The sequence below is a fragment of the Etheostoma cragini genome, chromosome 22 (genome assembly GCF_013103735.1).
Source record: "Etheostoma cragini isolate CJK2018 chromosome 22, CSU_Ecrag_1.0, whole genome shotgun sequence".
In the NCBI taxonomy this organism is placed as follows: Eukaryota; Metazoa; Chordata; class Actinopteri; order Perciformes; family Percidae; genus Etheostoma; species Etheostoma cragini.
Window position 1 is genome coordinate 6,693,112 of NC_048428.1, and position 72,089 is coordinate 6,765,200.

The 72,089-nt window shown below is 39.9% G+C and overlaps 3 protein-coding genes across 8 annotated transcripts in view; 1 reads left to right on the plus strand and 2 right to left on the minus strand.

Moving 5' to 3' along the window:
- Window positions 1–1,709, minus strand: part of LOC117937729 (putative ferric-chelate reductase 1) — a 26,964-nt gene extending 25,255 nt beyond the window's left edge. For both annotated transcript variants that reach the window (XM_034861914.1, XM_034861913.1), the window contains exon 1: window positions 1,379–1,709. In XM_034861914.1, the coding sequence (XP_034717805.1) occupies window positions 1,379–1,580 (202 nt within the window). In that variant the 5' untranslated portion in view covers window positions 1,581–1,709. The remainder of the gene's footprint in view (window positions 1–1,378) is intronic.
- A 2,549-nt stretch (window positions 1,710–4,258) lies between these two features.
- Window positions 4,259–48,407, minus strand: LOC117937719 (glycogen debranching enzyme-like). Of its 2 annotated transcripts, none has more exons than XM_034861887.1 (33): window positions 48,312–48,407; window positions 47,780–47,990; window positions 44,525–44,694; window positions 43,181–43,384; window positions 38,941–39,122; window positions 38,362–38,473; window positions 37,717–37,840; window positions 36,641–36,743; window positions 36,395–36,492; window positions 35,747–35,886; window positions 34,919–35,106; window positions 30,728–30,851; window positions 30,379–30,542; window positions 28,519–28,620; window positions 27,992–28,141; window positions 26,410–26,557; window positions 24,038–24,147; window positions 23,737–23,846; window positions 23,479–23,613; window positions 21,635–21,765; window positions 21,380–21,516; window positions 19,982–20,115; window positions 19,117–19,292; window positions 15,767–15,869; window positions 12,789–13,014; window positions 11,365–11,476; window positions 9,847–9,982; window positions 8,838–8,950; window positions 8,324–8,535; window positions 6,723–6,820; window positions 5,052–5,139; window positions 4,832–4,965; window positions 4,259–4,645 (listed from the first exon to the last, which is right to left on the minus strand). In XM_034861887.1, the coding sequence occupies exons 1-33, from the start codon at window positions 48,349–48,351 to the stop codon at window positions 4,528–4,530; spliced, it is 4,533 nt and encodes a 1,510-aa protein (XP_034717778.1). In that variant the 5' UTR covers window positions 48,352–48,407; the 3' UTR covers window positions 4,259–4,527. The 2 variants fall into 2 exon arrangements, with proteins under 2 accessions (XP_034717778.1, XP_034717777.1); XM_034861886.1 differs by lacking the exon at window positions 30,728–30,851 and adding an exon at window positions 31,336–31,459.
- A 3,255-nt stretch (window positions 48,408–51,662) lies between these two features.
- The window catches only part of abcd3a (ATP-binding cassette, sub-family D (ALD), member 3a), a 25,250-nt gene continuing 4,823 nt past the window's right edge, over window positions 51,663–72,089 (plus strand). Inside the window, exons 1-20 of one of the 4 annotated variants that reach the window (XM_034861910.1) lie at window positions 51,663–51,890; window positions 53,025–53,061; window positions 53,178–53,276; window positions 57,819–57,907; window positions 59,805–59,874; window positions 62,318–62,415; window positions 63,171–63,294; window positions 64,804–64,860; window positions 66,263–66,405; window positions 66,505–66,574; window positions 67,652–67,721; window positions 68,268–68,365; window positions 68,739–68,830; window positions 69,290–69,378; window positions 69,489–69,561; window positions 69,658–69,721; window positions 69,952–70,029; window positions 71,009–71,074; window positions 71,397–71,486; window positions 71,580–71,699. In XM_034861910.1, coding sequence (XP_034717801.1) covers window positions 51,781–51,890; window positions 53,025–53,061; window positions 53,178–53,276; window positions 57,819–57,907; window positions 59,805–59,874; window positions 62,318–62,415; window positions 63,171–63,294; window positions 64,804–64,860; window positions 66,263–66,405; window positions 66,505–66,574; window positions 67,652–67,721; window positions 68,268–68,365; window positions 68,739–68,830; window positions 69,290–69,378; window positions 69,489–69,561; window positions 69,658–69,721; window positions 69,952–70,029; window positions 71,009–71,074; window positions 71,397–71,486; window positions 71,580–71,699 — 1,737 coding nt within the window. In that variant the 5' untranslated portion in view covers window positions 51,663–51,780. Of the gene's footprint in view, window positions 51,891–53,024; window positions 53,062–53,177; window positions 53,277–57,818; window positions 57,908–59,804; window positions 59,875–61,759; window positions 61,830–62,317; window positions 62,416–63,170; window positions 63,295–64,803; window positions 64,861–66,262; window positions 66,406–66,504; window positions 66,575–67,651; window positions 67,722–68,267; window positions 68,366–68,738; window positions 68,831–69,289; window positions 69,379–69,488; window positions 69,562–69,657; window positions 69,722–69,951; window positions 70,030–71,008; window positions 71,075–71,396; window positions 71,487–71,579; window positions 71,700–72,089 lie in introns of all 4 variants that reach the window. The other 3 variants (XM_034861909.1, XM_034861911.1, XM_034861912.1) reach the window with 3 other exon arrangements.

The window sequence follows — 72,089 nt, forward strand, 5'->3', positions numbered from 1 at the left end:
AAGCAATCTGGAAACACAGGACCTGCCGCATTTTCACAACTTCTTGTTTGTGCATGCTCTGATTTAGGGATCTAACTGATGCCTTAGCTTATTTTGTTATTCGATGATAAATGAATGTCCTGATTGGGTAATAAACACTGTATTATTATTTTTTATAAATTAATATTCTAATGTTATTTTTTGTTCGCTTAAGTATGACTTCATAACAAAGAAGACTAAAGAAGAGAGCGCTCAAGGAAGCAACTAAAAGAATTGCAACTTTTCAGAGCTGGATGAAAACTTCCAGCAGGCCAGCTGCAGGTGCCTTTTAATCCATTCTAGTCCAAATGTCTGTGTACGTGCCTGTCAACACCTCATTCACCACTGTGGTCGGGTGGGGCATCGTCTGTTAGGTTGGCACCAGAGTTATTATGTTTTGCTCTCTTTAGTTACCATCTGCGGTTTTAATGCCAAACAGAAGGTGTCACACCTGGTGCTGTTGTTATGGAGCATGCATTATCTTGTAATCTCGGAGTGTTTGAGTCAAATTTCTTCTTATTTTCTTGTGTAGTAGTGAGTAAAGAAGATGATTAGGGGAAATGTAGTTCAGTAAAATAATACATTTAATTTAGGAAATGTAGTGGAGTAAAGGTTTCCAGAACTGAAAAAAAACAAAGTAAAGTACAGATATGGTCAAATTCTACTTAAGTACAGTAACAAAGTAGTTTAACTTTGTTGAATAACAACACTGCATTTTAGTTATCCAAAATAGCATATCTATAATAGCTTTAGTCAAAATTACATTACCAGTCAGAATGGTAAATAAAGATATCCACAACAACATTCATACTATATAAACAGTATTTAAAGATATCTACAACTATGATTGTACTAGACAAAACTAAAGTTAAGATATCTTTAAATCTGTAAAAGAAATGAAGATACGTTGGTGGGTAGGCCCTATCAGTCATTGCATTGTTTCTGTACAGAAATCTAATTATAAATATCTATTTACCATATATCCATTGTACCAGTATTTTAAATATTTCAAATTATATTATGGATGGCCGAAATTGCCGGTTTACATTTTGGATATCTGACATTTAAATTATGACTAGTAACAAATGGATTGTAGCTATCTGAAACTGGAGTTCTCCCCAGTAATAATTATATTGCAGATTTCTAGAATGTTAAATCTGGATATGAGGAAAGGCATTGTATCTGAAATTGAAAGCCTAATGCACATGAATACCAAAAGCGATGCCATTTGTCCTGGAAAGAACGATGCTATGGATATTTTAAATGTTCCATTTGACAAGGAAAAAATGACTTAAGCATATCTGCAGTAAATATCCATTCTAGCTAAGAAATGTTAAAACGTCCTGCCCTACAGGCTTACCTTCCACCTTATCTCCGAGTCTGTAGCTGGTGGAGTTCATCGTGACGGTGAAGGGTAGTGGTTTTGTCTGCGGGCTCTGCCCAGAGTGACCGGGTAGCAAGGTAAGACAACTGTCCATAACTAGACCTGAAGAGTAGCATCGAACCAGGGGGGCAACGCACAGCAGCAGCAGCGGCAGCAGCGGCAGCACAACACGGTCCATTGCGATAAAATGATCAGTTAACACTATTTCATGAATACAGCTGGTGGAAAACAGAGACGATGAGTAGTAAGGTGCTGCTCTTCAACTGAGACTTTAGGTGGAGTCGCTGTGAGAAATCAAGACTGAAGGGAGGGAGGAAAGGAGGAGGTATGTAACGAGAACTGGGAGGAGGCAACGGGTAGCCCGGTTATGGGAACTGTATCACAACCAGTTCCATGTAATGTAACACAGGAGATGCAAAGTTTAGAGGTTTAAAAATCTATCTCTGTGTTTGAGATTTCTATTCATATGTGTGCGTGAGAGAGAGAAAGAATGACAGAGAGAGAGAGAGAGAGAGAGAGAGAGAGAGAGAGAGAGAGAGAGAGACAGCTGTGTGTGTCACTGCGGTTGCTAGACAAAGGCTCTTTGTTGGTAGTTGAGTCCCAAGATGACACCACCCATCCACATTTAAAGAGCAAGTATGCCTTGCTGTGTGGCAGCTCCCTTACATCCTTTCTTATTAACTACACCCAACAGTTTGAGCCATTATAGGCCTACACATTAACTACAGTGGGGGAAATAGGTGGCCCATCTCGTTCCCAACCTTTCTGAAGGCACCCATAGCCCATAGGCTAAACCTTAGCATTGTCATGGAACTACCCATAGAGGTTAGCATCAAGCTAGTGCATTTGTTTTATACATTTTTAACAGACAACATATCAATATTGTTGTTAAACGTCTGTAACTGAATGAAATACTAAGATGTATTATTTGTTCTTTGCCGTTTTTACAGTGCTTCCTAAGTAAAGTTTGGAAAGGAAACACAAGCTTATTTCTTTTTCTTGGGGAAACTGTTACCTTTCTGTCAAGCTAATGTAGCACGCTAGGCCGCGCCACACACACACACACACACACACACACACACAAGAATATTAAAAATAGAAACCTGTGCTTTGTTATTTTTTTATTTTATTTTCATTCCATAATATTATGTCTGATATATAATATCTGTATTTAGGCTTCAAATAATCTAATCAGGGGAGAGTGTAGCCAATCACAGGTGATTTCACAGAAGTGTTCTTATTGGCTGGTCTGCGCATGCATTGCCTGTACAAAGAGGTGAAAATGAGAGCTGCAGGAAGAGGTCTCACTCTATTTCAAATACTGGCGTTTTTTTTTTTGTGTTCTACCCACTGGAGCTTTAACCAGCAATGAAGTACTTTTTTGAAGTAGTTGTATTTTTGTTTCAATCACTTACTACGCCGGACAATCTGAGTGTGACTCTATGTTCAGTAAAAGATACTTACACTAATGAGCCTCCATGACACATCGACAGAACTGTAGGGTTCTAACCACTGAAACCACTCTAATAATACCCATGCCAGATTTATAGAGCATTTACATTTTAAGCATTTATCTAACATCGCAACCCCGAGTTACATAGAAGCTAAGTGACAAAATAAATGCAAAGAAATAAGTGGAAAAATGTAAGAAAAGCACATGCTTTAACACTTCCAGATCTCAACCCAGCTAGGCACCTATGGGACATTGTGGAGCAACGAGTTAGACAGCGCTTTCCACCACCATCACCTTTGGGAAAACCTTTTGGAAGAAGGTTATTCATCATTCATGTAGAACTCCACACACTTAGAGAATCTATGACAAAGAGCTCTAAAGCAGTTCTGCCTCGTGGTGGAACAACGCTTAACTTAGACACGTAATGCTGCTTTTTGCTTTCATTTGTCATCCATCTTTATGTTCTGAGGCTTTATGGAGTATAAAATCACAATGACACTAGTTTACTAGTTGGAAGCCAACTAGTTAGCTACTAGTGGAAATTGTTGCTTGATATTGCGGATATATATGATATATATATTTCATACTGCTGAGCTTATTTGGTGTCATGGATAGCACATCATAGAACAAAAATGTTGTCTCAACTTTGGTGATATATTTACAGCAAACACGTTTTCAAAGCTGGTACAGGAGGGGGCTTTCCTGGTGGCCTAGTGGTTAAGACGGAGACCTACTGTAGTATTAGCCATGTAGCATAACCAAGTAGGAGGTTTCATTCTGGACAGGTACCTTTGCAGCGTGTAGTCCCCCTCTCTCCCTCTGGTTCCTGTCTGTATCTTCTATCAATTCAATCAATGCCATGAAAACAAAATGGTTCCACGGATAAAAACACAAAGGAACACGCTGGAAACAAGCCTTCCATGTGATTGTGTTTTTATCCTCTGGGATTTTTAATTTCGGCTTAAGTAATTAGTTTTGGGCGGTGCTGGTTCTTTTTTAAAATCATGAAATAAATAAATAAACATCACATCAAATGGTACATATCTTACTTATTAATGGTAAGATAAAAGACAACGGCTTTGCAGGTACAATTTTTTTGGGGGATATATGTTTCTTTTATTCTGCTAATTGATTCCAGTTCTTGATGATTTAAGGTTCTGATTCTTAGCATATTAAGACGCAAGGAAGTCCATGAATGTTGGGGCAATACGTCAGTGTGTAAGGTCAGCCGGAGACTGAGTTCTCATAGAGGATATTCCCATGTTTTCCAGGAATGCTTCAGCCCTCCACTAACCCTGAGTTGATAGACTTTTACACACAAATTATGCAGAGTAGTTAAGCAATTTCATTACTGTTATTGTAAAAGGAGGCAAAGTCGGTTTAGGATTTCTTTCAGGAATCAACAAGTGAAAATGTTTTTTATTCAGGAATCCTTGAATTCTAATGAATGTGTTAATTTCAGATGCATAAGTGGTTTTTGATACCCAACTCTTCACCCTGCTCTCAGGGAAAAATGGTGCATAGTAGTTCAGTAGGAAATGACAAATAGCCTATGATTGATTGTCAGTGAGCTTTTCATACACTCTGCAGCTTGTTTAGGATTTAGAGTAGGTGTTGTGTCGGTGTAGGCTGGTGGCGGTCACTCGTGATGGTGCTGTTAAGGTCGTTGGGGTCAAAGGTCATACAGAACCTCCAGGATGGTAGCCATGGCTGAGGCTTGGCACTCACAGCTGAACGGGCAGTGCTGGCCATTGTCATTGGTCAGCTCAGGAAGACCCTTCCACGGTGACCTAGAGGAAGACGTTGAGAGCAAAGTGGCCATTTATCACAAACATGGTTGAAACAGATTCATTCGTGGGAATCAATACTTGTTGATGATTTTCTACCTTTGTGGGTCCAACCAGATACATTAAGTTAAACATGCTACCGCCAGGTTAGAAGATCAGTCACAGCAATAACATGTTGATTGTGAATACCTCTCCAAGTGCACAGCGTGACGAGACAGAATGTTTTTCACCAGGTTTACAGTTTCGTCATACGTCTGCTTTCCCATTTTCGTGGCAAAGTACAGTTTGGCTCGCAGGAAGTAGCCGACGGGCCACAACCATTCCTGGAAGGGGGAAAAAGGTGTCAGCGCTACTAAATGGCAGCCTGACTTGCTGCTGCTGTGGAGGGTGTTACTGTACACTTGCTTACTGGCCCTTGATGATAGTTGAAACCCTTGGCTCGGTTGAAGTTATCATCATCCAGGTTATTGTCGTAGACTCCACAGTACACCATGTCACTGCACAAAAACAAGGTAGAAGGAGAACATCACCTGTGTTGTATCGATCGCTTACAGTTGCATCTTGTATTCAAGCACACAGCATGTTCTTTGACGGTGATCGTGCTCTTAAATGTTGATTTTGAACAGGAGCAGAAAGTGTTAACGCAAATGCAAAGTCTTTTTAGGTTCTGTAGGATGAACTGGAGTCTCGGGTGTTTTTGCAACTTCAGCTCAGAGGATTGTCTGTCTCATGTGACTGACAATAAAGTTTTTCTTATCTTATCTTTCTGTTGGAAAAGACTTTGCCTTTTTTGTTTTCCCATCAAACAAACATGTGTAAGTACACCTTTTAAAATTCGAACTACTAGACTAGGGTGACCAAACGTCCTCTTTTGCTCGGACATGTCCACTTTTAAGGTACTGTCCAGGGATGGGGGTTATAAATTCATGAAAATGTCAGGTTTTCACTGTTTTTCATGGGACCATTAACATTAAGCGTGTACCTAAATTGACTGGCGCTTTGCACACAATACTATGGTACTTTGCTGCGTGACGTTATTCCCAAGAGGCTGCCTTATTTATATTATATTTTATTACACATTATGCTAGCACATTTGTTTCAGTGTCTAATGAAGGTGCTGGAGATCTCATTGACACGGAAAAACCTTATCTTATTACATTGAAAGGGTTTTAAGTGATATTTAGTTGAAGATGAATTTTAAAGCTGACACAGAATGGGTCATATACATTATTTCATATTTATTTAATTAATTTATTTGAAAGGGAGCTATTCTTTTGTTTCAGGTAGGTTACTTTTATACAATTGAGACATAATAAAGCATGTTCATTAACCTCTGAGAAGCCTGTCTGAATTCTCGAGGCCGGCCGAGTGTCCTCTTTTTTTGGAAATCAAAATACGGCAACCCAATACTAGACAGGAGTCAACATGAGGCTGGAGCTACACCCCCGTGTGTACGGCCGCCTCAAAACAGTTTCAATAGGGAGTCAGTTTGACTCAACACAAACCCCTCTGAAAGAAGGTAAGAGCTGCACTTAACAAGGCTGGTTAGTCTCATCCACACATTGAATGCAACACGAAGGGAAAAGGAGACAGGGGGATTTTTATAACATCTGAGTTAACCTTTAGCAGCGGCGTTGTGTTGTTTAACGAGCCAGGTTACCTTTATCTGTTAGTAAAAACTGCTGTTAGGGTTAGTGGACAATATTTGTTATGGTTTTGTGTTAATTGATTTCCAACAATAAACAGACATACAGTACACTTACAAAAAGCCTTTTTAGAATAGAATGCCTTTATTTTCATTATACACAAGTACACGGTACTTGTGCAACAAGATTAAAGCTCCTATCAACTATGTTAATAAGAGCATTAGCTACTTGACCACTATCCCTTTAAGGAACATTTAGAATGGATAATAAATGTGGGATTAATAGTTGATTGATCGCAATTGACTATTTTAATCTCTTTTTTAATTTTTATTAATTTACTTATTTGGTTCATTTTAGACTGCACTTCCTGACTTTGTTATTGCACCTGACCATCCAAAGCCAAATAGCCTTCAGCACTCAAGCAGACAACTAACTCAGGGTCCAAGGTCTTCATCCCCAGGGGACCCATTAGCTTCTTCTCAGCCACACCCAGAGCCTCCCAGGCTTTTTCCACCGTAAACAGCTCAGGAGCCTGCAACACACACACACACACACACACACACACACACACACACACACACACACATATCGGAAATGGAACTGTATTAGAGCTGCTTTATGGGCATATGGTTCTTTCTTTGGCCCTGCGGTCAATAGTGGTCACGCTCACATTGTTGATGTTCCTAAACGTCCCATGATCAGCAATCACTGCTGCAATGAGTTAACGCAGCCTTATGGCATTGTTTGCCACAACCATGTTCACAATGGCTGCCTCCTGCTCAGCACTAAGAATTCTCCCTCTATACCACCAAAGAATGGTAGCCTTTGGATTCTATAAAGAATACATGTAATGAGAATGAGGGAACAATTACATTGAGTATATCAATGAAGATATTTCTGTATATACTGTAGGCCTATAGAAACATTATCTGTTTTCCTGTCCGGAAAATCCGGAAAGATTCGGACAATGGATGCGATGGTGTGTCTGTTCACAACACGTTGGACTCTTTGTCCAGCCTCTCTAAGTGAAAGGCTATGATTGAAAACGTGATCAATGACAGTTGCCCGAATTTCATCAGAAATTACTATGTCTTTCCGACTCTATGCTCGTTGCTCTTGCTGTTGCCCTTATATGGGCATAATGCTTGCCTTCACTTCCCTAAACAAACAAAAGCAAAGGCACACAGACAGAGAGGAGACACGGAGCACGGAGCTAGCGGACGAAACAAGCAAAAATGTGATAAATTGTGGACATCAAGTGGATAAATCTTGTAACAGTTTAGATTTGATGCTCAACGACCCAGAAAAAGGCACAAGTTCCAAGCTGGATAGAAAATCTCCTGTAGAGGCTGGAAATACCCCGCAGAGACCTCCGTGGCTGCTAGCTCAATAGCTGTTAGCTGCAGCAAAGTAAGTAAGTTTCTATCTTTTATGGTTAATAAATGATTGAAATATGAATCAGAGGTGCCATAAAACTGTAATATACTATACTCCAATATAGTTTTGGCTGGCTTACTGACTTTTGCATACCTCATTTTTCATACTGATTCAGAACTATTGCTCTGATTAATTACCTTAAATTTTTGATGAGCATAAAAAGAATAATTTAGAGATTGTGACACTTGGTGAAGAAAAACATAACGTCCTCTTGATGCATTGCATTACACTGTGGTGCTTTTTTTACTTCACAAACAATCTTTGGATGACAATACACTGGCTGGCAGTACATGGAACAGATAACAACTAATTTTCCTTTGGGCCTTTTGGAAAGTTACAGATGAAAAAAAAGGAGTGAAGGAAATCAAATGTTTTCAACATCGCTAATTAAAAGCAATGAGATAGTGTAATATTTGCAATTTTCTGTTGTAGTTTTTCCTGTTTTATTGTGTTAAAGTATTCCCCGCTTCACGGTTGTTAACTGTCTCTTGTGTTATCTGTTGCGTTTCCTCTGTTTTCACCCAAGGAACCCTAATAAATTTAAAAAAATTGTTTCCTGATTGTAGAGTAGTGTGGCACAGTTACTGTAGCTGCTTACCACCGTCATGGCAATGAGGAAGTTAGGCCTGAGCTGGTAGTCACACCAGGGGCTGGAAGCCCCTAAACTGTCCTTGTAGATGCCTCTTTTGTGGACCAGCTCGGGTTGTTTCTCCTCAGGGTCCTGGGGATCATGGGAAACGTAGAACTTCTTCTCAAAGTTCTCTTGGATCTTAAGATCCCACTCCACATAAGACACAGAATATGTCTGTCCTAAAAGGATAAACAAGATGTGGTTTAAAGATGGTTGTTGAGACCTCAGAATCCCTTCATCTGTAAAGTTAAATTGACACAAACACTAGTAAGAAGAAAGACTGTAAACTGGAGATGCTTCCTGCAACTGCTCAATTAATACAATGTGATTTAGTGTCATTATCAATAGTTTAACCAGGAGGGGATAATTTGAAGATTCTTTCAACCACTGCAAGCCTATTTAGAGCAGCTATGGTAAAGACTACAAAAACTAGCCAGTCTTTTTTGTGAACTGTGAGACTTTACTGGATATGTGACAGTACCTTCTCTGGGAATGTTGACTGCTGCATAGGGGAAGTGCCCATCGTTGTGGAGCTTCACAATCCAGCGAACAGTAGATTTACAGAGTCCCACTATCTCCACTGCAGAGCCATCCCTGGATAACACACACACACACACACACACACACACACACACACACACACACACACTTAGATAGATATACAAAGAGTTGGTGCAAGCTAGCAATAACAAGGCTGAAAAAGTTGTAACTATGTAAGAATATGTATCTGTGTGGTTTGCCATCTCACTGATATCATGAACCTAACATGCAAGTTGTAAGTTTTACTTTTAATGTTATGTCAACCTTACACCAAACGACTTTTTGCGATTACATTGCATCATAATGTCAAAATAAAATCATGAGAGTCTCGCTAGAGTTGGGGTGCTCCCGTCCCCTCCATTGTTTGGTGTAAGGTAATTATACTCAGTCCCAGTTAGTCTTTCTCCCGTCTGAACGTTCAGACCGAATCAAACGTGTTTGATATTGTCCTAAGTTTGAAGTCATGGTAGTGAAGTTAAATCACATGAACATTGTTAACAACCAATGGCTTGGCTCCCTCCAGCACCAAACAGGAAGTAGCAAACCGGCTAGAGTCATTCTTCTCTCTTCACATTGCGCAGTGACAGTTGCTATTGCGCCATGCTAATCTAAACGCCAAAGAGGGAAAGTGGCCGATTTTCAAGATCTGTTAGATGCGAGATGTCTTTAAATGGTGTCAGACTTCAGTCTTTTCAAAGTCTTCTAGTAGATAGTAGGCACAAGATGACACGTTTTTGTCTTCAGTTAGTGATTTTTTTGGTTGATACTTAAGAATCTTGAACTGATTTTAATGGCAGGAAACTTATTTCCACGTGTTGTGGGACAAAAAAATGCGGTGGCAGATGAAGAATAAGACTATAAAGTAAGACGAATAATCGTCATTGTACCGATGCTGCTTGCATGAATAATAATGGTTGTTTGCTAAACAAACACAGATGGAGAAACTGTACCTGGGTGTAGCAGGTATTCCCTTGTTGTGTGCCTTCTCACTCTCACCCATCTTGTTCATCCAAGTTCCACAGTTGAAGCGATTTCCTCCACAGGTGAAGCCAGTGGTCTGGTCCACTCCGGCCTCTACGTTGAATCCTGGTGGTAGTGAGATGTTCTACTATTAGCAGAGTTACAGTCAGCAGCATGTCAGGTGACATATGCTCACAACTGAAACATACAAACTATGTCTGTACCATCTATGACAGCCACTCACACTCTGTACATGCCTCCATCAGCTTAACTGTTCAGGTATGGGGTCAAGGTGTCCTCCCCCAGAAAATGTTGTGCATCAAATACTTTATATAATATAGATTTTTCTGCAACAATTTTGGCCTTTTCTACATCAATTTACAGTGCAATGTATTTATTTATATAAAAGAAATAATTATTGTCCTGTTTGATTAAAAACTTTCTGCATATTAAAATCATTATATGTTTTTGGGGATATTAACAGCAGATTAGTTAGAGAATGGATCCTCGTTAAAGCCAGAAGCTCCAAAGTTTACATCTACATCAATCTATCTATTTTTCACTTCCTGATGTTTTCTATTGTTTTCTGTTTACTGTAAATATTCATTTACCGCCACCTTCAATTCCAAGTCTTCATTTTGGCTTGAAATTTAACACTTGCATTCACATAACCTGGGGTAGACACTCCATATTCACGCGGCAACTTGAAATGCGTTACGTCTTACGTCTTCGTCTTTTGCGTTTTCACTGTCACATGACAAACCCACAGGTGCTGTTAATGCTGCTAATGGGTATCGTCGCCTATCTTACTTAAAGAAGGAAACATGGAGGACCACACGTATTCAAAATCCAAATTTTAGTCTTCTTCTTCTTGAGTCTTCTTCACCCAGAAAAAGAAAAAGGATATTGAAAAGAGCAAGAGACCGGCTTTTGGAAGCGTGAAGGCTACCGTAGCTGTAATACATACTTTGTTCTGCATGGTGCGAGAGAGTTGATTGCAATATATGATCTTAATGCAAGATGGGAGAAAGTCCTACACATTGGACCTTTAAGAGAGACAACGGTAGAGAGTAGAATTAAAGAAATGTTGTGTTAGGAGATTAGTTTGGGGTGATGCGTCAAAAGTGATGTCAAGAGTCCCGACGCTAAAGGAGAATTTTAGCGTACATAACAAACAACAGAAGTGTCCGTATTTTACACAATGGGAAAATGAGAATGTGTTGATGCCGCCGTGCTGGAAGTAGGCTGGCATTAGAAGTCTGGTGTGCATGCTCATGCCTGTTAACAAATGGATGTTAACAAATGTGGAACGTATCTCTGTATGCTGATCGGGCGGATTGTAGTATGTCTGGAAAGAAGTATGTACAAATCCCTTTTTCCATTCGCTGCGCCAATACTTCAACAACAACAAAAGTTCCTGGAAAAAAGGCTGTTCTGACCTGAGGTTACCAGCTAGATCTTCTTTTTGTAAGAATCTGTAAGCAGAGTGGATGAGTGCATGGATATACCTTCATCATTCATATTGCTATCCAACTGGGGCCCAGCGTCGGCCTCTCTGAACCGGATACCCTGCATGTGACTCTGCAAGGCTTCCTGGATCACATCATACAGCGGCTGATCCTGAAGAAAAAACACAGTTCAAATTTGCTGTGTGATATGATAATTACAAACAAAACAAATCTGTGTGAGGGCAGGATCCAAAGGACTTACGGTACTATGCAGGGATTTTATTTACTATTTATGTTTGTTATGAGGTGCTCAGAGCAGACAGCTGTCAGCGAGCGGGCACGGAGATATGAATAACATGATTTCAACTACAAAATATAGTCATAAAAATGAACATTCTGATTAATACTAGATGGGTTGTTGCTAAAATAGCATATAATTAATGAGAAAAGTATTACTGTGAACAGAGCAGAACAGAGCTGCTGTCGGCTGCCCTGTTATCTGCTCTGTTATTGTTATCATCGTCTCACAGAAAAAAATGGACACGCAGTTGGTACAGGATTACGGCTGCCAGCTCCACTGCCTTATAGAACATGATGAACTAACCCATGTTCCTCAGAGAACAGATATGTCTAAAATTGATCCTGATGGCTCCCAGTGTGGCAAAGTGAGGAACCCTAAAAGGAACCTTGAGTATCCTTTAATTTTTTACATGAAAGTGGTGTGACCAGAAGAAATATTGTGATCCATTTCTTACATTCACACAATAATCCATTCCACGTAATTTGACTAACATCGGGATAAAACTTACGTATTTGTTCTGGGCTATGACATAACAAAACCTTATTATCAGTTTGGGCTGAAATTCAATTTGCATTCCTGCGCAAAACAAAGAAAAGTACACACAAGGTCAGACAATTACACGTACAGTACAAAACATAAACACAGCAACAGCCATGAAAGGGAAACAAGTTTCATAAAATATCCTCAGATCCAGATTGTTATTGCCAGCACAGTGATTGTGGTTTAGCAATAATATAGACTAATGGATAAAAGAGTTGTTGAGGCTGTTATGTCTAAACAAAGGGACTGGAAAAAGTCTCAATTACCTGTTAGAAGGCAAAAGTTGAGATTCATAGTTTACAATTAGGACTGACTGAATGGCGATTTAAAAGAATGCAAATGTAGTTGAATGTTTTGGTGTAACATTTGATTTATTATATTTATTGTTTTTATATTTACTGCAGTATTACATGCTGTAATAATGCTATACATCACAGATTGTTTACGGAGAATGGAATCGTTTTCACAATATCTGTCAGGAACCCCCCCCCCAAATAAATCAATCAATCAGCCCTATTTTAAATATGCACAGAGTCAAAAGAGACGCTAATATATCAGAAAAAAAGTCATTTTAGCGCTTAGGCTGGTATGGGTTTTATCAGCGGTGACTCTCTCTCAATTAGAACACAGCACACAGTCCTACCCAGGCTCCAGCAGGCTGAGGCCCAGACACGGCGGTGGGGTACATCCTTCGGACAGGACACTTGAGGATAGAGACACCGTCTGGTACTAGTGTGCAGTACTCCTGGATAGACTGCAGCCACCACCACACAGCATCCCTGCAGTTGTAGCGCATACTGCTGCCCTGGCCCAGCAGGCTGGGGATCAGACCGTGATGCAGTGTGCCTGCAAAGGCCAGGATGATGTTCCTGTGACAATCAGGACAGTGGTTTAGTAATATGTGTTTGCTGTATTTTAAAGGCCCATCCAGGGACGGGCATTACAAGTTAGTTTAGGCTATAAATAGTCTTTGCCAGACCCTCCTGCACAGCGCTGCAGGGGAGGACCCACACAGCATTCCAGGATGGGAGAAAAACATGGTTAAGTGGCTTCTTTAAACCAATCACAATCAGTGCCGGACGGAGCAAAAAATAGCCTCGGAAAGGAACTTGTTTTGGTGAAAAATGTGTACGTTCAAAGGTTGTTTTAATCATGCAACAGAAAACTCAGATTTGATAGCTGTCTGGATTTACCAGTATTTGCTGTTCTCCATAACACTGGTTTGTTTATATCCGCTATTGACCTTATATCAACAGTGTTTAAAACACACAATAACCACAGTTGTCCTGCATGCTGCTCTGTGGTCAGTCCCTCCGGGAAATACCAACCACAACCCTCTATTGTTCACTAGAGCTAGGTATGTTCACGTGCAAAGTTGTGCATTTACATCTATGACATACTCATTTGCCAGTTTATAAGTTACACCCAGATATAAATAGTGTCTTCATGCTGATTATGATCAGTTTACGTTGAATATGATTTAGAGAGGTGTTCATTTATTGTAATGGCCATTTTGGACTCTGTATTATGTCATTTACATTTTAGGGCATGTATTCTGTAATGGAATACGTTTTGAAAGTATCCTTTCCAACACTGCTAATGTGCTACACAATAGAGAAGGTAAGAAATAGGACATAGTTTGTTTTGCTGCAGAGTTCAAATTTCAGTCAGTCCCACAGTCTTTCCCCAGAATTACTTACTCAGCCTTTAGGCATTGTAATTTTTTACTGAATTAATTTAATCAACCAACACTATAATCGTGCTATTCATAAAACTATGTTGTTCTCGATTATTTGTTTTATAGATCCATTAAATGAAAATGAACTAATTATCCTATGAAGATTCTGCAAAGGGTTCTGCGTTTTTTTCAACTCAAATCAAGAAGATCTATTGAGGCACCATAGGCTATGACACAGAAGAGGAGCTCACTGGCCCTGTATCAATAGTGAATGTGTGAGTACCTTTTAAAACACCTGGCATGTTAAAATCACACCTGACTAGATCACATTGTAGGACTGCAAGAAAGCAGGTGACATCGTCTTTTTTCGAGTTATGGGAATTTAAAGAAACTTGTACTGATCGCAGTTTTTTCACTCGTAAACACAGAAACTTTTAGACTCAGAGCTGTCCCCTTTGTGATCAGATAACACAGGTGACAACAGGGCCTCACATGATTTATTTACGTGCATATGTAGATGACACATTGTGGATGCCCCAGTATTGATCAACAAAAAAATCCCATTTGTAGGTATAGACAATAAAGGAGATTGATTAATCCATAATAATACTTTTTACAGACCTTTGCACCATAACTTGATGCAGAAAAGTTAACAATTGTTAACAAAAGAAATTCGCAACAATGCAGGAAATTAAGTGTTTGATGCTGAAGATTTCCTGGGGGTTACCCCAAGAACCCCCATTTAGAATTTGTTCAGTGATGAAGCAAAAAGACTTGCAAGATAAATTGATCAATTTTAAATTTTAATCAGATTACTTTGTTTTGGTATGAAAATAAAGACCCCGGTATCTTCGGTCTAAAAAGACGGTGCTCAAAGCCCTAAAGTTCTCAAAGTCCTAAAGTTTCAAAACTGGGGTTGCTCAAGGATCGGTTCTGGGGCCCCACCACTTCTCTCTGTACAACAACTCTCGCGGGTCTGTCATTCACTTGCACGGCTTATCACAGCTACGCAGATGACTACGCAACTAATTCTCTCCTTTCCGGAGTCTGAAACGCAAGTAGCAGCGCATATTGCAGCATGTCTGACTGACATTTCTTCTTGGATGTCCAAACACCATCTGCAACTCACCCTTGAAAAGATTGATCTCCTTTTTCCTTTGAGAGAAGGGTTCTCCTAACCAGGACCTGGCTATAACAATTGACAGCTCTGTGGTAGTCCCCACCCAGACTGCTAGAAACCTGGGTGCGACACTTGACAACAAACTCTCCTTCACTGTCAACATTGCTGCAACTACCCAATTTTGAAGATACATGCTGCAAAACGTCAGAAGGATACATCCCCTCCATTTAATGCACCACTCCTCTGCTCTATTCACTGGTTACCAATTTCTGCCATGTACCGCATACCCCAACCCGCCCACTCCGCTCTACATCAGCCAACCTGGTTGCTTCCCCCTCACAGCGAGGGAGAACTAATCACTCAACAAAATCCTGACTGCAGTCCTGGCTCCCAAATGGTGGAATGAGCACCCTATTGACATCATAGGCTAAAAACACATCTCTTCCAACTACACTTCGGATAAGAACGAAGAAGGAAAAGAAGAGAGGAGAAAAAGAGGAGAAAAAAAATACTTGAATAGGCACTTTGGATAAAAGCGTCAGCAACATGTAATGTAATGCAATGTCTCAAAGCCCTAAAGGTCTGGAAGCCCTAAGGGTCTCGAAGCGCTAAGGGTCTTGAAGCCCTAAAGGTCTCAAAGGTCTAAAGTTCTCAAAGGCCTAAAGTTCTCGGAGCTGAAGCCTTAAAGATCGCGCAGCCCTAAAGGTCTCGGAGCCCTAAAGGTATCAAAGCCCTAAAGATTGTGAAGCCCTAAAGGTCTCAAAGCCCTAAAGGTCTTAAAGCCCATATCCTCCTTTCTGGTGGAGCTTTGTGGTGGACTCACCTAGCCTCCAGGTGTCTGCCAGTCAGCAAAAGCAGGCCTCTCAGGGAAATGAAGGTGTCACGGCCCCAACAACGTAACATCCCAGTACAAAAGTGAGGTAGACCTGAAGGAAAGACAAACAACCATCACCTGAGGGCCAAAGTTGGTCTGGGTACAATCTAAGAAATATATGTGTATTAACCGTTGCATGGCTTTATATTTTAAAAGGAATTGACCAAAGAATATGATTCACAGTTGTACTTTTACAACTATTGCATCATTTGTGCTCCAACAACTTTCATCGGCCACAGTTGTTGGTTTGGAGAGTGAAGAAGTAAAGCGTTTTTTCACAGTTTTTACCGTTTTTTTTATTTTTATTTTTACATTTTTGGGCACTAATTTAATGCCGTTTTTGGTTCCAAACTTTTCAAAGCTTTGTCTGGTGTTTTTATTGATTCTTTTCAACGTTTGTCGCTTTTTTGTCATTAAGGAAATTTGGAAGTTAAGGAAGTTTACTAACTGGGCAGCTTTGTGTGAGAGAATTTCAAATAACAGAAATTTATATTTACACAAACTGCAAAGTCAGAGTAATAAGCTGTTATAATAATAAGCTTTTTCTGTTATTTTACGAACTTATTTCTTAGAGTGTATGTATGGCCTATGTAATACTATTTACTTTACAAACCAAATGTTAAATAGAACCCACATGCGGTGCCTTGCAAAGTTTATATTAATAGTATTAAGTTAATGCTGGTGTTTACGTTTATGTTTCTTACGTGTTAGTCAGTTTCTTAATACTTTCTGACTTCTCTCTTCTGTATACTGAAGACTTTAATCTTTAAAAAACACTTACAAATACATGGTTTGATTTGTAGAGTAAATGGCTCAGTGATGTTCTAAAACAGCTGACATTTCTGGCAAATGGAACTCAAAGAGGAGAAAATGATGATTTGTTGGATTATTTGCATTGTCAGATTTATCCACATTTGGTGCTGTAGTGAGTACTTTTGGCAGCATTTAAAAACAATGGAGATCTAAGGCACAGAGAAATAAGATATGACAGGCTTTTGATACACACAATACCTGTTAGACGACGTGTATTGTTGATTGACTGGGACTGGTTGACAGAAAGACAACTATAGGATATTATCAGACTAATGCGTTCCATTTACCTTGAACTCGAAGGGGAACTGGGAATAACACACACACCCAAGTTGTAGATTTTTCATTGTGGGGTTAGCTCTAGCCAGGTTATTGTCAGCAATACCAGTTGATAACAATCCATGACGCTGTTTTTATGCATACAAACAACTTAACATGTCCACTGATAGAAGTTGGACAGAACTGTGTGTACGACTGATTTAGTGAGAAACATCCGACTTTTACCCTGGAAAGTTCGAGTACAAATAGAACACACTAGAATCCTTTAAATACTCAGTTTAGAGATGCATGAGGTACCATAGGAATGTGTGCTTCACTTTGTCAAGTACTGAACTGTATTGTATTTCACAGCCCAATGTGGGACATATGTTGAGTGTGGGACGTATAAACTTGAACTTGTATTTGAAGTTAATATTTGTCACTACAAGGTCTCACAGTAGTTTGTAAGTAAGCCCTTCCATGTTACCCTGATATGAGATTAACATAGTAATGTAGTAACATAGATGCAACACTAACACTGCCTATCACACTGTACACAAACCATATTTATCATTCTATTTTTATATACTGTTTATATATGTGTATAGTGTCTCCGAACTGTGCACCTTACCCCTTTTCTTTTGCACTACTTATTTTATTTCATGTTACATTTAGTAAATGTTGAAACTAGAAAAGGAGTTGAATCCCATACATGTGTATAATGACAATAAAAGGCATTCTATTCTATTCTAAGTGCCATGACTAAATCATACCATATATCTGTTCTACACTCAGTATTTTTACTAGGACTATTGTATTGAATTGTGTTATTGCCATACTACTTAGACATTACATTGCAAAAAATGGTTATTGACTCAATGTGAAACCTGCATTTTTTGTAGATTCTTTACCGTATAATGTATGTTTATATTTCACATATTACAATTGTAACTTGATGTTATCTCGCACGTTTATGCTCTGTCTTGGCCAGGTTGGAGTTGCAAATTAAAATTTGTAATCAATTGGCCAAACTGGTTAAATGAAGGTTGAATATATTAACATAAATATAATAGTCTGGTGAACACTGTTGACATTACACAGCAGCTTGATTGTTGCAATATCACGAAATCACAAGAGAATCCTTCATGTCAGGCTTTGTAATGTTTCTATATCACAAAGAAGCAATTGGGAGGTAGTCAGACTCAGGGTTTGATCTGAAGGTAAAGCTCCGTCCTGTCACCTTTTGACTTTGATCACCTCTGTTTGTTTTTCACTTGATCATATGATACAGGTGTTGTCAGGGACATGTTATTTGTTGTCAGAATACTGTACGTAGGTAAGTAGGGGCTTAGCCAATGGATGTCTAATAAGACCTGGTTACAATGTGCGAGTCTTAGCACTTTCAGTCCTGTGGGTGTGGCTTAGGTGTGTGTAAAGACAGAGAGAGACTGTTCAAAACAACAATGGCTGCTAGTGTAGATAATAACATCCATTATATCAGAACTGGAGAAGATTGCTTCATTGAAAGAAGAGCACTGAAGGTTTTTCTCTATATGTGCATTAGGGGTATATTCGATGCTTTGATGGAAATAGCCTGATTCGACTGCCGGTCTCACAGTCGAATCTTCGCAGCGCAATAAAGTCCATTTCAGACCAATGATTCTGGACGAGACTAGTTTAAACTTGCACCAACTTGCAGCACAACTACTCTTTGTACTTCTGTCCTAACTTCCTACTTTTAGGCTTTTATTGCAGTTAGATAACATATGTTGTGTCGTTACATTTCTAGTGATGAAACGGCGAGAATGTTTTAATTCTCTCATTCTAGGTTGCAAGACCATACACTGTGCTCACTGGCGCTCCGGGCAGGTTCAGACCTCTGCAACTTTCCCCTGCAACGCTCTAAATCAGTTTTGTCTCGTCAGGAACTTTTGAAGCTTTTAATACATCATTTTTTTTTAAGTGAGTAAATAAATCCGACCACCCAATGACAGATTAAAGTTTAACTTTCTTTGATCCATGCCCAACGGTTGCCCCTGTCTCCACCCATGTGTATTTTGTTTTGTCATGTAAAGTAGTATAATGCCATATGTATTTAGTATACAATGTAATGTACTTTACCATGTTATGTGGGTGGCATGGGTTAAAAAAATGTTTTAGCAATAAAACGCATGCAAAAATCTTACCTCATATTATCTTATGAAATGAGAAAGAGAAAAGAAAGGGCCTACCTGCTGCCAGTGCCACACAGCACTGCTCCACCTGGTTAGTGATGTCACTGAGGTGGTGTGGGACATCCTTAATATGAGGAGAGATTGTGGGCAAAGCCCAACTGTGACCCACACCACACATCTGCACCGAACCCAGCGCCAGCTGTTTGACCAGGCTGGAACCATTCTGCACAAAGCTAATGTAGCCAGAGGGACACAATAGAAAGGGACACAGAGTTGTTATAATTTTTCATATCAAGTAAAATAAATGTATAGATAAGTGCCTGTAACTCAGTAGCAAAACTAATCTCTGTCCGTGTTGAATATCTTATGACCAATGGCATACGCTGGGCATGCCCGTGCCGATGTATCGGGAAGCAGATTGTCTAACAATACGAGTCTCTGATTGCCAGACCTTCCTCCATAGTACTGCAAAGGAGGGTCTGGCTAGTTCACTCAGCATTCTGGAATGGGAGGAAAACGTGCTCTGGTTTATTGGCATATCTTTAAACCAATCACAACCGTCTTGGGTGGCGCTAAGCGTCGGATGGAGCAACGGTTCCTCTGCAAAATAGCTTCGGGAAGGAACTTGTTTTGGTGGAACCTGTACGTTCAAAAGTTGTTTTAGTCATGCAATAAAAAAGTCAGATTGGACAGATAGTCTACCTAGCTTTTTTATTTTTATGCTCTCCATGTGTTTATTATTGTGTTTGTTTGATTTTATGTCTTTGTTTTAGGGGCTTAGAACGCCAGCGTACTGTAAATGTGAAGCCTAGATATAGCAATGGATGTTCCTTTTTTAAACCAAAACGTATAGCAGTGTACTCTAGATGTAGCCCTCTATCAAAAACCATTAGATAAAGGAAAGAAAATGAAAAAGCAACACCTTGACATGTTTTTGAAAATGACTTCTAGAGCGCGGGTGTAGGCTCCCTGGATGATGGAGTCAAAGTAGCAAGGCACTAGGTAGCGGGGGATGTTCTTTAGGTAGCCAAACATGGCCTGGAACCATTGGCCCACCTGTAGGTCAAAGGTCCACATCAACAGTGCACACATTCTCTAATGCATTCAACAGAATCAAGACCACAAATGACTCACCAGCTCCAAGGCTCAAACCCAGACAATGCCGACAAATTCTTAGACTTTTTTAAATTAATGCTCTTCACAATGAAATGACTATAAATCTCAATAGATCATTTGTCCCTGTTAAAACAGCTTAAGTATTGCATGAATGTATACTATGAAATCTGGTTGGATCGACAGAGTGGTTTCTATATCACAAAGAAGTCATTGGGAGGTAGTCAGACTCAAGGTTTGATCTGAAGGTAAAGCTCCGTCCTGTCACCTTTAACTTTGATCACCTGTTTTTGTATTTCAGTACAATTGATCATATAATACAGGTGTTGTAAGTGACATATTGTTTGTAGTCGGAATACTGTACGTAGATAAGTAGGGCTCAGCCAATGGATGTATAATAAGACCTGGATACAGTGTTCAACTCTAAGCCCTTTCATTCCTTTGAGAGTTAGAGTCTGTGGCGTCAGAAGCTTTCATGGAGCCAAATATGACCTGGACGATCGTCCTTATTGATAAAACTACGGCCCATTTCTTAACATATATTCCTTCAGTCATTGCCACGCCCTACATCTTATTTAATTGGGTTATTGTCATAGGAATGAATGAGTTTGTTGCTTGGTTAGTTTTGACCCAGAAGAGGGTGGCTTGAACTCCACTAAAAGTGGATGGGTTGTATCCATGCATATCTTCTCGGCCTTCTATGCCAATCTGGTCAGATATAGTTGACACAAGTCTACCTATTGCTTACCAATGATTTTTGCACAGGTTGGTTATCGGACTGGATGGATCAAATTGGCGCTCAAAAGCAAAAAAGGCCGCTGATTTACAGACATGTCTTTCGTTTTGGTAAGTGTATGTAGTCTTTTTTGGCCAAAGGACATCAGGTGATGGGCTGGGAGTTGCAATTCCACTGTTTAGCTGCTGACTGACATTTTGCTTGTTGTCAGATTAGTGTAGAAGCAAAGATAAGCTAATATCATAACCCCTTTGCAATGCAGTTATTTTACCACATTACTGTTTCCAAGATCAAGAATAAAGCTCCATACTCAAGTATTTACTGGTTTGGCTGATTTCATGGGACATCCCCGTTGGAGATTTGAAGAGCTGAATCTCCATGTAAGTTAGGTGCAGGAGTTTCCTTCTTTTGCATGACTTATGATTGTCCAGATAAAGTGTGGCTCTGATTGGTAACCTGACTGTTGCTCACCTCTCCCAGGGCTCCACCTTTGGCCAACAGTCTTTCAGAGACATAGTTCATCAACCAGTCTCCCTGCCTCAGGTTTTCACAGAGCGGATGACCAAGGTAATTCTTTGGGCGAATCTCTGCCATCACTGACATCAGCCCTAAGAACCACAACTTCTGCATGAATATTCACACAGCATTCATTCTGGGATACATGATGATGAATATAATGGTGAAAACCTTGAACTTGTGTGGCTTTTATTTTGTGTTTTTAAATACCTTGCAAGCCACCATACTTGAGAGGCAACCATGAAGGGATGTTGTAGCATCCTCCCCCATCCTCTCTCTCCTCGGCATCACAGCGGTACAGCAGCATGTTCATGTCAGCCAGAGTCAGCTTTGACATGATGCTGAGGAAGTAAGAGCATGTCAGTGGTGAAGAACTGACAGGTAGACAGTATATATGCAAAGATGAATCCCTTAATTGGTAACCAATTCTTTATTTGCCAACTATTTTGATAATCAGTTGATTGGTTTGAGTAATTGTTTTATGTTCTCTGATTCCAGCTTCTTAAATTTGTCTAGTTTCAACACGTCTCTGTGACAGTAAACTGAATTTCTTTGAGATGTGGACAAACCGTTAAAGAAGGGTGGAGGTGGGGGTCACATTTGAGCATTCAAACTCAAGCTACTGTTTGGAAGAAGTATCTGTAACTAATTAATTTTTAAAAGTAACTCGCCCAACACTGTACTCACTGTGACTCAGACTGTCAGAAAGCCTATGTCTTTTATATCAGAAAATGTCCCAGAATCCATTCAAGGAAACACTTATGATGGGTGTGTTTTAAAAGTTATTCCAGCGTTATAGTCCATTGACATCTTTGGCCCAATCCCAAAGTGAGTCCTGAGGACTAAGGAGGACTAAAGACTTACAGACGTAATTGATCTGAGGTGCTGAGTGAGTGTATGAGGCCACATTGGCTCAGATAGGTATACATGGGATTGGGGCAGTCATTTACGTGATTGCCCGTTTGGGACTTTTCATTTTAAATTCTTTGCTTTCCACACGGCCAAGGCCCAGGAGACGGCTGCCTGATTCCACATTCTTTCAAGCTCCTGTTTTTCAAGCTGAACAACAGGTCTGTTCCGTTCTGTGGTCATATGTTGTACCGTTGTTTAACTTAGTAATTTCCAGATTTTTTTTTTACGCTTTGAACTGTGGGTAATTCCCTTTGGTGAAGTCTTCAATGGGCTCAGTAAGTGTGTACTCCAACCCCCACGCCCTTTGAAATTTGACACTGGGACAAAACTAAGCCCTGACAAATGTCGTCATGAAGTGAATGCGGGAATGACAAATGACTATTGAAAGCACTATTACAGCAGGAGGACAACTCTTGGGTGACAGTGTTGTTGTTGGTATACAAACTCACCACAAATATATAAAAGTGTTGCATCTTGATACATTGGTAGATTGTTTTTCAATGACCTTGCCTTAACTGGTGGAGACATTAATGAATCTGCTCCTTATCGGTGGGCCTGTTTAGAGTAGAATTGCAACTAACGATTATTTTCACTGTTGATTATTTTCCAAGTAATCGATTAGTGTGGATGTGGATCAGTGTTTTCCAAAACCCAAGATGACATCCTCAAATGTCATGTTTTATCCACTACTGAAATATATTCCGTTTACTGTCACAGAAGGAGAGAAGAAACTAGAATTTATTTACACTTTAGAAGCTAGAATCAAAGATTATTTGTTATTATTTTCACATAAACTGAACAGAAAAGAGACAAATAATCGATTATTAGCACTAGTTAAGAGTTCGATTTATGACAGTAGTTGTGCTAGAATCGTCACTGCACAGCTTAATTTTCCCCTTTGCCAAAAAACACAGAAGGACTTGGCTTCTGTTGAGACTACATGTGTTCTCTTCTGCATTCTGCAGTCATCCACAGAAATATTTAGTTGTTAACAATGTCATTGTCATCGACGGTATCAACTGTCAAGTCATTCATCAACATTCTTAGTTCAGAGTTTATCAAATGTTTATACCAATACTCATACTTTTACTGCACATTCATGATGATGACTACTTAGATGTTAGATGTTGAGGCATACGAACATCCTCAGTGGATCGGCGAGAATGGATGGTGTGCTGTGTTCAGCCAGTGAGCCGGTCTGGTACTGAGGACTAAACTGGATCAGGTGGTGTCTCAGAGCCCCCAGCTGCTCCTGACACCTGGGCTCCGGAGTCACCCTGTGGAAGAACACAGAATACAAGCAGATCCAAGCCAGGCATTTCACGACATAAAGCAGATCAAGTGATTCTGATAAACTACAAACAGCCCTTTTCTTTCAGTCCTGCCCCAGGTTGACCCACCTGAAGATGACGACGCAGCCTGGTGTGAACTTCTCAAACATTATCTCCTGATAAATGCTGTTGTCTTTGGACACCATGTCTGCCTTTTTAACCACTTTACTGTCCTTCAGCTGGAAGATATGTTGAAATGGTTTAAATTCCTAGATATGAACCTACTTGAATTATGACTTGTATGCATCATAGCAGAGTTTTACAAGTTATAAACCATTTATTACAACACAACTATACTAAAGAAGTACTAACAGTGTGCAGACACAGAAACGCAGGACCCCACACCACTGAGGATGACTCAAGTCTCTACCTGGGTGTGTTCTTGGATCTCTACAATGCACTCAGGCAGGCCATTGCTGTTTTTGTCTTCTTTTTTGTTGGAGTTGGTCACAGCTTCCAACACCACCTCTTGAATATGACCTTCAAAGTCAAAATAGACAGGAAACAAAGTCCAGCTTAGCTGACATTTCTGAAATCCTCTCTCTATCACCCCTTCTTTCACAGTTAAAATAAACTAAACACAGTTAAACACAAGCAAACTGGGCTTTACATTATCTACATCCACGACATTTCACCAGAAATTCCACCAGATGTCACTCTTTTGGCCGGATGTCCGTCACCTTCCTGTTTCTTGTGTTGGCTTTCTAACCTTTGGTGGATTTCTTAGGGATTATGGTTAACTGTTCCTCAGATCTCTGCAGGGTAAATTCAGACAGCTAGCTAGACTGTCTGTCCAATCTGAGTTATCTGTTGCACTTCTAAATAAATAACTTTTTAATGTACACCTGTTCCACCAAAACAAGTTTCTTCCTGAGTCTATTTTGTCTATTTTGCAGCGGCAACGAAGCAAAAGTTAATTTAATTTTGTAGCTGAGTCAAATCACTGGGCAGATACACATACTGTGTTTTGCTTTGCCAGATTTGGCGTAGGAGACTGCATTGTGATCCTGCGGTACAACTCAAATCTCGTGGGGGATTGTTGTAAATTAGATATTTTTGATATGTTTTTTTCCAGATTTAGCTAACGTTGTTTCGTCAGTTCTTCTACATTGCAACAAACCTCAAATGGAGGAAGGAAGGAAGTTTTTCCTCGCCACTGTTGCACTGTTTCTTGCTCTGGAGGAAACTACTAGAACTGTTGGGTCCTTGTAAACTCTGGAGTGTGGTCTATCTGTAAAGTGTCTTGAGATAACTCTTGTTATGAATTGATACTATAAATAAAATTGAATTGAAAATTGAATTGAATCTTTAAGACTAACACCTTGTCAGTAAGTGGATGGTCGAAAAAAACTAGTCCGGGGATATAAAAATCATTTTTTAAGGGGGGATTACAAAAACAGTCCTTCTAGGGCAGTGGTTCCTTAAGTGGGGTCCGGGGACCCTAAGGGGTCTTTAAGGGGTTTCAGGGGTCCCCAGTGAAAAAGGCAATCATATGGTTTCACTTTAATTCTATCCATAAGTAACACAATGACAGAATGTCTGACTGTATCGTCTAAAAAGCAAAAATCCTATCAGACGGGAAAACCTGGCACGGTGGTGTAATTTGTGTCAGTTTAGAATTCCTTTACGTAAAACAGTTTGGGAACCACTGTTTTAGGAATGGCCTTGGCTGAGCTCTGCTCTCTGAGTGCTTTTCTCGTTGTTGTTAAGGACAATGCTTATTATAACACTTCACTTTGGCTTGTATTAATTAGTAATGCTTATCAAAATAAATGATAGATGTATTTAGACAACCAAGGAGATGTAATGTCGTGCTAATGGCTAGATACTAGATAGCTACTAAGGTTAGCCTGCAGTCATTGACATCCACACAGTCAACAACAATGTTCATTATAACACTTCACTTTAGCACGTATAATTAGTAAAATATGTATTTATTAGTAATGATTATCAAAATAAATGTTGGATGTATTTAGACAACCAATAAGATGTAATCATGTTGTGCTACCAGTTAGTTAGATACTAGCTAGCTACTAAGGTTAGCTCATAGTCATTGACATCCACAGTCAAACACAATGTCCATTATATTTCACTTTGGCATGTATTAATTAGTAAGGATTATTCTTGGATGTATTTAGACAACCAAGAAGATATTATTGTGTCATGCTACTAGCTTGCTAGATAATAGCTAGCATGCTACGCACTAGCGAGTTAGCTAGCTAGCTAAGTTAGCCTTAGTGTTTGTTGCATTTGCAAGATCTTACAAATAAAACTCAATATCTCTGTGTAATGTGTAAAATCAATGGCAATCCCTCTTAAGTAGCCTACTGTATGTGACGAGTATATTAGTATTAGTCCCCTCTCTTTGTCTGTCCCTGCCAAAACCCACCGTCCTCTCTTTAAGCAAAAACCCATGACCAATGAATTCGCCATCTCTGAGATCTGATTTTCCTTGACATGCATCAGCCAAACCACTAATACAAATAGAAATAGTTGTTGTTACGGTCATATCTATTTTTCTTTTCTTTTGTTTTTTTTCATTTGTTTTGTTTTGTGTATATTGACACATCTATCTATCTATCTATCTATCTATCTATCTATCTATCTATCTATCTATCTATTTATCTATCTATTCCTATACTGTTTATTAATGTGACTACCTTTGTGTGTATATGCTGCACCATAAAAAACAGGAAAGAAATGTATGAGCTTCGGATCTGAATATGGTTGTATGACTATCACCTGGTATGAACACAGATGAAACATCTTCTTTATGATGTGTCTCTGGGTTCTTCATCGCCCTTCGCAGCACAGCCACCACAGACTGGTGGCTGCTGGGACAGTGTCTGGTCACTGCTACCACACCCTCATCCAACTGCTCCACGTACACCTGCACATCCAACCAGAAAAGCCAGGTTTCAAATATGAAAAACAAATCAGATGATACCAGTGTGCTGTAACTACAAAACACAAGGGGGGAGGGGAGAAAAATACATAGGAGACATGTCTATAAATCTATCTATGTCCTATGTGGGGGTTCTGACTTCATTATATATGAAGGATTTCTTTTTTTAGATTCAATGGCCTCCAGTTTTGTGTGCAAAGTTGACGCTGTGGGACTGAAAAAATGATTCATCAAAAGTAAAGTAAGGCATTTTAATCCAATACACTTGTTTTCAAATTAGGTTTATATCTCCTCACGGTCACCAAGCTATCTATTTTCTGTGTACGGCAGAAAAGAAACTGGTGTAAATACACAGTTAATACATTGAGTAGATGAGCCACAATGGGTGACAGACAGACAGACAGACAGACAGGCAGGCAGGCAGGCAGACAGCCAAAAGTGCTGTGTCATGGTTTAAAAAAAAACAGCAGGTGTGGCTCATAAGCTGCTCGTCATAGTGGGAGAGATAGATCTCAGAGATTGACAGCACACTGCTGGTTTTCGTGCTTCCCAGTCAGAAACCTTAAACTATATTTCTAAACATCTCTTCACTTTGAGCATTCCAAGACTTGGCTGAAGCTGTGGTCATGTTGTTTTTGTAAATAAAGTTAAACATTACTCGTGTTTCACATTTAAAAAAAACAGTTTATGCTTAAAACTGGATTAAGCAAAATAACATTACAATGGATGATAAGGAGAAGAGGGTATCTTGTTGCTTTGAGGCACATAACTACAGTCTACAAGAGCACAGCTAAAAAAGACAAGAATAGTAACATTTTGACATATTCATTATATATGACAAGTAAACTATGAGGGGCTGAGAACAAGTAATAGAGGTTTTAAAACAGTTTTCCAAGGCTTTCCACTTCGGCGATGTCATCCCCCACTCATGAGTTATGCAATTCTCACTCCATTACAAGTACGGAAAAAACTTGTGTTTATGTGTAGTTTAACGTGTAGTTTATGTCACCCCCATGAGGAATTCTAAGTAACAACAACAAAAATTGCCTTCCATGACCGTAACGGACGTTTATTAATATCAAAAAGTTACGCACTAAAGCGTTTAAAGACACATTTCCTAAAAAATTTAGGATCTCAAAACACTAAACTTGTTGAAAGGGGGGATGAAATGCAGCAAAGGACCACAGGTTGGAACCCAACCCTCGGCCGCTGCAGCGAGGACTTAGTATATGGACACATGCACTACCAAGTGAGCTACCCAGGCGCCCAAGGAACTGGATTCTACTGGACTGGATATCACTCACTGGATCACTGACACAAGCCCTCTAATCTGGCAGACCTGGCCCCTCCCCTAAACCTGGACCCATTGGGTTCAAATTGACATTGCACTGTAACAGAGACCTAAGACCTGGAACAGACCTGAGTAAAACCTTCAGCAGCCAGCGTCTGGTGAAGCCGGTTCAGTGCCAGCTTCCCAGACAGAATCCCGGTCTGCAGGTTGACCTGGTCACATGTCTGGGCCTCAGAGTTCCAGCAGGTGTACTCATGATCATCCCTCACCGCTGAGATCTGTACAACACACGGAAGGTCAAGTCCTGAACAGCTCACAAAACACATCACAACGCTCAGTTTTGACTAGACCAAGGTATATCTGTGTTAACTGGTAGATCAGACTATGTTGTTAATATTTCAGGCGGACCAGAGTTGATTTGCTTGATCTCCAACAGAGTTGGGATGAGATTTCACAGCAACCCAAACCAAGCGGACTATCAGACCAACTGCTCCAGGGTTGGTTTTAAACAGACCAAACGAGGCAGGTGTGAAAGCAACGTCATACTACTGAAAACGTGAACACCATCTGAGCTTCAGTAAAATTCATGTACAGTCAGCCGTAACAGACAGCCAGCCATGCTATACTGCGGTACTTTACGTGCAATTGATTTTACCTGACAATGGAGCAGCTCATCAAATCCTCTGATGCTGCCTGTAGCACAGCAGGCCATAGAAACCAGGGTAGATCTGGGCAAGAAGTCGTAGACTGAAAACGTCTGAAACCCAACAGGTTAAGTTTGGCATGTATGGTTTAAATCAAGAATTCAGTAACACATTTGATATTTACAATGTGGTCATTCACATTCTCTCACTGCTATTCAATGATCTTTTCTAACAAAGTGGGGCTTTTTAATTGTATTTTGGCAGAATAAAACGAGATGGAGAGAGCATGACTGAACCAAAACATGCTTGATTGTAACTGACTATATCTTGCACTGCAAAAATGTAATATAATTACACAGTCTGACAGAGAAGTAATCCACCGTTTCCTGCCCAGGTGCTATAGATTAAAATGAGCTTGTAGCGAACTCTGGCAATGCTAAAGAGCTGTGCATTTAAATTTATTTTAAATGTGAACAAGCTTTTTGCTTAACACAAGCTAATTTAGATGATTTTCACTTGATATGATTCCTTAAAAACAAATACACTCTATACTGTCCTTTGCAAATTCACTTTTGCACATCCCTTAAAAATTTTTCACATTCTGCAATTGTCCATACAGCCTCTTTTTTCTAATAATAATGCAGACAGGCTGCCATACATGCTGGCAAACGTTCTGTGCTGGTACCCCACCACATGCGAGTGGAAGTCACATCACTATGAATTGAATGCTCTTCCACAGTGTATTGTTTGCTATATTCACGTTTTCGGCAAATTTGGTCTCTCTAGTCTTAGTATTGACGGCAAATGTTCGTTACCATCCTCTTTATTTGCGTTCTAACCTCTGGTGGATTTCTGAGGACTATGGCTAACTGCTCCTCAGATCTCTGTATGGTAAATCCAGACAGCTAGCTAGATTATCTGTCACATCTGAGTTTTCTTCTGCACAAATAAAAAAACTTTTGAACGTACAAACAAGTTCCTTCCCGAGACTATTTTGCAACGACACCGTTGTGTCCAGCCCTACCCTAGACGATTTTGATAGAAATGGCAATAAACCAGAACACGTTTTTCTCCCATCCCAGAATACTGTGTGGACTAGCCAGATCTTCCTCCGCAACGCTGCGGAGGAAGATCTGGCAATGTGAGACTACTGCCAATTCAAAGTAATCGCTTCGCTATTGTTTCACATGAAATGTTTTTTAGAAGTGAATCACATGAAGGTGTTCAGCTAGCAGTGTTAATTCCAATACATTGGCCAACGTAACCCAAGGTTACTCTAAATGCCTCATGAGTTCCAAAAAATGCTCTTGGTTTTTTGTATAGGTTGTAATAATTGATCACAAGGTTCAGGAATTTTAAGAGGCAGTCGATAAATAATCTACACAACCACTCATGGCACTAGAAGAAGTAATAAGAAAGAAAGAAAAATGTTTTTTTTTTTTTATTGTTAAGGGGAAATATCCTTTATATCCTTAAATATCCTAATATGTGATGGAATATGTGGGATATTTATGCAATTTTATACGATGAAATTGCAGGAACTTTAACAGGCAGTACTAAGAGTTATAATGTGTCTGTATAAAATACATTATATAAATTTAACATTTTGATAGCAAATATAAATTTGTGAAAAAAAACATTTAATCTTCCCACTGAAGAATCTTATAGGTAAGGTAGTCAAACAGGATTAACTGTGCCTTCCACATGTACTGTATATAATATCCATTCATTTTCTTCCTTCCGGCCTAGTTTAATATGCAACTCAATTGTATACAATATATGTAGTAAGGGGTCCCTACTCTGTCTTTCTTTAAGCAATGACTCCTTGGCCTATAGAATGTTAAAGACCTCTGTACTAACTGAAAGCAGACCTGGGAGGGACTGTGATTGCTCAGGCTGACATCCATGAACATAGTGTGAGCGACAGCTGGGATCAGGGGCCGAAGGCTGGGCTGAAAGAAGGCACCTACAGGCTCCCCGCAAAACCAGGACAGCGAGCCCTCCTCCTTCTGACAGTCTGCTGCACCCAGAGCATCTGATGGAGAGACAGAGGAAAAGAAGCTGCCTCACATCAAATCCGCCAGGGGTGTAATAATGACAGGATTGACTGTATATGAAAACGTGCAATCCCAAAGTAGTGATGCAGCATGGGATATACAGTGTGTCATGTAAAAAAGTTGCGTTCCAAATTACACACACACTGCTGGTGTGTTTGCTTACCTCTGATGAGTGAGGTAATGCCCAGCCTAGTCACACAGACTTTCTGCAGCTCCTCACTGCTAATCATCGGCTCAGCCACCACATACAGGTCTGGCCTCAGAACACGAGCCTGATTTAGCATGTACTGCAGAGCCAAATCACAGCCAGCATGGTCACCCCCACACCATGCATAAGTGGGCACAGAGTTGAGATCAAAAAGAGAAGGAGGGAGACAGAGATATAGAAAGACGAGTGACAACAAAATGGAAGGAAATGATGAGGATGCATAGAAAGACAGAGAAGATATGCAAAAATAGAGAAAAGATTAAACATGCAGCATGCAGATTAACCATGATGGGAACGTTGATGGGAACGGAGAAATTAGTGAAAATAATAAGGGAGCGAAGGATATTTAGTTAAGCATATGTAACAAGATGCAGATGCAATTGCATTAAAAAAGCCAAAACAGACAGAACAAAAAAAAGAAATGAGATTGAGTGTTATTCCCAGATCATGTGAATCACTCATGATCTTTACAATCCAGCAGACTTTTCAGTGTTTGTTCAAACTGCATTTTCCAACAGAGCAGCGAGCAGAATGAAGCGAGGTGACGGAGTCAGGGTCAGTACCTCGCACCAAAGTGGTGATTCCCAGGCGGTTTATAAAGAGATTGTCAATGAGCTGACTGCCGGTAAAGAGATCAGCCATCACATAGAGGTTAGGCCTGACGGCTCTGGCTGCTGTAAGCATTGCCTACAGGGACCAACACATACAGCAATTAACCTGGTGTCTATCCATCATTGTTTAATGTGTGTTTCTTACAAACCCATCATACCAGCTTACTGTAGGAATGCCCCTTAAATGCTCCAGCATTGACCCAAAGAGCACATTTTTAGGACGGCAGGATGTGGAAAGCCAGCAGTAACAAGAACGAGAATGTGGGGCTAATAAAAAATAATCATGGTTTGCGCGGGTTGTTTGTGTACCAGTCATCCCTATGAGGGGCCGTCTGGGACATCATTCATAGTAACCTCACACACATGCAAGTGAACTGCTCCCACACACAGCGCGGAAATGCTTTCATGTACACTGCTGAAAATGATATTATCACATACTATACTGAAACCTCACACACATACAAGTGAAATTCTCTTACACAGCATTGAAACGCTCTTATGTAAACTACCAAAACACTCTCATACACATAACTGAAACACTCTCATACAAACTACTGAAACTAGTATGAAAATAGCGTACGTGAGAGCATTTTCAGTAGTGTACAGTATACGAGAGCGTTTCAATAATGTGTGAGAGCATTTCACTTGTATGTGTGTAAGGTAATTGTGGATAATGTCCCAGATGGGCCCTCCTACATCACACTGGACACCGATATATTAAAATATACTAATTATATTCCAATGTACACAATACCAAGAAACAACGAAAGTCTAAACCTAGTATACGGCTGAACTGTGTATGGTCAATGTCCTAAATTATATGGATAGTCAATGGTAGTGAGTGTTGTGTGAAGTTCTGGATAATCAGTTTTCATCTGCAATTGTCTGTACTTTTCCCAGTAATACTAGTTCTTAAAGTGTACTTAAGTAGCATATTACACGACATGGTTAAAGTTTTAGTCAATACAATAAAAGTCCGTGCCTTGCTGTAAAAGCCTCCTAGGGACGTAATTAAGGACTATTCGTGCCTAATTATTATTGTAAGAGTTTGGGTTACACCAGATTCTATAAGAAGATGGAGCCCTCCAAGGCTATCCTTTGTGGGTTCTTCCCTCGCTAGCGTTATACTTACGATTTTAGTCCACACTAGTCCACACGTACTATGTGGGCCAACCTCTGTCTCATATTGTTTATACATTGGGATAAAACCAGACAATTAGCTTTGATGCTGTGCTTATATTCATAGAGTCTGAAGTAATTGCACTTGACTGAAGAACCAAAGAAGCCTTTTTTTGAGTGGTGAAACAATTTCATGAATTTCTAGCAAGTCCAGTTTAATGTTCTATTTTGAATAGGCTTTGCCCTGTGAAGCTATTGCTAGGGGGTGCCTGAATCGGTCTGTCTGGTACACAAACACACACCCACTTAATGAAAAAAAACACTAACCAGCCCATAGCACGCCAATGCGTCACAGCACAATGGAGCACCACAGTACATCCTAAGTGCAGAGTTCAGTTTTCCGGGCTCAGCCTCGTAGTACTTAGACGTGGACTAAATGTCTTCAGTGCTGTGCGAGCGCCAGCAAATGCCTTTTGAGGGGGATGACTATACAAAATATAACAATGGCCAATGGGGAATCTTCAACACTTGACAGACCAACGTGTTACTTCATCAGTCACTCAGTAAGTCTGGGAAAGACTTTAATGTTTATAGGTCTGCCCGCAAGCTAAAACTCATAAAAGTAGTATGATTTTTGTATCATTCAGCAGGACAGTGTGAAAAAGATGTTGGTATTGTGGGTTGAAAGTACTGTCGTGAGTGTGACATACATAATTCACCTATGTTGTTAAGTGTGGTTCCACACACTGTTTATTAGACATGTAATTTACTGCCCTTAGTCACTGCATGTAATGATAACTGTTCTGGGATCATGTTGAGAATGCCTGATGACGTGGGATGCTACGGGTTGGCATTAGGGCCAACGGCCAACTTTTTCTGTTAAACGAGACACGCATTTGTGTGCTCAATGTTAGAAATTGTCTCTTGCATCCTGCTGAAATTTCCACAGCACTATCAAAAGTACTGAAAGTTAAAATAATAAGAAATAAGAAAAAAAAAATCCACATCACTGGTTCACTTCTGTCAGTTCAGCAACTTCCATTACATTACAAAAATGAAGCAAATACAGAAACTTAACAGCAGATGAAAACCTTGTTCTTGCTGACCTCCGGTGCTTTAATTAGCACCTTTTGCAGGGTTGAAGACGTGAACTGTGTGGTACTGTATGTGAGTACAGGGTGTGCTTACAGGTGCAACAGAGCACTCTTCTGACCACCCTTAAAATAACAGTGTTCAAAGGAAAAGCCATCTTTCAGCTGGTGAGGGCAGTGAAACGTTGCTTATCTAGTCTGCTGTTAATAAATGACTCTAGAAGTGCTTAGAAAAAGGACATTTAAACATCTAGACTAGCACAAGACCACCATGATCCAGAGCAGCTACTAAAAAGACCGTAAGATTGTTTTGTCAAATTTATAGTCAGGTTCAGTGACTTTAGTGAGCTTACATTTTTTAACATGATTTATAACATAAATGTAATATTGCTTTATCAATGTTTTTCTTATATAGTATTAATTCATTATGATACTATGTGTCGGGTCATCCTGTCCAGAGACTCTTCAGAGTATGCAGTTTATTCACAACGCAAATAGGACAATGTTGAAAAATAAATCCAGCAATTTATTCTTCTATTGCTGAAGTTCTAAAATGTTATATTTTTATAACTAAATTGTATATATTTATCTAAATCTATTGTATATATAAGGAACAAGCCAGAAAATATGGATAAAAGCAGCATGGCTGTGTCCAATCATTAAGCTGGCAAGACACTCTGTCTGCTTATCTGTTGCAATGCATTAACTCACGCTATGCATGTACATTATTATTCTTATTCTTATTCTTATTCTTACTATTATTATTATTATTATTATTATTATTATTATTATTATTATTATTATTATTATTATTATTATCATCATTATTACTGGATAGCTAAAGCATGCAACAAATGCTCACTTTGTACGGTTTGATTGACAGTTTGATCTTCTCGTACTCAACGTTAAGTGAACTCTACAGCTGTGCGTGTGCTTGGGAGTGGCTGCCTGAAGTTTCAAGTCGCTTTTTGCTTACTCTGTATGGCAAAGCTACACATAGTGATAACACTGCAATCACACGGTAAACACAAACCGGTGTGCTGCTGCTCTGTACTGTGTGTACTGTGTCCTCTCTCTCTAGGATTTCTTCTTTTGCTTTACTCGTTTCTAATTTGGATGCCTTGGCTATTGCTTTGGATGCTCAGGTACTTCAGCTAGAGCCAGATCCTCTTTTAATGGAGAGAAGGAGGACAGAAGGAGTAGCAATGCTTCTGGTCTCAAGGATCAAAAAACTATATTTTATCACAAATTTTGACAAAACACCTTCAATAGTACATGCTCAGGAGGATTTTGATCATCTGTTGTCGCACAGAAGGATAGATTACCTCAGCCACATGCAGAGGGGTGGACAGGCAGTTGACCAGGCATACACCAGAGAAGACTTTGGCTGTAATCTCTGTGTATGTCTTCATATGAGCCCACAGATAAGGACAGTCCTCCGGTTTCTCCCCATATCGAAGCTTGATAGTGTCAGCCTGACAGACCAGTTCTCTGCGCAAGTAGGCCTCTGAGCCTGCGGAAGACAGGAGAGGAAGAAATGACAGATTAACGAACATGGTGGTACAAATATCTCTCTTTCTTTGTGTGATTTCCATGGCTTCCTGTGGAGATTTGGCAACCATGAAGACACTCTGTGGATTTTACCACTACTAGGTCTAAATGGGTCTGCATTTACATATGCACGAGGGTGACACAGTACACATTTCTGCTGATGGCTTCCTGAGGTTAGGGTGCTATTACCTAAATAAAGAAATTTCCACCATAAATGGATACAAAAAGAGGCAGAAATTGGTAAAGAAAAAAATGACCAGAAAGCAGGGAAATAAGTGTTTGACAATCAAAATGTAATTTTCAATGTTATTGACAGAGCCTAAAAACAAAAAATATGCCAAAAATACAGATGTGGTATCCAGTATAGTCCAAAAATGTACATCAATAACAATAATAAAACAAACACATGTGACATGTTTTATTTTTTATTTTTTAAAAGCACTGATCTAGAGCAGCACCTTGAACTTAAAAAAAATGAATTAATACGCAACAAAATTCCAGATCAGGGCTTTTGAAAAATAAAGCTTGATTGGTTGATCGATTTAGTACTCCAAATAGATAAATAAGCCACAAGGGAATAGGCGCCTTATAGGTTTGTTCACCTGGTTCAGCCCAGTTCCTGAGCGGGTCATTTCCTTTCACAAAGCCATCATGGGCCAGGAAGTGACACGCCTTGTCTCTCTGCTCCATCAGCTCTATTTCTTCATCAAAGGTCATCTCTTTAAAGGGGAAGCAGAAATACCTGGAGGAGGCACAGTCACGGGCATGTAGATTGGAACATAATATACTACCAGGTGATATTATCCTCTGCACATTCTCTAAATCATTTTTCCTTCTTGAACTTTTTGCACATCACATCGTATTTGTACATATACATATATAGCAGTATCCTGTGTACCAAACAGCCTGTATGTGCAGGATGTATGTACACTAGTATGTATGTGTAAGTATGTATGCATAATTTATTTCTGTATTAATTGTTGTTTTATTTTACATTATCGTTTTTATGTACAGCATGCACCATCAACCAAAGCAATTACCTATTAAGAGCTAGTTACCTGGCAAAAAATATATTTCTGCTTCTGATATTACACTTTTTAATGACAAACATTATTAGAATCTCTAAGAATGAATTAAAAGGACAATTTAGGGAGACTCACACATTTATTTTATTTCTATACCCCCCTGAATATTTCCTTGGGCCTTTTTCTTGTTGGATTTATTATTTACAAGAGGGTTGGAGCGCTTACCTGCTACAGAGAGGGTACTTCCTTGTGATCGGACCCAGCTTTGGCCCCTGATCCAAAAGACGCTCATAAACTACATTATCCACAATGCAGTTGGTCGCCTGAAGAGAAAAAAACAGCAATGGGGTTGGACCCAAAAGATAGTTGGTCAGCAATTAATGAAAAGGAATGTGTTATAAAAAATCACACACACACACACACACACACACAAACACACACACACACACACACACACACACAAACACAAACCTGCTGTGCGTGGTGGTTCATCTCTTTGTATAACTCCGAGTTCAACTCCTCCAGTCTCTTTTTGAAACAGATACAACACTCCTGGATGTCTGATGGGCTCATACTGTTACCAGAGAGAGGGAGAATTTAGTTACATCAGCACATCAACCATTGGCTAGTCTTACATCTCGACGGCGCTGTGGAATAAGGTCTGGATCTCCCCACATACACGTTCTGGGGTAAGAGGGAAAAAACGGCTGGGTTGTTTAAACCAATCACACTCGTCTCAGGCGACGATGGCTCTGCAAAATAGTCTTGGGAAGGAACTTGTTTTGGTGGTCTTAAGGAAGAACTCAATAGCAGCTTTCTTCAGGATGCATGGAGGTTTCGGGAGACTTTGTATTACACATGACCACTTATTGATCTTGAACAGGGAGATTAAGGTAGACACTACAGTTTCTGGGGTGTCTGAGGTCCTGAGCCTTTCCTGATGCTTATATTCCTAGCTCTAACTACCGAGTATGTGATATCTCAAGATATCAATGGTTCCAAAGAAAAGATGGTCCCCTTGAACATAGTTCTGGGCACATGAGAAACTATGTCAACTTGTTACAGTGCTTCCACTGACTTCAAAAGGGAGATAGCCCTGAAACAAAACATTTCCTTATCCATGCTGTCTACATAGGCTCCCTAATTGAGACAGGGAGGGATGGACAGGACAGATTTGGATGACAGAGACTGGGTGAATACTCTCGTCCCCTGTCCTGTGACCTATGATGACCTATCTTTTGCTTAAGTGTCATCATACCACTTCATCTTGTTTTGGGAAATTCCACCACAGGTGGAACATTTGCACCCAGATAAGAATAAAACGCTACATACAATAAAACAAATAAGTTAACTGTTCACACAAAACAGTAACGTGAGCTATTTAAATTAGCTGACACGTGGTTAAGCCTCACTATCTCTCACCAGTGTATCTCTTTGTGTACTTCGTCCACACGGAGATATACTCCACTTAGTTACAGTAATATACAGTCAAGCCCACTGCTCCGGTCCTATAGAAAGTAAAGTCCAAGGCCATAGAGACGAGTCACCTGTGAAGTGTGAAAATATCCAGGGCAGAGTTCAAGTCCACTGTGTTTCCAAAGCGTCGGTGCTGAGGGTCCTGCACTATCTTCAGCTGCTTCTTACTCTCTGGACTGGACCCGACACCTGAACCTAGACGGACAGACAGACGGACGGAGAGACAGACGGACAGACAGGCAGACAGGCAGACAGGCAGAGACAAACAGACAAAATGCCAGACAGATGGACAAACAGTAAGAGGTGGACAGACAGACAGGTAGACAGACGGACGGACAGACACACAGACGGACACACAGACAGGCGGATAGATGGACAGACAGACGGACGGACAGATGGACTTACGGCCAAAGGGACAGACATAAGGACGGACAGATGGACAGACAGACAGATGGAGAGACGGACAGACAGACGCACAGATGGACAGAAAGACAAGGGTGTGATAATTACAAAAAACTGCAATGTACCGTATTTCTCTCTCTTACAGTCTCATCAGTGAAATAATACTGTACATTATCACATTTCCCATTTTCACGTGTCCCCCTACTATGTGAGAGGACAGAATGACGAGTACTACTACTACTGCTATTCTTTGACTTTGTTGAATTCAGAAAGTTGTGTGAATGAAACATGTCCCTTCGTCAATGTTTTCTCACCGGCCTGCAGCTGCTGTCTGAACTGCTCCACAGCTTCATCCACATGGACCTGCAGGAACTCCCACAGCCTCAACCTGGAGAATACCTGCTGCCACAGGACACCCCGCAGAGCCTGACACACACACACACACACACACACACACACACACACACACACACACACACACATGCACACACAAACACAGGCACACACAGATAGCATGAGGCCATATGTTGGCCAGAACATATAGATGTTGCCAATTAGGTCTATATGAAATAATTCTCCTGGTTTAATTGCCCTGTGCAGATTTATTATCCAAGGGGTTATGGGAACAACATCAAAAACGAAGAAATCTGGTTTCTTGTAAAAAATATTACATTTGTGAAATTATGCAAAGCGTTAGTTCATGCAGGTCACATGCAAGTCAAACCCCCTCTGACTTTAAAATGTTTTTCAGAGAATACGTTTACTTGGACATAATATTCCTTTGCTGACTTAATCTGACTAAACTGTTTGCTACACAGCTATTGAAAGTGAATATTCTACATTGTGCTCCTTGTTTCAGCATGGCATGCTGCTTGGCTGATCCATATGCTCACATTCATGTTCCATTCATCTTGAAAGCTTGCTGGTACTCCTTGATCAGAAAATTTCCCATCAGCCACCTCACAGCTGAGGTGCCACAGAGCTCTGTCCAGGAGCCACGCTGGTTTCAGATGAGGAGAGTTAACCAGGTTGTGACCACACTCAGGATGGAGATGAATCCACTCACTGCTAACCGCTAGAGACAAGAGAGGAGAGGAGGAGACAAGATAAGAGAAGAAAAAAGGAAGAGTGTACAAATGAATTATCTTTTTGAAGATGGACAGGAATTCTGCTGAAGGTGACTCGTTACAGCCGAGCAGGAGAAGAGTTTAGATATCCTGCCCTGCAGTGACAGGAGAACTGGTCCTTGCAATTTAACTGATTGTAGCAAGTGAGAAGGTGCATGAAGCTGAATGAAGGAATTTCTGGCAGGAGGGTGCTTTGCTAGCGGCTGCAGTACAGTAATATTATAGTAAGTCTCACCCCGCCAGACCTTCCTCCACAGCGCTGTAAAGCAAGGTCTGGCTAGACCACACAGCATTCCGGGAAGGCAGAAAAACATCTCAAGAACAATGCTTTGAGGGGGTTGAGACCAAATCAAGACCGAGACAGCCAGAGCTTCTCCTGTCTCTCGCATTTACTTTCTTGGGAGTGCGTGTTTAGGGGTGCGGGGAGAGGGGGTTAACAGTAAGAACTTTTAACTTAGAATTGAGCCAAGTTATCCATCCAAGTTTTACATCCAATCACAGTAATGATGTTAACACATAAAATTAGACAATGACAATTCAGAGTCCTCTTTATCCGAGACCGAGACAAGACTGATGGAAATGTGGTTGATTTTGCGAAGGTGTATTGCTTTTTTTCCTGTGAGGGGGGGGGGGTTCCTTATGCGGATCAAGGGTCTTAGGACAGAGAGTGTTGTCAGCAATACATATTATGAAGGCCCTTGAGACAAATTTGTGATTTGTGATATGTTGGGCTATGTAAATAAAATTGCCTTGACTTGACTTTGACAGTTGAATTTCAAGTTGCTTGACAATAAAAGCAGAATTCCAACTACATTGTTGATAAAATAAGTTAGTTGTGATGTTTTGACAAAGTGCACCCTGTTTCTTTTTGCAGTCTATCTATGTATATGACCTTCTGCATGAATAGAGATGAAATGTCAATGAGGAAACTGAGACGGTGATGCAACAGCCACAGCTGCCCGCTGGAAAGGCCAACTGTGGTATGCACTCCCACTATCCTTGGTAAAAATAAAACATGATAACTTTTCCCTCATCGTACTGAGTCACTGAAGCAGCAGATAAAAATAGGACACAGCACAGAAGAAAACAACAGTCACTCTATATCACATTGTACCACACACAAAGTGTGTTTAACTCACTCGCAACAGTTCCTCAATCACTCCAGTTATTTAAAAAAAATTTCAAATTCTCAAATTTGTAAAATCCCATTGTCCAAATAATGTTGTATATTACTTTGTTTACTTTTAGTAGTAGTCAATGAGTTCATTTTGAACAAATCATAACTACATGTACATTTCAGAACAAGTAGAAAAAATAACAAATACTTTATCATATACAGTACATTTCTTTCAAATGTGTGGAAATTATTGAAATAAGGATTCCTATGTTCAAAAAAGTGAAGGAAGAAGTTAAATAAAACCTTTCTGGTCCTACCTTTTTTTTTCTACTTGCGCACCTGTAACAAACTTCACTTGTTTACACATGTATACATACACACACAGTACATGCATATATACATACTTACACACACATAACCATGCATACCCATGTACACACATGCACACAAACACACTGTGCATGTACACATTTGTTTTTTTTCTTTTTCAGCTTTCACCTTCCCTTGTCCATGTTTCATCTGTCAGTTAAATCAATTTAATAACCCAACCAAACTAGACATAAAATAATAACTCCAACAACAATAGAGAGTCCTTCCCATACATTTAAGATGGTTAGGAGTTAGGTTATGAGGGTGGGAATCACCAGACGCCCCCTGATACGATATCATCACAATACTTATGTCACGATACAATATTATTGTGATTTTAAACATATTGCAATATTCTGCGACATATTGCAATTAATCACCTTTTTTCCAACTTATAATTTTTCCCAATTTCAAATGATGTCCCCAAAAGGAAACTTTGTCAACATCTGTTTTTATCTAAAAAGATACGTTTCTCTCTTTTGAAATTTCACTTCAATTTTCTTGCTGCTAAATGAGATTTTTGTCAAGTAGAAAACTAACCAACACATGTATAATAAAAGATGTGTGTCGATGCAGTATTGCCACTGGAGATATTGTGATACTATGCTGTATCATTTCCCGCCCCACCCCTGATGGGTAACGGACCAGCTTACTGATTATCTTAATCAGATCATGATCTTCTATTCATTACAATTTGGGTTCAGGAGTAATTGTTTAACTGAGACGGTAAACTGCTTCTGTAGATTGCCTGTGGAACAGAACTACTAAATATGAAGAAGGTCTTTGAATCTGTCAACCATTAAATTACAGTTCTTAAACTTTAAGAATATTGTATATATCTGCCTCGCCTCCAATAAGATAAGATAAGATAATTTGTTTATTAGACCCCAATGGGGAAATTACTGCACTACACTTGTTTGTTAGTACTCACACACAGGCCTGAAAATACACACACATGCTCAGGACCTATACATGGAGAGATGTCAGAGTGAGTGGGCTGCCAGCTGAACAAGCGCCCTGAGCAGTCAGGGGGGTACGGTGCCTTCCTCAAGGGCACCTGGCAGTTCCCAGGAGGTGAACTGGCATCTCTCTAGACACCAATCCACACTCCCAACTTTTTGGTCCATACGCGGATTTGAACCAGTGACCCTCCGGTACCCAACACAACTCCCTACGTACTGAGCTACTGCCACCCCTCACCCCAAGCTCCTCCAATTCTCCACATTTGAACGGTGAACTTTCTGCCTCAACTCAAAAAGACCCGCCTGGACATAGGGTGAGACTAGAAAGCAAAAACCCAGTGTGGAGCTCTCAAAACAATTGTGATAGAAATTGTCATAGACTCAACTGTACACACTACACTTACACTTCTGCTCATTTGTAAAGCACTTTGAATTGCCATTGTGCAATTGCATGCCCTTTTATGGGCATTGTTATTTTTAATAGTTGTTTAGGGAAAGGTTAAATATGAGCAATGGCCACAAGCTTTCATTTTATGAAGACATTCGGAGTCATCATTCTAAGGACACACCTGAGAACAATTCTGCTGTTTGAGAACAGGCCATGGATCAGTAGACTTTTCATAGCAACTTTCTCAAGAACAAATTTAACAAAAGACAAGTAAGTGATTGGTGAACCAGGCCTAACATCTTTGAGTTGTGGACAAGACATTTGAGGCTTTGGAAAACACTGATCAACATGTTTCACCATTTTCTGGCATTTTACAGAGCAAACAACTAATCGATTGATTGAGAAAATAATCAACAGATTAAAGCAACTATATGTAACTTTTTATTGATTCTGAAGCTCTGTCATTTTTCATACAATGATCTTAGATGACCGGCAACAGCAAAGGAGACTAACAGTGAAAAGAACGCTAGTTTTGTATAGTTTTTAAAAAGGCATGTGCCCAGATTCATGGTAGTCACAGAAGGATTTGCGGCAGGGAGATAATGCAACGGTAACACATTTTGAACGGTCACAGATTTCTTTGTAACACCAGAAAACCAGTGTTAGCGTATCCAGACACTTTTGAGCCAGGTGAAAGTAAGCCGGAGACATCTTTATTTAGGCCTAATTGTGTTAATTTTGTTTTAGAAGTTCTAAATCTGTTGCAGTTAGGGCTGAGACTGGGACTGGACCATCACAGGAAAGAAGGAAATTAAACAAAGAACAAATAAAGGCTAAAAGTGAAAGTAAAAGACAATGGGCGATAACATGAGTCACACTCGGTTGGGCTAACAACAGATGGCAACCATTGCAGGATTGTAAATGATTCAAAATTGGCCTGACCTTCAGGTATTGTACTATGTCTATTTCATTCACAAAATAACTTTACAATGCAATCGGACGTCAGTAGCCTCCATTAAATCCTCCATTCTCCGTCCAATAACACAAACCCTTTTACTCTATGTACGTGTTGACCTACTATTTACATAGGAGCAAGACATCCAATTTGACAAGGGAAACAAAACTACTCCAAATGACACAGCCGTCATTCAGTAATATAACAAAAATTACCTGTGTGATTATAGACCACATCAGTGATGCAGACCATGTTCCAGTCTTTCCTCAGCGTTTCCACCAGATTACCAACATCTCCCCAGGTATAGTGCTTGCCCTCAGGGGAGAAGTCAGGGTTTAACTCCAGCTGATCAGCGATGGAGTAGCAGAAGCCAGACACACCAAGCTTCTGCAGCGGGGTGAAGTGGATCATGTTGTAACCTACACAGAACATAGCCAAGAGTCACATGGAGCCTCAAATAAAGTCACTTCATCATCATTGTTGAGATCAGTTCTTTGGTGTGACATTGTAGATCTAGCTTAAAGTCATGGGTTAACGTCACTTGGTTAGATACTGAGGGATCAGTCATTCGGCTGAATCACCCGCCAGAGTTCATACAAACAAAGAACAGTAGAAGGTCCCATAAAAAATGAATGCACAGAAAGATAAATCCGATTGGTTAATCTGTCTCTGGGGGCAGATCTTACACCATTACTAAAGTGTGATTGACACATTTTGGACAATTGGCAGAGAAATCTTGAAATAAACAGTCAGTAAACAGGATGTAAGGATTACTGTGAGGAGTCACAGTATTCTGTGTGGCTGTATGGGAGAAAAACATGCTCTAGTTCATTGGTATTTATTTAAACCAATCACTATCGTCATGGGCGATGCTTAGCGCTGGACAGAGCCACGACGCCACGACGCCACTGCAAAATAACCTCGGGAAGGAACTTGTTTTGGGGGATGTTCAAAAGTAGTTTTAGTCGTGCGAGAGAAAACTCAAATTGGACAGATAGTCTAGCTAGCTGTCTGGATTTACCCTGCAGAGATCTGAGGAGCAGTGAACCATAGTCTTCAGTAATCCACCGCAGGTTAGAACGCAACCACAAAGAAAGCAGAAGGTTTGCACTTAAATTGAACTGTGAACTCAGAGCGGCTGACTTCCTGTTTAGTTAAGGGTACAGCCCGAATAGGCTTTTTAGTATGTCTAGATGTTGTACATGCATGTCAATTTCCTTTTGTGCATGTTGAATTTACAGCAGGGAGCTTCAACTTTGAACACAAAGTAACATTTGCTAATACCCAAGCAAATAAAACAATTTCTTGCCAGTTCGGATGCATGTGAAAATGAGTTTTCATGCACCTTAAGCCCCTTAAAAATGGGATTCATTGGAAGCAATAAAAATAAACACAGCCATTTCGATTTTGCTTTGCTGCTGGTTGACAATATATTAAATATCTTGACAAAATATCAAAAAATCTGAATCTTAAATGTTAAATACTTGTATTGTGTTGAAACTTTCATAACTATTTATAGAAAGATTGCTCAGTGTCGGTTTGTTTGCTGGCCCACTAACCGGTCTCCTTTGCAACCCTGACCCTGTCAAGCCATTTGTCCAGCGGGCCGAGGCACTTGGCCAAGTATGTTTGGCTGCAGATGCAGTCCAGTGGAAGGATGAAATCATTGGCTCCCACCCTTAGCACTGGATCAACTACGATGTAACCTCCACTCACTTTCTCTTCATCCCTGTCAAACAGAAAAAATAAAAACTCACAATTGATACGTGTCAATGTTAATGCATGAACACGTAATGGATTGGACATGAATGCTCTACATGTAAAGAAGTCTCTCTAAATGATGGTCAGTGCGATGGTTGATGTCAATTTCCCAGGCATTGCAGTCCATTTGTAGCGCGTGCACTTGTTTGTTAACTTCCAGGTTCCCAAGCTTCCGAACAATAGCAAACACAACACCACAGGAGAGTGTGTCACGCGCAATGTGTGTGAGTGTTTATCTGATGAGCAGGTGGCACCTTGTACGGCAGCTTTGACCGCAGTGTATGAATGTGTGTGAATGGTGAATGGTTCCTGTACTATGTGATTGCAGTACGTACATTTATATTGTATCTTACAAACGGCCCTTATCGCTCTGTTTACTGTGTGTTCTGTGTTTTGCCGAACATCCAACAAGTGTCTGCTGGATATCGAAAATGTACTCATCATGTGTTTTTACAAAAACAAGCTTTTATACAGACTTTGTGCCAGGTGTGATTATGCCCGGCTGCCTGTGACCAACCTGCTGACCTTGGAAAGTATTTCCTACAGTCCCAGATCAGCAACATGGACTATTAGCTTCATTTTAAACTAAATTTTGTGGTTGTGAAATAATTGTAAATAATTTTTAAGTTACACATTTTTGTATGTATTTTAAGAGGTTCCACCTACTACCTAACTTTACTACTTTCAGACCAAAAGTGTCAGCCCAGTGTTTCAAATGATTGGCTGGTTTTGCTGCGTCAAGCAAAATGTGGGCAAAATTCAATCTTGCTGAACTTCACAGCGTGCTGTAGATTCAATTCAATTCAATTTTATTTATAGTATCAATTCATACCAAGAGTTATCTCAAGACACCTTACATATAGACCACACTCCAGAATTTACAAGGACCCAACAGTTCTAGTAGTTTCCTACAGAGCAAGCAACAGTGCGACAGTGGCGAGGAAAAACTTCCTTTTAGGCAGAAACCTTGGTCAGACCCAGGCTCTTGGTAGGCAGTGTCTGACGGGCCGGTTGGGGTTAAAATAAAGAGTGGAAATAACAAAATGTGTGTTGAACCTAGCAGCAAGCACTTTTTTAGTAAGCAGACTTCAAATGTAATTTCCTCTGGTTGGTCAAAATATGTGTTTCTGTCCTGTCAACAATAAGCAGAGTTTTAGTTTGCTGCTAAGATGTGATCATGATCAGTTGCACATGCACATAGTAGCAAACCCAGATATGACAAACTGCATATTGGTTGATAACTTAAAATGACTGTGTGTAACCTTTCAGTGTTTCTGAAGCTCTGTCATCTTTCAGCTAATGATCATAAATGACCTGTAACAGCAAATGAGATTAACAGTGGAAAGAATGCCGTTTTAATGTAGTTTTATTAATGCCGTTGCCATTTTCCCGCAAAGCCACAGAATGATTTACGGCAAGTAGACGGAGCAACGGTAACACATTCTGACGAGTTACAGGTTTCTTTGTCGCATCGGAAAAGCATGTGTTAGCACAGCAGCCAAGTAAAAGGTAGCAGGAGATTTCTAGGCTAGGCCTTATTGTATTTTAATGTTATTTTAGGTGTCATGTGTTGTAGTTATGGCTTATACTGGGGCAGGACCATCAAAGAAAAGAAGGGAATTTAAACGAAGAACAAATAAAAGCTAAAAGGGAAAGACAGGCAACATGTGTAAACAAGACTCACAAGTCTCTCAGGAGGGTTGTAAATGATTCAAAACCCATCCCAAATTGGCGCTCAGGTATGTTCTATGTCTATTTCATTCATAAAATCACTTTACAATGCGCAAGGTGGTTGTACGTCAGTAGTAAATTACATCCCACTTTCATTAAGCACAGCTTTTTATTTATTTAAATTTGTGTTGGCCAACTACTTTCTTTGCCCTTGTCCCCTAATAGTACCAAGCGTCCTTGAGTTTTTTATAGTATATTGATCTGAGTTATAATTACACTGGTTGCTACAACAATCTATTAATGCTTTGGCTCGTGACACAGTGACAGTGATACTTGGTTTAGCTCACGAGATATCCAAAGTGGGCTAAGTTACCGTAGGCAACACTTGAAACAATGCATCTGTAACTTATTCTCTTGTTGTAAATGAATGATTTCCTGTCTGAGCAAATTGTTCATCGCAACAATATGACCTCTCCATGATGCCAACTCAGTAACATAGAGTGGGCAATACTGCACCGTAAATAAAATACTTTTATAACAGCAGGTGTGGTAAAAACTAGAATCAACAGCTACATATAGCCAATTTAAAGGACCCATGGTATTAAAACTTCACTTTATGAGTTTTTTTTAAACAATAATAGGTCCCCCAGTTATTAGAAATGGTGAAAGTTGTAAACCGAGCCCTGTGTCTCCTGCTCTGCCTTTGAGAAAATGAAAGCACTGATGGGCCGATCTGGAATCATGCCCCTTATGAGGTCATAAGGGGCAAGGTTACCTCGCCTTTCTCTCTGAATTTTGGGAAAGACACTTCAGATACAGTATTGGGGGACCACTAAGGTCTATATAAAAGAGACTTCAGATACAGTATTAGGTGACCACTAAGGTCTATATAAAAGAGACTTCAGATACAGTTTTAGGGGACCACTAAGGTCTATATAAAAGAGACTCCAGATACAGTATTAGGGGACCATTAAGGTCTATATAAAAGAGACTTCAGATACAGTATTAGGGGACCATTAAGGTCTATATAAAAGAGACTTCAGATACAGTATTAGGGGACCACTGAAGTCTATATAAAAAGAGACTTCAGATACAGTATTAGAGGACCATTAAGGTCTATATAAAAGACACTTCAGAAACAGTGGTATGGGACCACTAAGGTCTATATAAAAAAGACTTCAGATACATTATTAGGGGACCACTAAGGTTTATGTAAAAGCATCCAAAAAGCACCATGCCATGGGACCTTTAAGTATATACGTAATGAAAGGAAGTGACAGTAATAACAGAAGTACTAAACAGTAGTAATAAAAAATCAAGGATGTACTATACACTCATTGTTGAATATATAATACTGTTTTAGTGGTGACAAAGCAACTTACCCACAGGAGAAGTAGTACTGGTAGGATCCAGCCACCATTAGGTCCAGTCTGCAGTATTTATCACAGTCATCCTCCCGGCCGTTTGGGTAGAGCCAGTCCAAAGGACGGAACTTTAGGCAATCAAACTTGTGGCCATTTGTAGGGTAGTTGGTGTAGACCTGGACTTCCCTACCCTGGAGGGTAGGGCCAAGCCGGAACTGCAACTCAAAGCCTGAAGACAGCAGGAGAAATGAGAACTACCAGAATACACTGTTAACCATGACTTGCTATGGTGCAAGTCAGGTTGTAGTTCAATTGTTGCAATAAGGGTTAAATATTCTCAGATGGCCTTGCTTTGAAAAGACCAGACTGGAAAATAGTGACCTAGTTGCAGGACCATACTCAGAAATGTTAAACATGTAAGACATGGTGAGTGTGTTTTATCATTTAGTTTTGTTACAGTTGTTTGGTATTTCTATCTGAAAACATGGCTGTGCTATGGTAGTGTAGTGTTTGCAGCACATGCTTCGCTTTATGTACAGATTAGTCCTACCTTGTTCCAGACGGAACAGAGCTCGCTCCAGTCTCTCCATGGCAGTGAGCAGCAGCAGCAGCGCTCCTGTGCTCGGTCAGCTGGCCTCTGTGCTGTCCTGTTCTATTTAGGCTGGAGAGAGAGAGAGAGACAGCCCTGACATAGCCTGGTAACATGAGACAGCTCTCCACACTCTGTGGTGGACCTCGTCTGCCAAACCATTGACACATGGGTCAATGATGTGACGCCTACAAAAAAAATACATAAATTATGTATAACAAAACGTAAATGGATTTTTTTGTCACTAAAACTGCCTTCCCATGAACATCCTTTATGTTTACAGCTCCCTTGGATTGGAATGATCTATACTGTTAGAAAAGCACATAGAAATACGAGCTAATGTACTGTGTTATTATGAATGCAATTTCTTTCAATTATTTTTCATAGGGGCTTTTTTGTATTTAGAATTTATGGATTAACAGAAATGTCTGTTAGAGTTACAGATGATATGCGGTAAATCTACAGAATGTTCTGTTTTTAGATTTATAGAAATGGCCGTACATGTCAAACATGTAAATGAAGCCACTCATCAGCAGTAGGTAGTAGTTATTCTAGACTAAACGCTAAAGTGGGTAGTCTCTGTCTGCCCCATGAGGAATTCCAAACTAATGACAACAACACTGTTGGTGAGTCCACATGATACAGCCTTACGTGATTGTGCACGCCCCCCCCTCCCCTCCTCTACACAGTTGCTAGTAACCAAGGAGGACACAGGGTTATGGTTTGGGTGATTTGTTCCTCCCTATTTGGTATTTTTGTTGTCTTGTCTCCTTGTGCTTGTGTCCTGGTTTCCTCCCCGGACTTGTGTTGTAGTTTCTGTCTTGTGTTTCCCTTGTGAGTGTCTGTATGCTCTGTTTCCTGTTTTATTTTAATAGTCTGGTTTTCTGTGCTGTCTTGTCTTTAGTTTTACTTCCAGTGTTTTCCTGCTCTTGTGGTTACCTGATGTCTCCCCCCTGTTTCCAAGCCCTTTTGTCAACCACCTCTTGTTATCTCGTTAGCCATTGTATTCAGTGTCTGTGCTCCCATTGTCTCGTCTGATTGTTTTGTGTGTTTGGTTTGTTTGTTCCAGTCGGCTTCGGGCGCTTCCTTGCAATCGCTATTCCCCGCCTCTGTGCTCCTGTTTTTGTGTTCCTGTTTTTTTGGTTTTCCTTTTCTCTTGGACTGTTTGGAATGTTTGAATTTTTAACAGAACATGAGTCGGGGGCGAATGCAACGCTATCAAGCCACGGCCAAGTGGCGTGCATCGCCGCAACGTTACAATTTTTGAGAGCTGCCCGTCAGGCTCCGACGTAGGGTGAGGCGTAGATTTGTGTCTCCACATACCTTGGTGAATGGTGGATATATAAACAAACATACAGTACATATTTAACATTAATCTGAAACACATATAGAACAATACAAATACTGGATACACATGCAATGTACCTTATGCATTAGAAAAAAGGTTGAGTGCAGAATTTGCAAAGAATATATAGTATGTGGAATGGGCAGATGTAAAGTCCAGGATGGAGGTTAGTGCAATTGTTGTGATTAGGAATGGGTGTGGTGGGGGGACCGTCTGGCTCAAGGCCGGCAAAAAAAGGGAGGTCACACACAGATAGGTTAACCTATTTAATTTTTAAACTTAACTCAACATGAATGTAACAGTGGGGTGTGTAAGTGTAGAAGACATCTGTGTGAGACTCCCAGGAGGGCAATCTTTGGTCCTTATGTAAGCCACGCCCTGTTGGCCAGGTACAGACGACCCTCCCAGCTCAACTCCCCCCCCCCCAGTACCTGCAGAAAAGAAGCAGAACATGACAGGCAGGCAAACTTGGGAGGGGTTATTAAAACACACACCTTTCCTCAAATATCTTCCATGTCTAAATACAATACATAAATACTTCTACCATTAGTGCATAGTTGTTTCTGTACATTATAAAACCTCATAGTTGCTGGTAATAAGGACTTCCTGTATCTCTCAGACTTGCAAATTATTGGTGCAATCAGTCTCTGACTGAAGGTGCTGCTGTTAATCACCTTCAGGTCGTGGAGCGGGTGTGTATGGTTGGTTATTGATGTCCCCAGTTTGTTGAATGTTCTGACCTCTGCCACCTGCTGGGCCGTTTGTAGTACAGCCCCCAACCCTCAGGCCAGCCTTCTTGATCAGCTTGTCCAATCTGTTTCTATCTGCTGTGAGTACGCTAGAGTTGTAATCAGGACTTAAAAGTTAGGCCCGACAAGCTTTTTTTTTTTTTTATTGACAGCTTTTTAAAAGCCTGAACTTGTTCACAGCCCCGGTGTTGACTGTGGAGTCATCCATCATATCAGTGTTGACTGTGGATGACTCCACACTCAACACTGATATGATCTGATGTGTAGATATGATGTGAGTCATCCAGGGTGATAGGGGTCGGTGGGAGCGGGTGTCAGCATCAATCATGGGCAACACCTCTCAAACCCTACACAAGACTGTGAGGTCCCTGAGCAGCTCTTCCATTCCAGCAGAAGTCAGACTCTTTAATGTAAATGACTGTTCTTACATAGCTTAACAACTACTCAAAGCGCTTTTAGTACATAGTATAGGAGCCATTCACCTTTCACACACACGCCATACAAGGTACCACCTGCTCATCAGATAAACTGTCACACACATTTACACTCCAATGGTGCAGCATCCAGAGCACCTCATGGTTCAGTGTCTTGCCCAAGGACACTTAGACATCGACCCACCAACCTTCCGATTGGCAGGCGACTTCTCTACCTCTGATCCACAGCTGCCCTTTGATGATGATGCAACATCATAATGTAGCACTGCTAACTGTTTCTGCAATATGAACCATCACTGGACACTATTCTGCGCTATTGCAAATTTATTTAGTTAGTGTGTCACTTCCAACTGTGCAATATGTAATTTCAATCAATCTGCACCTTACTCATCTCTATATCTGTGTACAGCACATTTACTGTCTCACACTTAATATAAGGGTGTTTATCATTTTAATATATTTTTACTGTAACTATGTTTGTCTAATTCTATTTTTCAATTTCCTATAATACTTTCTGTGTATATTTATCCTATGTCTATTTAATGCATATTTGTGTTGTTCTAATTCTGGTGTGGCCATTTTTTTTCTTCTTTTGAGCTGCTGTAGCACAGGAATTTCCCCGGTGTGGAATCAATACAGTCTATTCGATCTTACCTAATCAATCCCACCCAAACACGCTTAAAAACAGAATCAGGTAAAAACCCAACTCCTTGACATTTGTAATGTTTGGGGTGTCAAACTGGAGAAAATCTCCATCTGGTCCACTAGGGGCAGATATGACATGCTTTGAAGGAAAACGGAGAAGAAGAAATGGCGTGAGACTCCCAGAATGCCATTGGTTGAACTGTAGCAAACTCGGGTAAAGCAATCCCACCAACGGGACGGGTCGTTGTGTCAGAAACATGGCGGCTTTCAGTAAATATGTGACAGCGAAAAACTCCTCAATAGCAGGCGGTATTTTGCTGGTCTTATACCTGCTGAAACGCAGAAGACGCACGCACAAACGGGACAGGTAAGTGGGCGGCATTGTGAAATTTTAAGGTTGGCTTTAAACGCAGAAAGCGTTAGTTTGTCTCGGCTGCCTTTCATGATGCTAACGGTAGCTAGCACCTGCTAGCTTCCTTAGTCTGACCTGTTTCTGACAGGTGGAGGCGACCTGAATTAATTCACTTCCATTTTTTCTTTGTGGGCAGGCATAGTTTGGTCTCTTTGCTCAATGATCTGATTCAAATGCCCGCAAAACGGCCAAACAACGACTGTCTTTGTTCTACAGAAATCCCTAATGCTAACGGATTGCCCCATGAATGACCGAGTGTTGTAACTTTTTTAACTAATTTGGTAAAAACGTAATTTCTGAAGTAGCATGTCGTTGTGTTGAGCTTTGTCTCGGTGTTGAACTGGCGATGGGTTTTATAGGTATTCTTATCCCTGACATTGTTCTAAAAAGTGGTTAAAAAGAGATTAAGACACGCCAAACTCTATTTGGAAAATAGCTAGTTAAAGTGTCTGTTTCTTATCGGTACATGTTCATTATAGCGTAGAAAATAGCACTCAATTGTTGGGAATGCTTATACGCCACTTGCAAATGCTATTGAACGGAAAATTATAAATACAAAAGTTTGTAAAAGCTATGCTATAAAAATACGTTTAAAATAGGAAATCAAGAAAACGCTTAAATCTATTTGTTGAACTACTGGCACAAAAGCATAGACCAGGTCCCCAACTTAGCATAGTTAAAACAGATGAAATGCAATGATGCAGGGCAAGGGAAAGTATCCAGGCACTGGGAAAGTTACCTGTTACGCAAACCTGACTTTAACATAGATTTAGATAGATAGAGTGTCGCACTGTTGCTTGCTCTGGAGGAGACTACTAGAACTGTTGGGTCCTTGTAAATTCTGGAGTGTGGTCTATCTGTATAGTGTCTTGAGATAACTCTTGTTATGAATTGATACTATAAATAAAATTGAATTGAATTGAATTTAACAAATGAACAATTGTTAATTATTCATTTTAAATGTCATTTATGTGCTCCTCAAACATCACTTATGACGACACTAGTGTGTGCCGGTGTCTGTATCTGCAGAGAACCTGCCCTCTGCCTGTATTTTCTCTGTCTGGTTTAATTATTGATCTTTCTTTGCAGTAGAAAAGAAGGCTCAGATCTAGTACTGAACAGTGAGGTATGCCAAGCTTATTTTGTCCATAAAACCCCTTCTGTAAGATCTCAATTTTTTAAAATAAATGGTTAATTGTAGTTGTATCACAGTCCACCTTTCTGTTATTTTTCTTTATCCAGAAAGATGGCAAAAAAGACCGTGCAGCAGTGGACAAGGTTTTCTTCCTCAGAGTCTTCCGGATTTTGCGGATTATGGTGCCTCGAGTTTTCTGCAAGGAGGTAAGACATCAACCTGTTGTCAGGCTGGTATTGCCTTTCACTTGTTTCATTCAATCAGGGCTGCACAATGTTTTGTTTCATCTTCTACAACTTGATGTGCGCGTGCGCGATAGTCACATCGCAGGACGTTGTCGACGCTGAAGCGTTTTTGACGCTTGATAGAAAAGTATCCTAAACTTTCACCGTTCTCCTTTTTACATCATTGTTACCGGCCGATCCTTCCCCTTTTAAGACAGATGGTCATATGACATAACGTTAGTCCGACTAGGTTATGGGAATTGAGGTTCTCTGTGTGTAGGAAAGTACCGTAAGCGGCAGCTGGTGCTGACACAGTGACGCACATGCTTTTCCATGGGTAGTGAAGCTATAGCAGTAAGCGTTTTTATGTTGGCTGCAAAGACGAAAAAAAATCACCTGATGCAATGTAATCGTGACATCTCTCGGGCCATTTTTCACCGCAGAAAGCTTGTACCAGCCCGGCTAAAGCTAATATAAAGAAATAAGCTAAAGCAACAAGGGGTCCATCTCAACTAACGTTACGGTACGGAGTCGTAATGCTGGAAACGTAAAGTAAATCTACCACAGCAGTCTGTGTCTGATATAACATACTTTACACTGATTGAGTGCTCTTGCTGGAGGCTATCTCTGATTGCTCCTCTTTCTCCTCCCTGGAAGTCTGGGCCTAAAAGACAAAATCCATAACCCAATTGCAGCATAATGTTAGATACAATGAAGGATATAAAATCCAGGACAATTACACAAATTAGGCTAGTTTAATAAAGTTAAGGATTTATTATCTGAAATACTGACTTTAATGAAATAGACCTAACTAGTTTATACATTACTTATTAATTAATTATATTAATATTAAAACAATCAAATACCTGAACAGTCTTCCAGAATTCTCTCAGTCAGACTCTTGAAGATTGTCTCATGGGTGGTCTCATCAAGGAAAGAGATATTTGAATCAGGGGTCAAGTGCAGTGCCCACATGAAGAAACTGAATTAGTGCCCTATCCGTATCAGGGTATCTGTCCTTAAAGTAATGTGCATCAGCAGCTTTGATGTCTTTCACTACTGTTGAGCCAGAGCTACTGTGCTTCATGGAGGTCAGGATTCTGTGTCGTCATTCTATCACAGCTTCTTTAAGTATTCCCGATAAATGGTTGCTTGTATGCCTCTTGTACACTGTGTGTTTGGAGGACGGGGTTCACTATTCGCCGGTTAACCGTACTATAGTGTGCGGTTGTGGTCATAAAGCTGTCTGTGGCACGGGATGTCCATCCATTGGTGGTGATTGCGATGGATTCAGCAGTACTCAAACCTTCCTCCAACTTAGCCTTTGTTTTCTCCCGAAGATTTGGTAGCACATTTTTAGAGAAATGCGCCCGGCTTGGTAATGCATTGTGGGTCTCGAGCACACTACAAAAATACTTGAACCTCTCGTTTTCAACAACCGAAAAGAGGTGCATATCTAGTGCCATATGCATTCCAATTGCATTAATAATTTTATGTGCTTGATCTGAATTGCTTGGAAACTTTGCTTGGAATAAGCTGAGCAGTGTAGCCTGCTGCTTTTGGATGGTTTTCTGTGCTCCAGCCAAATTGATGTCTTGTCTTGATTGCCATCCTTGTTCTTCACCGGGTAGCCAAAATGTTGCCATGCTGCTGACCTAAATGTGTTGGGAGGGTCCGCAGTCTCTGGGTTAGTTGTCATCTATTCCTCACGTTCTTCAGCTAGCTTAACTTTTGCAGGCAGGCGTCACATGATTGGAAAGGTAGACACATGACACGCAATTCGAGGAGGCTTACAGGTAAGATTGGATTTGACGGGAAAGGTAACTTTGGGAGTTGGAAGGGGTGTGTCGCGATTCTGCTTTCTCACACTACGGCACAGGTTCGTGCTTCTGAATGTTGCAATTTTGGTTTAATAACGCACATCGTTACAGTCCTATTGGATACACACACACACCAACACACCATACACACCAACATGCATGCATTATTACTATCATTCACTTTAGCCTGGACTGATAGTATTATATGAATACAATGGCTTGATGTCAGTCAACCTTCTCCAAAATCACTTCAGAAGAGTAGTCACAGCGCTTACTTGCTTTGGTTTCACAGAAAACTCCCCGCCCTCCTACGTACTTCCTCTCGATTCTCCATTTCAGTCCTCCATCTGGGTTTGCTTTGTGTTCGTGAGTTTTCATGATGAAAATAAAACAGGCAAAAATACAAGAATAATAGATACACTGAGTAAGAAATTTATAATTATTCAATTTAATATGGTGTAGGGCCTGGTTTGAGAGGAGAGAGGGTGGTGTCTTATTTTAGTTTATTTAGTTTTAAGTGTAAAATATTCTAAATTTATAACAAAATCTTCATAGTGTGTATATATAGGTTTGGAATTATTTTAACAACTGAAATAACGTTTTTGTAAATAAAGAGGAAAAGTACTGACAAAAGGTATTGTTTGGTACCGCAACCGAATTTGTGCAGTACAACAAAAATATGGTGTTTTCTTTTCTTTTTTTTAATCAACTAGCTAACCTATTCTAGTATAATCTCTAAATACAATTATGGACATCAAAATGAGCATAAGATGAGTTTTAGACAGGATTTAAAAGCGCAAACGGCATTCTGCTGATTGATCACTAACTGCAAAACTGTTCTGGTGCCAGTACAGCAAACACTCAATCACCCTTTGACCTTAAAGGAGAATTCCGGTCAATTTCAACATGTAGCTCTGTTGTTTGTACATTTTGAATTCTGTCAGCAGAGAGAAAAATGAAACCGGTCGGTTCTGCTTTAACCGTGTTATCCTCCTGCTAGAGTTAGCACCCAACAGGCTCAAACAGGGCAAGTTTTAAATGTGTTTTTAGCCTCTAAACATGTTCAGCATGTCATTAAAAGTGCCAACCCATGTGCAGTTACTCCTTCTGAGTAAACACAGTGAATCTGACTGCTGTAGATGTGAGAGAAATGAATGAACGTTCTGCTAATCAGCTCCTTCAGTTCCTGTGGTGATACTGTGAGTGCTTCGGGACGTCTACAAACTACAACACTGAAAAGAGATACAACCATATTTTCAAAAATAAGTATATGCTTATTTTTAAAAGTAAGTGCTGTAGTACAACTAGCAGTAGACAGGTTATAAATGTGGTAAGTTTGGAGACACTGCCTTATTTAATCATTATATTGATAGCCTACTTATTTTTGTTTTATCTCTTTTCTGTGTTGTAGTTTGTAGACGGTCCCTATGCTCTCTAACTGCTGTATTTTTATTCTCGTTTAACCTGGACTCTGGAACTGCTAGCGGGCTTAACCCAGCAAATCTGAGAGCCCTTTTTGGAGTGTAGGGGGTTAGAGTTCACTGATTTACTATGCCTTGTGATTTAAGATTTAGAAGGATTCTAAAAGAAATGGATTAGCTGAAGTAGGGCTGCACAAGATGAGGAAAATATGTGATAACGTGTTTGAATGGAATCATAATGATATTATTGGATATAATCCCCGCTTTTCAGCTTAAATACAACAAACTGCTTGTTGAATTTAAAACGAATGGAAGGAAATCATTCCAAACATCCTTTTATCGTACAAATTGAACATGGGATTGAACAGAAAAGTCACCTCTAAGAAAAGATGGAGTTAGATTTTTAAGTGCAGTTTTCTTCTGATATTTTCAGTTAACAAAAAATCTCTTGAGTCTCTTTCACTATGTGTTGCACCCTTTCGTGATGTGTTAATTGTGGCAGTTAATGTTGCAATGAAGAAAAGACAAAAAGTGTTATATCGTGCAGCCCAGGCTGAAGTTATGTACATTATGCTTTTTCATTTCATCAGAGCTGTTTTGGGTGAAAATTTCTCTCAGCTTTTAGAAGTGTGTTTTTGTTTCAGGGTTTGCAATAGTTTGTTGTTGTGTCTAGAATGTGAATACATATTCAATGCAGCACCATAGTAAAAAAAAAGATTGTTAGTTGCAGAATTTATATAGTTTTAGGGAAATCAATTAGCGCTTTTTTGTCAGAAAGTCCTCACTCTAGAAAGTCCTTTTTTTTCATCTTTGCTGCTGGAATTAGACTTCTCTTGGGATTTCCCCCAAAACACAGAAGATGATTTACGATGATGTTTTCTTATATGTAATACGTCATAATATTAGAATGCCATCCGATTTACCAGCAGAGGCCAGTAGGTCCACTTTAAAAGGCTACTTTAGAAGTCAAGATCACAAAACATTTAAATGGGTTATTCAATGTTAGTCAAATATGTAATTTGACAACCAGGAGTTGAACAGTCTTTCAAATGTCATTATGACCCTGTCCTACTCTGTGTACAGAGAGCAGAGCCCTTTGACACAGATACATCAGCTCCATAATCCAAGGCCCTTTCCACTTCCTTCTCTACATTCATTTAGTCTTATCCGATCAGTTTGTGAGATATGAGCAGAGTCAAGGGCAGAAGAATAAAGTCCTTAATGATCAACAATGTTTCACATGCTCGACTAACTGTTCTCTGTTGTTGCTGTCATCACCACAGACTGGCTACCTTATCCTTATCGCTGCCATGTTGGTGGCCAGGACCTACTGTGACGTATGGATGATCCAGAATGGCACCATGATTGAAAGGTCAGACTCTGCCTTCATGCTTTCATTATTATTTCAAGTTTAAGATTTAAAAAATTCATGACCCTAAAAGTGTATTGGGGGGTATTGTGTTGTCGCCATGTAGCAGCCATGACAACCTCATCAATCCATGATGTTGAATAAATCCACAGTTGAGTAACAGGAGAACTAGGCCCATATACAGAACAGAACAATCAATGAGTATTGGTTTTTGGCTCAATACTCCTGCATATTGAATTTTAAAGTGTCAGTTCGCCCCAAGACAAACAAGCTAACAAAAAATGCTAAAAAAATGTGGTGTACAGCCATTTAAATATTTTCTGCCTTTGTATGGAAAGTTATGGATTTCTTACACCTTTTGGAAGTTGGGCCTCCTCCCCAATACTCTGGAGTTGAATACAACGCAACTAAAAACATTAAATTCAATTTTACCAGAAACAATTCCCTTGTTCCTCAGGATAATTCACACCGCTTACTGCCGATTTTCTGCAACAGCACGCCTAATGCCATCGGTGAAGGCATGCCAGGCCCTTAAAACTAAAACTCTCTTCACAAACCTTAGATTTAACCTTCAGTTGGTAGAATAACAGCGTGTGAGACGGAGCTGCTGGACCTGGACCTGGGCCAGAGATGTGACCCATTGCGAGAATATCATAGTTAATAAAAATGCAGCGCAGTGAAGATACAGATGTTTCATACACCGCCATTCGGCACGTGCTGGACCCGTTCATAATGAGTCAGCCGTCTCTCTGTGAGTAGCGTCCATCACACTCCCTCTTGCAGTTATTATTAGCCTATGTGACAATAAAATTTGTTTTGGTTAAAATCAACAAATAATGGTGAGAATAATCACGTTCAAAATTTTGATCAAAAATAATCGTGATTATCATTTTGCCCATATTCGTGCAGCCCTATGTTCAGGTGCATTCTGGGCGTATCGTTATACGTTAATAACGCAGCATTTCATTATTTTAACAGCGCATTAGTAAAATTGTTAAAATGGGGCCCTTAGACTTCCATAGGGGCCTTAATTAAGTCAGTGCTAAATGCTAACTAGAGATTGGAAAATAGGACTATATCTAAGCTTCCAATTGAGCACCCCCACTGTAACTGTAGTTTAATAAACGTCTTAAAGATTATTCCCAGAGACTTAAGCTTGGTCGTCCACCGGCCTTACATCACACTGGGGGAAACACTGATATACTGTAATTGAAGTTTATTGGTTTGCTTGAAAGCCGCTACAAAAATTCCAGCTATTATTATTATTATTATTATTATTATTATTATTATTATTATTATTGTGATTTAAAAAGTCCGTTTTTGTTAAATTGGTGACGTGGCTCTGGAAATGTAGTTGTACAGTAAGTCCAATGAAAACTCAAGCCCAATCTCTCTATTTGGGGCTTGGTATATGGTGCTGTCTCTGCCAAGTCATCCTAGTCTACATGGTTCCCATGGGAGTCAAGGTCCATCTAGAAAAGTGTTCATGAGCCACATTTAAATGTGGGCTGTTGTACGTGGTCAAAAAAATAACTAATAAAAAAAAAAAAAAAAGAGCTTCCTGAAGTTTAAACATGCAGTTTATGCAAATGTTGCACCCTGTTAACAGAGCTATAGTGGAGCCAAGGTAGCCCACTTTTTAATAATTTACTCTATCTGTAAAAGAATTTATGCATATACAGATAATCTGCAAATTGCCAATTATCGGCCCAGAGATTTCTGGGCCTATAAATGGCCGATCCCCAGTCACAGTGTCAGTCCTCTGAAAAGCCAAAGCAGCTGAAACTAACTCTATCTAGTCTTCTTTTGAAGATTGTAGTGGAAATGGGAGGGGTGTTCCATCATGTGTTGCTGTTTGATTCTCTGAAGAAACTGATGACTTTGTTTTGATTCTCCACAGCGGTATTATAGGCAGAGACATCAATCTATTCAAGAAGCACTTTTATTCCTACATATCAGTCATACCGGGGGTAACTGTCCACCACACGGTTCTCGTAGAAGTGGAACTTCAAGCTTTAAAAAAAGAAAAAAAGCTACCACTGTGGTTTTAACATCTTGCTTTGTAGTTGTGTTGTGCTTTTTCATCACTTACTGTCTGAGAGCTACATTTCCTTCCCAGGTGGTGAACTTAATAACTGTTGGCAAACATTTACACATGGAATTCCATTCAATTTCTGTTTATCATAACTGACATTTAATTTCCTGTAACTACAAAAGTGATTAGTAAGCAACCTATTTTAGGATTTATCTTTTTCTTTTGTCTAACTAGATAATAAACCCCATCAGAGCAATGCAAAACAAAAGTATCACACAAATTCAAAGCCTAATACCTGAACTTATATTGCAAATCTATTTATATGAATAAACGGAGCAGTTGTACAACAGCAGCAATAATATTTCAATTTAATGAACATGCATTAACCACCTTATGTGTTTGCCTAAAGGAGACATGCTTATTTCATTCATACACGTTAATACTTGTGGCGTATAAAAAAAGAAAAAAAAGTTATAAATAAACTTTTTGTCACAATTACCTAAACTGTCACTATGTCCTGACAGTAGCATGTGAGACAGAAAAGAAAACCCTCTGTGGAACCTGCGTTTTTACTGCAAGTACCAGTGTCAAAATTAAGTTCTGGGAGCTTTAAAAAAGCCTGTGATCCTGGTGGGTAGAACTTCTGAAAGTACAGGAATCTTGGTGGTGGGGTTGGCAGGGATGACAGTTGCTGATTGGTCAAACGCACACAGCTTCTTCAAGCTCGCCGACAGCTTCGTTCATAAAACAAGAAAGCACTGCACCGCCTATTTTTATTGCCTCACATTAGGGCTGCGTGTATCGACAGCGATACACGAGGCTAGATATTGGCTTAGATTTTGGATGTCGTGATGTGACACCAGTCTTTTCCAGGTCTTAAAGGCTGCCTTACAGCAATGTAAATTTTCTGAACTTACCGGACTAACTAGCTGTTTTATTATTTGCCTTTACCCACTTAAGTCATTATAGTCACTTTATTAGTGATTATTTGTCAAAACTCTCATTTTTGTTATGAAAGCACCAAATCTCAACCATACAGTATCGCAGCAATATTGACATCGATGTATATCGTAAAAATGATCTTCATATTTGATTTTAATCCATATTGCCCACCTCTGCCTCAAATATTTCAAAAACATCTTTTGTTCTACTATTAAGCTGTAAAATGACAAAAAGCTCAAGTTGAGCCAAGTCCTAGCAGCGCCTCTGGTCCACTGGCGACAACAAACTGTTCTTATTTCTGGTGAGAAATGGGCAACGCAGTAACAGAATATTGGTTCACATCTAATCAGCGCTGCCTAGTTTATCAGTTTGGGTAGAGTCCACAAGCAGTGATTGACACTGTTAAGCCTCCTTGGCTCTTACTGGTTGTTGCGGCAGAGAGGAACATTATTTCTCATCAGTCTCATGTAGTACTGTCAGGATGTACTGACAGTTTGCCAGTAAATGTTTTAGTTGGAAAAGAATACAAACATACAGACATGGTATCAGATACTGTATGACAGTTTACTATGAAAGGATTTTTCAAGGCACACAAATATGTCTCCACAGCTGTCCAAAGTTTGTCCAAAACATCAGTGTGTGCACCATAAAAATAACATGGACGTACATAAATTGAATGGATTTCTTGACTTTATCTATGTCAGGACTCCACTGTTACTGTCTCTCTCTCTTTCTATTTATATATATTTAAAAAAAAAAAGCTGTTTAGCAAAACCACATTGGCTTCAAAGGAAAAAGATGTTTATCAAGCGTCACTATTTGTCCCACAGACTCTTTTGGCAATGCTTGCTGATTTTTGTGCATGTTGTGGTTTGCAGTGCAATTATCGGCCGCTCGACAAAAGATTTCAAGGCCTACTTGTTCAGCTTTATCAAATTCATGCCACTTGTAAGTGTGTCTTTTGTTAACTTATTTAACTTTTTTTTGTCACACTTAAGTGTGATCTTAATTTGCTATGCTATATGTTCTATAACACATCTGTTGTTTCATAGTTATATTTTTTAGTTACATTTTCTGATGAGTGTACAATGGAGACCTGATATGAAAAACACTGACATCCTCTGCTGTGAAATTACTAACTTCCTGGTGATGGTGGAATAGTTTCATTGAATCATTTCACGCAAGAACTACCATTTAGCATGGTCATTAATTAGATCCAACATTAGCAATCAATGACTGTAGTGTAAATGTTCTGCTACTGCATGTTTTCTTCATTCCTATATCCTATGCTTCTAATTGGAAAAAAACACCAACAACAATCAGCATGAATACTATTCAGTTTCTAAAACCCTGTCACTTGCAAAGCCGTACTTAAGCAAAGAGCTAATATTGAGAGACGGATTTGTTTTATGTTCTGTGTGACTGGGGCATTTCAGATAGCCTTGGTGAACAACTTCCTGAAGTTGGGTCTATACGAGCTGAAGCTGAGGTTCCGGGAGAGGCTCACTAAGCACTTGTACGACCAGTACCTGGAGTAAGTACTAAAGCTGCTTTCCCATCATATGGGATCTTCTGGTGAACATTACGCCTGTAACAATTGTTAATCGTAATCGTCTAATTGAAACTTTTTTTTTACACAATCACCGTCTTTGTTTAACTGCATTAATTGTTAAATATTAGCTTATGTTTAAGTGGGATGACTGTTGATGGTAAATGTCACTTTTATGTTCATTCAAGAAAAATATGTTTTATGGTAATTAAGGGGTGTGGTTTCCTTCATATGCTAAGTAAAGTTTATTTATACAGCACTTTTCACACATAAAAATCACAATGTGCTTCACAATAAAGTGAAATACCATAATATAAGAAATAAGAATACAAAAGAAAAGATGAATTATAAAATTAGGACAGCATAAAACCTGTGTTATTACGTTATCTGGGTCACATAATAGTGATGTATTTTGGGGATTCATTCAAAACTTAAATTTGTTTGCAAAAGGAATACATCAATAAATATCTGCATGTATCAGGTTGATGGAGGCAGACGTGTGAAGTCATGTGAATGAAAATATGGAAGATCTACTGTATGTATTCACATTTTGTGTGTGTGCATGGATAATAGTGTTTTGTGTAACAATTTACGTACACATCATTATACTATACCCCAGTAGTGATGATAATATTTATGCTGTAGAAGACTGGTCATGTTTCAGAGAAAACTGCCCAGGTGTTCATGTGTGTCTCCTGGCTTCTTTGAGTCGTACGTAACCCTGTGTTCTGGCTCTTCAGGGGTTTCACCTACTACAAAATGGGAAACCTGGACAACCGGATAGCCAATGCAGATCAGCTACTGACGCAAGATGTGGAGAAGTTCTGCAACAGTGTGGTAGACCTTTACTCGAACCTTAGCAAGGTACCAAACTTTGTTGGCTCTCAAATGAATAATGTTAAAACATCTTCTAGCATTCACAGTGATTGGGACATTTGGAAATGATAGATTGGAGTGCTGTGCGAGTCTTCTGCATCATGTATGGCAGCCCCATATGCGTCAGCAGTGTACAATGTATACCCACAGGGTAGTAAAGGTGAATTGTAATCGGACACTGGATAATTACATAACCTCTTTTTGTATGAGTTAGAGGTTACATTGGGTCATGCCCACACCTTCCCTCTGCTGGCCATTGTACCAGGTCTACCAAGCAAACTCTAATGTGAAACCAGGGCCTTTTTTAAGCTTCTCAAATTGCCATTTTAGTCTTCAGTGCTGAGAATTCATGAAATGTACTCCTACTTTTAAACTTAGGTATAAAAGCAAGTTATCTACTTTCTTATAGTAAATTAGACAGCTTGTGGTTAGGAGTTGCCAGTAGGGGCTTGTGACACTGGCACTGAGGAGACAAAAACGTGCACCAATCTTTCAGGAGAGAACAATTGTTTAGAAATACAATTTGTAATTAAGACATGGTGGAAAATGTGTTTCTTTCATTCCCAATGTGTAGATCATAATGTATTCTTTATTGTCAAATGTGTGTTGAATGTAAACTTGGCTTAGGAATTTTACCATTCAATGTGAATGTATCTGAAAATATTCTTAAAAAAGGAAATCCATTCATTGATTGGTCCATACCTGTGTTGTCATCCAAAACTGACTATGGGGTCACAGAGAACCCGGGTAAATAACACTTTAGAAGCCCTCATGTGTAGGGTTTGCCATTTTGAGTGTAACCAACAAAAACACACTGGGAAAACTGTAAAAATACAGTATGTTGGAAAATAATTGGCACTGACCTCAACAGTATTGGGTATGTGTATGAGAGGTGGGTGGGTGGGTGGTCACGTGAATTTCCTGCGGCGTTGCTATGATAACCAGCCACACTTGCAATAGTAAAATGTGCCTGGGCCAGTGCACAGCGCACACACATTAGGCATGTTACACACACACAGGGCCGCGCAGCAGCACACAAACATGCAGAAGATTAAAATTAAATATTACAATGTAAAGTAGTATAATGATGTGATCTGCTTGCGTGCTTTCACTTCACACACATGCAGATCAGTTTATTCTCTCCGCTCTCCAAGGATTATTTTTTCCGCCGTCAAACAAGCTTAATTTGTACACGCCCTGAAGACACCTGCGCCAGGTGCTTCATGTCGTGTGCTTACATCGTTAAAATAGGTCAAATAGTCCTCCACCACTCAAATTACGACTGAGATGCTTGATAACTAACTTTTAAGCACAGCTTTGAGCCAAGTCAACTCTTTGCAGTGTTCTTGGGAGGAATTCTTGGAGGCCCTGTTTTTCCCACATTAAAAAGAAAAAAGCAAACCGCTAGAAGCCCAGCGGTTTTGCTGGTACAGGATCATTGATTGTAACATATAGAATTTAATTTCCTAATCTAGTTCTCCTGTGTCTGTCCTGCAGCCTCTGTTGGATATCGGTCTGTACATCTTCAAGCTGACAAGTGCCATTGGTGCTCAGGTAAGCAGGTTATCGCCCGCATTGTCTCTTCAGTCTTTGGAAATACAATACATGCTGTACATTATGTACCACACCACACAGACATAAGGGTGGCTGTTGTTTCATATACCTTACGCTTTCTACATATTGTGCATCATAATCAATAGAATAGATGTCTAATATCATTATTTGCGTTACAATTCATTTAAATCCGAAAACTGGAAAGTTGTGTTCCACTTTTGGACAGTAGAGGTACATTTATCCGGTCTAAGTTAGCTGTGGGGACATCCGCATGTAAAGCAATTTGTGACAAAAGATTTTAGTGAACACGAAACAAGCTCTACATTTTTTTTTTTTTTGTTTTCATAAATACTTTAACTAGATAAAACGGATTAAAAATATATAAACAGATTAAAACCATTTGATAAACCCATAATTAGAGTTGCAGGACCTCTGGAGAACCGTCATATGGGCATGTACAGCTCTGGATTTGGTTACTAGTGAATGCTAAAAAGCAGCCATCTTTGTTGTAAACAAATTCAACTCAAGCGCTCTTTGATTCCATTACTGCTTACCATCTGTCCATTGTCATATAAATCCCGCCCTGACAATTTGATTGGTCCAAACAGCTCTTTTTCAAGCATAGTTGGTCCACAACAGATCAAGTCCAGACCAAAGTTCCTGACCTCAAATGTTGTGGGCAGGGCTAAGTTAGGCTGGCATCCAGGCTACAGTGAATGCAAATCAGTTCCAAATATGTTTCCTCAACCACTAACAATTGGCATCAGTATTGTACATGGCTGCCAGGGGTAAACGCACTGCAACTTATTGAAACACATGCAAATAGTCAAAACACAAGCAAATTAAGAAAAGCTCTTCATAAACTTGACACAACATCTGCAGTATTCAGCAAACACGCTGCAACTACAGAAATAATGCTAAAAGAAAAGCACACAAAAACACCCCAAAAACAGAAATGATGCGACAAGGAACGCACACAATCCACGAAAACAAATTCATCCAGATTACACAACGGCGGTTTTCCAGGTCTCTAGCGGGATCACTAAGTGTAACCGCTTGCTTTTCAACCCCACGCATTAAGATTTCATAGTTTCTGTTTTTGGGGTTTGTCTGTTTTTCTTTTCACATTGTTTTTGTATTTGGTTGTGTTCTGTGTATTTGCTGTGCATTTGATAAATGCTGCGCATCTTGATTAAGAAGTTTTCTGAATTTGCTTGTGTTTTGTCTATTTGCATAAGTTCCATTAAGTTGGCCCTGAAAAAACGGTATTGGTCGACCCGTAATAAATACAGTCCATTTACATTTAATTCACATTTTAGGATGAATATAAACCACACAACCTGCTCAACAGGAAGTGACTTTGTTGTGTCCCCCTCCCTTCCCCTCCTCTTCCCTTTCCTAGGGCCCAGCAGTCATGATGACCTACCTACTGGTCTCAGGACTTTTCCTGACCAGACTGAGAAGGCCCATAGGCAAGATGACCGTCACCGAGCAGCGGTACGAGGGAGAGTACCGCTACGTCAACTCTCGCCTCATCACCAATAGGTAAACACAACTGGAACACACAAACACAGCATCAGCTATTAATGTACAGCTATTTACTACAAAACTACATTCACTTCATTTTGTTTCTTTTTATTGTAGTGAAGAAATTGCCTTCTACAATGGTAACATGAGGGAAAAACAGACCATTCACAGCACCTTCAAGAAACTGGTGAGTAACAGTTAAATGAGTAAAAATGTAATAACTTAATGTTTAATTTACATATTATTGTCACAGCGTAGGACAGCACAGTGTTCCCACCAGATGACTGACAACTTGTTTGGCTCATTATACCCGTGTCGAGTACAATTAGCAGGCTAACTTTGTTAGCTTACTAACATTAACATAAGCCAGGGGCCAAAGGCGAATTTATGACTCCTACTATGGTCACGCTTAGACCTGCCTTTCAATAGCATTTACACAGTACTATTGGCCAGGTGTCCTATCCCCTGTCCAATCAGCTATCCCACCACAACCACCCGAGGTGTCTAACCACAACCAATCGACTAACGAAGGGCGGGTCTTTACGTGGCCATAGTTGGATTTGTAATTTTGTGGGCCGGAGCGGGGGCTCATCGCTCCCTTTTTTTTATTTTTTTTTTTTTATCCTCCGTAGCTACAAAGCAACAGTGTGGAGGAGGGGTGGGTGGGGTGCGTGATCACCAAAGGCTTGTTTCATCTGGATGCACTGACAGACATGTTACCTAAAGAATAATTACTTTAAATTCCTCATGGGGGAGACAAAAACAACGCAGTATAGCTTTAACATTAAAACATGATGAATAAATATATGAATGTATTAATAATTATAATTTATTTTATTACCTTGGTGTTGTATGCAGAATTAAAAAGGTAGGTGTAAAGGCTCTAAGCCGTCCTACTGTAGGCCCAGTATAATATGCAACTTAATTGTCTGCAATATATGTAGTCGGGGATCCCTGCTCCAAAGGGTCGATGATTTACAGCAGAATGAGAGGGGTCACCTCTGACCACAGCAACTATCTCTTATTGGCGTGGTTTAGTGGGGTCAAGAGTGTTTTAGGTTCCACCTGCACCTATGTCGTAGTGTCCCGAAATACACCTGTGCATCACTGCAGCAAGATGAGAAGGAGATAAAAAAAAAGGTGTTCAGGTAGTGTGAAGTTACTATTTAAATTTTACTCAACAGCGGTTACCAGATCCGAGACTTACTATAAACGGGTACAATCCCCAACTTCAGGTTGTTTACATTTCTATTTTGTCTTCCAGGTGGACCACTTGCATAACTTTATCTTCTTTCGCTTCTCCATGGGATTTGTGGACAGCATAATTGCAAAGTGTAAGTAGATGTTCTTAATTGACGATAATTTAGGTCCTAGCCTAGCAAAGGGCCCCAGGTCGGCGTCGAACCCGGGCCCACTACGTCAAGGATATGTAAACTTCCGCTCTACCACCTGAGCTATGAGTTTGTCTTAAAGGGACACATTGTACAAAATGTACTTTATCTAGCTTTTCAACATTAGTATGTGTCCCTGGTGATTCTAGAGACCCCAACAGAGAAAAAAGACCATCCTTTATCTCTTTCACCTGCTCCATCTATCAGAAGATCTGTGTAGCAACGAGCAAGTCAGATCAGATGTTGGATATGATGTCCTATGGGGTCGTTGGCAATAATGGCCAGAGACAACTTCCTTGTCTTGGGGCCATGTGCCGGAAAATTTGTAGAATTTATGTTAACACGAGCAGTAGAATGTTTGAGTACCATAAAAATAATATGTATAGAAATTAGGGCCTCTCAAAAACATTTTAACATGTTATGTAACATGTTATGTAACATGTTGTTAAATTCTGTGTTTCTTATGTCTTCACATGTGTCCCTCCGCAGACCTGGCCACTGTAGTAGGCTACCTGGTGGTCAGCCGGCCATTCCTAAGTGTGTCACACCCCCGACACCTGCACAGCACACACTCTGAGCTACTTGAGGTGAGAGAACACACACACACACACACACACATAGTGGATTAACATGTAATTGATGGCTAAATAAAATCATCTTTTATAAAAAGCCTTACAGATTTGTCTCCTTTTTGGAGTTTTAAAATGATGCAGTGACATTGGATAGAAGCACATGGAAGTCTGGCCTTGCATATCAATGCTTATCAAACCAGTCAGTGCCTACTGCATAAACACACAGCAATGAGCTTGTTTTATTCCAATAATGCCATTGTAAAATGAGGAAGCGCCAGATGTAGAAAAATCAAATGAAACAGTACAGCTTACTTTAAAAAAAGCTTTGCAGTAAGGTTTTGGGACTCTGATGTTTTAACTGATGTGATTGGACCTGTGTGGTCTGTAGGACTACTACCAGAGCGGGAGGATGCTCCTGAGAATGTCCCAGGCCCTGGGCAGGATTGTACTGGCTGGCCGAGAGATGACCCGCCTCTCAGGGTGAGTGTTCCAGAATTGTATCACAAAGATGAATATACTGTATGGCTGGAATATGAACCAAAAGTCATGTCTCCGTATTTTTCAGCTGAATTTTTGTGGGCTAAATGTTAAGTCATAAGTCAAAGCCACATGTGAGATGCCACAAGAATGTATTAAAACAGACTGTGTGATTAAAATTAAATGCAGAAGGGGTTTCCCTCTGTTTTACAGCTGCAACACATGTAAATGAAGTTATCTAATATAAAAAGCCTGTACTAAATAAAAAAAAGGCCAAGAACACTCCTTAATAGACATAAAGGAGACTATAATAGACTGATTAAAAGATGGAGGGAGAGAAAGAGAGCAATGGACCTAACTTTATGATGCAAAAACTTCCAATAACCTTACATCGGTGGCTCTGTTAAGTCTTACAGCTCTGTGTTCATGTCATATCTTTCTTAATGTCTGCGTCCCCCACAGATTCACATCTCGTATCACTGAACTGATGAAAGTCCTGAAGGAGCTGAATGCTGGCAAATATGAACGTACCATGGTCTCCCAGGAGAAGGGTAAACATGATTCCTGATCGTGAAGAAATATGTGGCAAAAATCATCTGGGCTAGTTGGAGCTGTGCAGCCAAACTGCTTAATGATTTGTGGTTTATTCCATTAACCTCAGAATCAGACAATGCAGATAAACTTACACTGGTGCCCGGAAGTGGTCAAGTTACCAACAGAGATAACATCATCAAGTAGGTCTCGCGTTCAGCACTCTGTTATACATTGGCCCATTTTTTTGTTTTTTTCATGAGACCAGATTTAAAGCAACAGTATTTCATATTTTCCAGGTTTGACCATACCCCACTAGCAACACCCAATGGAGACATTTTGATCAGAGATCTACATTTTGAGGTAAAGCTCATCATTGATTTGCTATACCTCATCCTTCTAGACAGGCAATCAAACAACACACGGAAAAAATGAATGAATCTTAGGAATTGTGAAAACTTGGTTAAGGTTTTTTTTTTTATCATACAGAACTACAGTATGCATGATTTTGCAAAATGTAGTTTAATTAAGTGAGACCACGACTGTATCTCTGTCATATAGTATTCCAACTACTCATTGTCTGTTCTCTGAAGGTGAGGTCTGGCACCAATGTGCTTGTGTGTGGACCAAACGGCTGTGGAAAAAGCTCTCTGTTCAGAGTGCTCGGAGAGGTGAGAAACCGTCCTGTTAACGGAGGCTACTTGGAAAGCAGGGCTGTGAATCTTCACTGGTCCAACAATTCAAATCGGTTTGATATCCCGGTGTATCACGATGCGTCACCTCCTCAGTAGTAATGTTTATTGCTACACAGTTTACATTAACACTTTCAAGCAGTCAGATATAAACTCTTGAAAAAAGACACTTTCTGAATGTAGCAGAGTTTGAACACAGCTACAGCAGAAAAGGCAAAATCTAAAAAAGCAGCAACCAGAAAATCCACAAGTAACATCAGTAGGTCATAATCGATTATGGTCTGTCACCGCATCGGTGCCGAATCGTCTAGGCCCGCATCAAAATGTATCGATGCAATGATTCATTTCCACGTCCATATTTGAAAGCACAGTTAATCGATTTTGTCTGGGGGAAAAAAAACAGAAGTCTCTGGTTTTATTTCACGCACAGCAGTGAAGTGAAGATGGGTGAAATATTTCATCCAGTAGCAGCTGCAGTAGCTGTAGTGCACACCAATAACCACTAGGTGGCACATGTGATCATTCCAGGTGCATTCTCTGTTGGTAGGATCAGAGAAACGCCATGGAACTCATCAGAGTGGCTCACAGAACTCTCTTAAATTATCTGCCGGGCCTGTACAGTATACTTACACGTAACACAGCCTTATTTTTATAATGAAAATCTGTTATGATATTCAAACATAGTCAACAATGACTTATCTGTCAGACATAGTTTTTAATACTTTAACTGTGACAGTGTCACAGGGAGACCCTGAATAATCAATAATAATAATAATAATAATCTTTGTCGGGTTCATCAATAATGGTATATGGTCTTAAGTAACACATAGTAGTATAGTGCGGCCTACCTTTAACCCTGCAGCATACAGCAACATCTGTAATGTAAATATATGTTCTACATATAGTGTCATGTTTTTCCCTTTTGTTATATTAAGCAATTATATATGTTTTTTGCAAGCTGTGGCCTCTGTTTGGAGGACACCTGACAAAACCGGAGAGAGGGAAACTCTTCTATGTTCCACAGGTAAAAATCTTTTGTAACCCTTGTTTCCTTTTCAACAAAAAGACCCCTCGGGGCCAGCTAATTAGTTAAACAAATCTGTTGGAAAATACAGATATAATGTTGACATTGTCATGTTCAGGTGGAAATCCAAAACACACATGAAATGTGCAGTATATTTTAACAATCATATACTTCTGCTTCTATAAGAATAACCCGTGTTTTATGGTATACTTGTATGGAATGTTTGTGTAATATCTTTCACAGTTTAAACATGCTTAGTTCAACACAATCTACAATGTTAACTACAATGGGAAGGATTAATCCAAAGTTGTTGTTTGTCCAGAGGCCCTACATGACTCTGGGTTCTCTGAGGGACCAAGTCATTTACCCTGACACCTATGAAGATCAGAGGAGGAAGGGCATCTCTGATCAGGTGGGACACCACACGTCTCACACAACTTCGCTCTTTCACTTTCGTTGTCTGTGTGGGTGTGTTTCTAATTACATGCGTCACATGTGTGTTCAGGTATTGAAGGAGTACTTGGACAACGTTCAGCTGGGCCACATCCTGGAGAGGGAGGGCACCTGGGACACGGTCCAGGACTGGATGGATGTCCTCAGTGGAGGAGAGAAGCAGAGGATGGCTGTAAGGACTCACTAACGCAGTGATGGATTTACATTAGTAAAAGCACAGAATGAACTGTCCATTCATTCTCTAAACTAATTATCCTGCTCAGCTCAGGGTGTATGGGGCATATCCCAGCTCATACTAAAAGCTAAAGTGGGACTACTGATTCACTTTACCCCCCCCATGTCTTAAAATTGTGTGAGGAAACATGCTACACCACAATACAAGTTGAATGCAGCTGGTCATTAGATTTAAGATTGAATGATTTTCCCACAATTTATTCAAATAATTAATACACTAATTGACATTAAAACATTCCAGACAAATGTCTTGTAGGTTAAAATGGTGAAGTGATAACATTTTATACCCCAAAGGTAAACTTCACTTCAGAACACTTTTCTGGCCATT

Coding starts and splice junctions, on each gene's coding strand:
- LOC117937719 (XM_034861887.1), bottom strand. CDS start 48,351: ATGGAGAGACTGGAGCGAGCTCTGTTCCGTCTGGAACAAG. Junction 35,887..36,394: donor AAGTACCCTCTCTGTAGCAG/GTAAGCGCTCCA, acceptor TGCCTCCTCCAG/GTATTTCTGCTTCCCCTTTA. Junction 5,140..6,722: donor ATGAAGACCTTGGACCCTGA/GTTAGTTGTCTG, acceptor GTTTTTGTGCAG/TGACATGGTGTACTGTGGAG.